This window comes from Panthera tigris, chromosome A1 (genome assembly GCF_018350195.1).
Source record: "Panthera tigris isolate Pti1 chromosome A1, P.tigris_Pti1_mat1.1, whole genome shotgun sequence".
In the NCBI taxonomy this organism is placed as follows: domain Eukaryota; kingdom Metazoa; phylum Chordata; class Mammalia; order Carnivora; family Felidae; genus Panthera; species Panthera tigris.
In genome coordinates this window covers 6,505,860-6,577,282 of record NC_056660.1, presented here as the reverse complement: position 1 = coordinate 6,577,282, position 71,423 = coordinate 6,505,860, and the positions used below count along the sequence as shown (strand labels likewise).

The window sequence follows — 71,423 nt, the reverse complement described above, 5'->3', positions numbered from 1 at the left end:
ATGTGCCCCCAGCATTGCCTCTTTCTCCCGCCCCTTCCTCTGACCCTCCGAGGACTCCAGATCTTCATAGGGACGCGCCCTTCCTACCGGAGACTAGCTCCTTTTTCATTTACAAAGAACGAGGAGGGCCTTTATGGGAACTTGCACGGGGCGCAAGGGTCTTAAAGGACCACGCTTTCCATCGGGATCGGCTGATCTCAGGTTCACCGGCGATGCCCAGGGCGTGCGCTGGGGGAGAAGGGCCAGCCAGCCGGAGTGTAATGGGAAATCGTTTGTCGTCTGGGAAGGGGGAGGGAGGCCAGAGAGGGAGGTGCAGACTAATGCCTGCAGCCTCCAGGACCCAGGAGGTGAGGGCTGGGGGCGTTGGTGTCATTCTCAGACCCCCTTGTGCTTCCTGCTTCGTGGGAGGGGGTCCCACGGGGGCAAGTGGCCCACTGCCAGCCCAGTGACACCAGTGCCTCTCTCCTTCCCCAGTCAGTGCTGCCCCGGGCTCCCGCACCCACACAATTTCTGCCAGCCGGCTACCTGCGTGGCTCCAGCGGGGGGGCCGTGGGACCTTACGAGCCATCAGCCTACATTTCAATAGCATGTTCTCTCTTGCCCGGATTTTATACCCACTTCCCTTAAAAGCCAGTACAAACATTCCCTTCTCATACTCATGGCCTGCCTAACTCAGAGAGAAAAAGAGCCTTATAGATTCCCCCCGCATCTAGATCGTTCCTCACGCCCCTGTGTACCCAACAGGTGTGTGGACATACGCCCTCTACGAGTCTCGACACAGACGTCTTGCCCGTAACGGCCCAAACCATCAACAACCCTTGCGCCCACTACCAGCGGAATGGGTGCGTAGGCTGTGAGACGGTCCCACCGTGGCATACCATTCAGCGCTGGGGACTGAACGAATGACAAGCACATACAACCGCACGGACGACCCGCACGCGCGTGACGTTGAACGAGAGAGGGCAGGCACAAAAGAGGACGCGCCGTGGGGATCCTCTTTACATGCAACTGAACAGCAGGCAAAGCTCGTGTGGTGTTTGGTCCCCTCGGGAGGGAATGACTGGAACAGGCACGAGGGACTTCCGGGAAGCTGGCCACGCTCTGTCCTGTAGTCTGGGTACAGGGTACACGGGCAGGTTCACGTGGTGAGAATTAATCTTGCGATTCATGCGTTTTTCAGGGTGCATGCGATATTTCACAGACGCAGTTTCCCGGAAACCCCCCTCCCCACCCTCCACCCCCCCCCCCCCCCCCGCCCCGCAAGCCAAGTCCACTCTGGACCTGGTGCCCTTTAGGAACCTGTCATTTCAACCAATTACGTGCCATCTAGGCGGCCGATTTCTTCAACTGTTCCCGAGGACTGCTCTGTGATATACACACAAGCCCCGATGGCTTCTGTACCCACGCCATTATATGTAGCAACTTCTCGCTTTTTCACGGGATTCCAAAGCCCTGGCAGCACTTACTGGCATGATTGACAGGAAAGGCATTAATTTTCTCTTTTTCCTTGATTGTTGGGAGCCAAGGGGCAGGCGGTAGACAGCAGGATGCTCATCACGACGGCCTGACGGGCTCTTTCACGCCAACGGGGCCGTTCCAGCCATCCTGTGCCTGGCTGGTCGCCCTGAGGTGAGGAACCTGTGGTCTAGGGGGATCGTGGCCCCTCCAGGGCTCTCAGAAAGGCTCTCGGCGACCCCATGTCAAGTGAGGTCTTCTCCAGGGAGACAGTTTTCCCAGATGTGATGACTAAGCACATGGTTTTCGGGGGTCTGGCTTTCACCCTGGCAGCACAACCAGCGAGGACGACCAGAAGACAAGGAACAAGGAAGAGGAGGAAAAGGAGGGGAAAGTGGACCATTGACACGAGGAAAGACGGGCAGGAATTATCCAAAGAAGCCAGGAGCATCCCCCTCCCCTAGCCTCCTACTGCCCCTGGGCTCTCTGCTGCCCCCTGCTGGTCACAGCCTCTGGGTGGGTGGTGGGCGCTCCAGGAGGAGCCCTTGGCACCTGATCTCCCTGGATTGCATCAGAGAGCCCTCTGCCCTCCCCTGTGGCTCTCATTGCCTGCACCCCAACCCCAGCACGCCGCGCTTGGCTTCCAGACATCTGCCTGGCTTTCCTTTCTTTGGCTTCTCACTCTTTGTGTATCTAAGAAAACAGACTCCGAAAGATGGATTTCCAGCCATGTGTTCCGTTTGCCCTGGTAACCGGCGTCTCCCCTTTCCCCCAGGAAGTATGTCTGGGGCTGTGCGTGGAGCTGCTGATGAGCTGATGGGGCTCAGCTCTCCGCCACCGCCCCTTAATCTTCAAGGTGCCCTTTCTTTTCTGCAGCCCGGAGCCACCTGGCTCGATCCTGATGCCCCGTCCTCCTGCAGAGTCACAGGACGTGCACTGAGCCATACCCGTGCCCGGGGACCGCTCCCAGCCACAGCTGGAGAACCAAGGCCCGAGGGAGCAGACCCTTCCGGGGCAGGCCAAGGGCCGCAGCGGCTGGCCCGGGGCTCTCTCCAAGACTTCACTTTTGGCCCCATGTGGGGGAGTGGGAAGGAAAGATCCAGGGCGAAACCAAGTTTCTGCACCTGCCTCAAGAGTGGCGCTCACAGGTTACGAATTAACCGGGGACTGGGCCCTGTGGCCAGCCCTGGGCTGCAATCTAAAACTGAATGGGCGTGTTTATAGCCAGCAGCCTACTACCTCTCCTGGCAAAAATGCGCCCTCCCCCCCCTTTCATGTCAGCCTTGTCACAGAGCTGAGGTGACAGGTGGGCAAACAGCAGGGAGACCGAGCTAGGAAAATCCCCTCGCCTCATCAGGTCCACAAAGCTCCCCTCCGCCTGACCTGAGCTGCTTTATCGCCTGGGAACAGTTTCTGCTGATAATGGGGCCCGCCAAGGGTGGGCTGTAGAGATGTGGGAGGCCCAGGAGGGGAGAGAGGAGGAGATGCAGGGGTGGGAGGCGGGAGGGAAGGAGAAATGCGCATCATCTCCACGGAGACGGGACTTTTGAGTTTTTTGCACTAGCTGTTGGGAAGCAAGGGAGGAATAGCCATCTCTGAGGGCCACGGTGGGAGTAGGGTGACAAAGGGTTTTGCGGCCGCTTGGACGTTTGTCGTGAATGCTGACCATGGGGGCAGCTGCGTCCCAGTGCAGTCAGAGCATGACTCTGAAGTGTCCCGGGCAAGTGGAATCCCCCCCTGGCCCACCACGGATCTTGGAATCCTGGGCTGTGAGATGAGGGAGGGCACATTAAGCAATAAAATAAAACCCCAGTAATCCACGGCAAGTGCGGAGACCCCAGAAGAACCCCCTTGGTTCTCGGGCCCTATAGATGCACATAAACTAGACATTGAGACACATCCACGTTCCTCCACTTCCTTCTCTCTCCTTCTTTCCCTGCCTTCCTTCTCTCCTCCTTTCCGCAAGTATTTATTAAGCACTAACTGTGTGCAGGGCCCCGAGCGAGCAGCTGGGAATAGGAAGGAAAGTAAGCACGGTCCCCGCTCTGGGCGATTCCCAGCAAGGTGAGGGGAGAAATAGACACGCAGGGCACCCGTGACCCCACGCGGAGCCCGTGGGATTGGGGGAAGGCACCCCTCTGGGCAGACACAGCCGCTGGGCACGGGGTCGGGGGAACCAATGGCATCTTTGTCCAAACTAGGGAAGGGTGCCCTTCCTCTGGGCAGGCACAGCCCTGCACCGGCCCCTGAGCTGTGCGGGGAGGCCAGGGCCACCCCTCAGGGCACAGCCTGGCGGAGGGGTGGGGCGAGGGAGGGAGCACACTGAGCTTCTTCCCCGCATGTGGGGGATGGCAGCCTGCCGTGTCTGAGGGTGCGGGCACCCAACCCTCAAACTTTTTTTAATTGTGATACGCCACACCTAACATAGCCTTTCCCAGCCTATCCGTTTTTAAGCATACAGGCCAGTAGGGTGAAGGACATCCGTACTGTTGTGCAACCCCTTTCCAGGACTCTTCGTTTGGCAAAACCCATTGAAAACCAGCTCCCCACGTCCCCGCCCACCGCCCCCCGGGGCAGCCACCACCCTCCCTTCTGTCTCTATGAATCTGACTTCCGTAGGGACCTCGCATCAGTGGAACCGCACAGTATTTGTCTTTTCGTGACGGGGTTATTTTACTTACGGCTCCTCTGTGCTGCAGCCTGTTTCAAAATGTCCTCTGTTTTTCAGGCTGAGGAATATTCCATTGTATGGCTACCCATTTGTGTACCCATTTATCTGTCAGGGGACATTTAGGTTGCTTTTACCTTTCCACTCCACAAATACCCAGTGTCCCAACTTAAAAAAATTTTTTTAATGCTAATTTATTTTTAAGAGAGAGAGAGAGAGAGAGGGAGAGTGTGAGGGGCAGAGAGAGAGGGAGGCACAGAATCCGAAGCAGGCTCCAGGCTCCGAGCTGTCAGCACAGAGCCCGATGTGGGGTTTGAACTCACGGAGCACAAGATCGTGACCTGAGCCAAAGGTGATGCTTAACCAACAGAGCCACCCAGGCACCCTACCAACATCCCAACTTTTAAGCCATTTGGTGCAACATTTGCCAGCATGGTGGACTCCCACACGGGTGTGGAAGGAAGACAGGGGGTGCCGGGATCCTTGGGTGACACACTGGGGCTGGGTAATGAGCCCCAGAGTAGGATATTTGGTTGAAGACGGGAAACCACAGGGGGTCAATGGCGGCCGGCCCTTCCGTGTCCCCAGCTCACCCACACAGAGGAACATGCCATAACCTCATGGCAGCTTTGCCCACCTTGGCCTTGGCCTGGGATTCTCAGGCTGGGGTCTTTGTTACCCTAACTGAGGCATCCCTGCGTTCTGGTTTTCCCAGGACAGCCCCGGCCTAACCCGTTGTAACAGCATCTACTTACTCTCATCACGGCCCCTGCCTCTGACCTCCCATCGTGCGGCCCTTCTCAGTGCATCTCTGTCCTATTCAAGCAGGGTCAGGGCTGGGAGCCTCGGAAACAAGATTCACACCCTGGTTCCCCATCCCTGGCTCCTAGCCCCGACCAGCCATGCTCTGGAACCCTAGACATTGCTAGGCCTCTGTTGCCCCACCTGTAAAATGGAGGGAAGTGCCCTCACTTGATGTGTTTTTTGTGATCATTAAATGGGCAACACCGTAAGAAAGAGAGTTGCAATTTTTGAGGCATCGAGGTGGGAGACGTTTAGACGAGGTGGGAGGCATTGAGGCAGACGAGGTGGGAGTGGATGAGAATCGGCAGGAGAAGCATCACATGCCAGCCTCCAGGGCAAAACCCAGCTTCACACGATGTGTTTTGTGGGCATGAAAAGCGTATGAAGATCAGAAGCTATGTATTTTGAGCACCAGGAAGCAAACGTACTGGCCAAACGATGACGATGATGGCTAACCGCGCAGGGTTTGACGCTCCGGGTCACAAGGGTAGTCAGTGTGGGAGCCAGCCAGGGAGCGTGGGCAGGTGACAGAAAACGTGCCCTTTGCCATCGTGCTTCCCTGCCTCTGGACTCGCGGAAAGTGCTGGGGCCGCCCCCTGTCCTGCGGGCCCCTGCACCCCTGTTCTGCGGGGCGGCCTCCTCCTTACCCCTCTCCCCGACACAGCCCTCCCTGAGAGGCCAGTCCCCTCCCCTCCCCGAGGTGGTGGCTCATGGCACTGGAGTTCTCGGGCCCGGAGACACCGGCAGACGGGAGGACACATCTGCTGGGGCTTCGTGAAAGACCGCTGCTCACTCGGGCAGAATTCTCCGTGAAAATCCAGCTCTGGTCCCTTGTTCCGGAAGCATCTGGGCACCCTTCAGATCTGAACCTGAACGGAACGGTAGAATGATCGGTTCGCTTCTGCCTACCTCGGTGACCGTTAGCCAGACCACAGTGGACCGGCGGTGATGACTGCCACGCTGGCTGTTTCGGACGCCGCCCGCTGCGTATCGTTGGTCCTCAGCTACAGCCGAGCCTCGTCTCTATTTCTTCCGCCGGCCCAGGTACCCTCCCCGCCAGTGACCGGAATACGGAAGCTGCCCCTGGAGCCCAGCTGCTGGCTGTTGTTCCGGAAGGCTTAAACAGGCACCGACACTGATCCTGGGGGTGAGAGGGCCTCTAGGTCTGAATCCTTGAGCACTACGCCCTGGACCGCCGTTCTCATTAGCTCCAGGTGCCCAGAGATGGGGCAGGGGCTTGACAAGGTTGGTCAAGGTGACCTCCACCCTCCCGACCACAGGAAAGTGTCATGGAATCGACGTAGAGGACTCACAGAACGCTCACACCACTCCAGGGCCCGTGTGTAAGGTTGTGTAAGAATTTACTTTACGTTAAGCCACGGAGCGAGCGTGGACAATGAGCCGAGCTTCCCAACAGGTGGCTGCTGAGGAGGTGGCCCCAAGGGGAAGTCTCTCTCTCCCAGCTCGGGGATCTATGCTTCTCTTTGAGGCGCTGTTCAGCCCGGCGCGGTTCGTCCAGGAGGCCCCCCAGAGGGCCCCCCTTCTCCTTTCTCGTCACTTCATCATGGTCCATGGGGGAGAAAAACAGAAAGACCCGGAAATTTTTTTGTTTTAAGATATTGATTTATTTGTTTTTGAGATAGGGAGAGAGAGACAGAGAGACAGAGAGAGAGAGAGAATCCCAAGCAGGCTCCCCACTGTCGGCACAGAGCCTGACACGGGGCTGGAACTCACGAACCGTGAGATCATGACCTGAGCCAAAACCAAGAGTCGGATGCTTAACCGACTGAGCTACTCAGGTGCCCCTGGACATTGTTTTTTAAATCCGATCAATTCAAATATCCTTGTGCTGTCACCTGTTTCACCTTGAATGCAAGGCACAAGGTAGACAAATGTGTCCAGTGGTATGCGGGCTTCCGCCTCTCTTGCTCTCTCTCTCTCTCTCTCTCTCTCTGCACTCAAGTGTGCTGTTTACCTCTCCTCGAAAGTCAGTCCCATGGCTCAGTCTTTCTTTCATTCACCTGTCCCTCATCCAACAAATACATTTCCCCCTCCTGTCCTATGGGTCAAACAACATTCCCGGCCCCGAAGCAAATCGTGTTCCCCTGAAGAGTTTCCTCCACGTGTAGCGTATTTCCCTCTCTTTCTCGTGGCTCTCTTTATTTCTTGATTCTTTGAAGGCCTCTGGCTTAGGCAACTCAACTCATCTGACACTTGCCCAAGAAAGTCAACGAAGAAAATTCGCGGAGAGTAGGGGAAGAGTTAGGATTCTGTCTACTTCTGCTAAACTCAGAGAGCTCAATTAATTTCCCCGGAAAATAAAACAGAGGTTAAAATAAATATTTCCAAAGTCATATTTTATGATGTGCTACTCCTTCCTCTCCTTTTTCTAAACTCAACTATAGACTATGAGTTTACTTTGTTGCATCAAATGACTCTCTATTTCTCCGTGACTGGGCTTTTATTATCCCTCTGGCCCAGGCCTTTGTCTTGCCCAAGCCCTCTGTGCCCACGCATATCAGTGCAGTGAATTTTGGGCAGGGGAAGGGAGGTGGTTTCTGAATATGGGTAAGACTCCAAACAAATTCTGCTAATCTCAGGGTTTGGTGAAACTCTTTACTCAGAAACTTTACAGCCAGTGGGAATTGATAGTTTGTGTTTGCTCTTCAAATAAAGGAACATTGGAGGTAGAGAGGGCATTTTCAGTGGAGCTGCTGACTTTTGAAATCTTGAGCCCTCTTCCTTATCAGGCCCGTTTATTACAGGTTTCATAAATGTTTTATGAGGGAATGGTGAGGCCCTGCTGACGAGGGGTGGTGGCAGCTGTCTCCAACTTTCCACATTGTTGACAAGATCAAAGGACAGATTTACCACCTCATGAGATGGGGTGGATAAGATAGGGCGGAATCCCGAGTTGACTTCTTGCCTCCATGCACACGGGCAAACAACATGGGCTTGATCTGACGCCGTTTTCTTCCCTTGCCTGGAGTCCTCCGCACCGTTTGTAGAGCCATCCGGACCTCCCAGGCCATTCCTGTCCCTGAAAGCCAACTACTAATTCTCTTGAACAATTTTAGAATTAAAAAAAAAAAATGTATATGTTATTTTGGGGGTGGGACAAAAAGACGTATGTTTTAAAGATTGAAGTTATCTGAGCGCTCCGATCTGTGCTCGTCCAAGCGACTCTGTCTCTAAAATACGTACAACAGAAAAGAAGAAAAGCTGGGTGCGCCAAAATAATTTATGGCCAAAGAAATCATCGCTAGAACATTGTTATTTTCAGGTAGAGAAATTGTCTCGACTTGATTCCCAGCCATTGTTGACATTTTGCTATAATCGCCTTGACAATCTTTAAGGATGTTCTTTTGATCTCTAGTCATTATTACTGGAAATGGGATACCTCTTTTAACACTAGAAAATTCTTTCTTTCTTTCTTTCTTTCTTTCTTTCTTTCTTTCTTTCTTTCTTTTTTTTTGGAAACAGAGGGAAGAGTTCTCTCCCGAGTCAAAAGTTTCTCTGATTTTCCAGCAATACCCATGCTACTCACCTTCCCCCTAACTTCCCCGGCCCTTCTGATCCTTGCTGCCCCATTGGTGTCGGGTCACGTGGGTGGGCCCTGAGGCCTCTGTCTGTTCTGGCAATGGTAGGCACACATCCAGGCAATTCATGACAGCTGTTGAATTCATTATGGTTGGCCCCGGCGACACACGAAGGGGGGCTACTTTGTAATCCACGTTGTTCTGGAAGGTTGTCCAGCAGATCCCAAGAACACGTGTCAAGATAGATCTGCTTACCTTCATCCCTCCTCGCCCATAAGTCTGCCTTCCTTCAGGGCAGGGTCTCATCATTCATCCGCTCTTCTAAGTGCATTTGCTCTCTAATTCCCCTGAACGTGAGAATGTCGCGCGGGTCTAATTTATTATAGCTACGCCCTTCCTCAAATTTGTAAATTCGCGGAGTGTTGAGTGGTAGTGGTGGTATTTCCACCATTAGTCAAGGATTCTGCTATGTGCCCCCAACCATGCATGTTGATCCAGACCGTTGCTCCATGAAATGCCTCAAGCCACCTCTGGCTCAGGCTTTTGCTCCCGGGTCCAGGCTGAAGAGCTCACCCCCTCCCCAGCTCCGGGCCCGGGCTCCGGCCAGATTCCATCTTCCAACTTGCATTTGGAAGGACAAAAGCACACCCAAGTTTTGCAGATGCTTCTCAAGGGGAGTGGGGGCTTGTCACAGGGACTGAACGACCTGGACTGGATGGGGTTAGGCCTGGAGAGAGAGGGGAAAAGACACAGGGAAAAGGATTTGGGGAAAGTAAAACAGGAAAGGTGGGTCTTATTTATTTCTTTATTGATATTTTTAAACTTTTATTTTTTATTGATTTTGAGAGACAGAGGAGGGGCAGAGAGAGCGGGAGAGAGAATCTGCCCTGACGGTGCAGAGCCCGATGCGGGGCTCAAACTCATGAAGCGTGAGATCATGACCTGAGCCGAAACCAAGAGTCGGACGCTTAGCCGCCTGAGCCACCCAGGCGGCCCAGGAAAGGCAGTTTTAAAAGTCACATCTGGAAGTTCAGAAGCAGCAGTGACGCCTAGGAGGTAGATTTAACTCACTGTGGTGTCTCAGTCTCTTTTCTTGTGCCACATCTAAAAAAAAAAAAGAGTCCCAGCCCCTCTGCCCCCGCATCTGTGTAGCAAAAACAGACCTTCAGAGATAGCATCAGGCATAGGCCATCTCCTTGAGAACAAGGGGGATTTGTTTAAAATGCAGATTCCTGGTCAGCAGCAAATGAAGGTGCCCTTGGAATCTACATTTGAACACAGACACCCAGATAGTTCTGATGCAGGACGCAGCTCGCGTCTTGCAAAGGCTGATCTGGTGCAAGGAACAGGTCCCGAGTTGGGAGGCGCGAAGAGGCATCTTCTGGTCCCTCAGGTGCCTCTCACCTGCAACGTGGCCTCGGACAAGTTTACCTTGCCTTGCTGGGTCCTCGCAGCCCCCACCTCACGCCCCCCGACACCAGCTTCAGGACTTGGGGAGCCTGGGCTCGTATCTAGTTATGCTGTTGGTTCAGCTTTGGGGAAAGCCGAAGCTTTGAAAAGTATTGTGTCCATGCTTTGATTATGAAGGCCACGTTGGTCGAGGAATGGCTCTCACCTCTCCCTGATGGCGTCATATGCCAGCCTGACCCTGTGTTCCTGCGACCCACAAGCCCAGCTGGCCACCCTGACCGCTTTTCTGTTTTCCCAGCTGCACGGGCCCTCCCACACAACTCCAGGCAAAGCATTGCACGGTTAAGGGCCTGGACACTAGAGCTGGACGCCTCTGCCTTTTCCATCAGCCTCTCCCAGCCTCCGTTTCTGCATCGGTACGACGGGGACAAGAATAAGGCCTCCCTCGTGGGGCTTGGGGGATTATTTAAAGGAGTTAGTTAATATATACGAAATGCTTAGCATGGTGAGTAACTGTTAGGTACAGTTGTTGCTGATGTCGTAGTTACAGTGCTCTACAGTTTACAAAGAGCTTCCATGGGTACTACACGCTCATGCGGTCTTCGTAAGGTCTCTTGGAGGGGGTCAGCTCCACCGCGCAGATCAAAAAACGGTGACTCCGACGGTCACAGTGCTGATTTCTTCGGCCTCCAAGCCCGGGCTATCTCTGATTCACAAGGATAGTATCTCATTTGTGTTGATCGAGTCCCCCTGTTTTGAAAGTATTAGGGTTCATGGTTACCAAAGTGTTTTGTGCCCACAACAGGACTGAGCGTTTGTGGGAGCCGTGGTGACAGTGGGTGCTGTTGTCTTAGGAGCCAGGACACGGGGGGGAAGGGGGGGGAGGGGGTGTCCTCCGTGGGCTGGCTGGCGGGATTGCAGTGTGCTCTGTCCCTGCCTCCCCTATCCCTCTGTCCCTGCCTCCCTGGGGCCACAATTCCCTATTCAGATCAGGAGGGAGGCAGAGAAGTAGAACCAGGAAGCAGGTGACCTTGGGTGGGGGTGAGGAGGGAAAGGCAGATCTGGAGGAAGGACTCCAACCAAGCCAGACTTTCTACACTGGGAAACTCAGTGTCTACAGTCTAGAGTCACTGGGGCTGAGTTCTGGCCTGGGCCCTGGCAATCAGAGTTGCCCATGGGGCACAGGGCTGAAATCTTTGAGAAAAGGGGTGCTTCTTCTAACGAGACAAAAGCATCACGTGGGCTCAAGGCCGCCTGCCTGGAGCTTGAGGCAGTGCAGGCTGGATCAGCCCCTGGGAGCCTCTGAGTGACGCAGGGCCCTGAGGAGGGGAGGGGGGGTTCTAGGGGCTGAGAGGTGGACACAGGCCATCTCCCCTTTCTCTCCAGAACCAGCAAGGTTCTCTGATGCGGTCCCCCTGTCCCACAGGGATCCTGTTTGAAATGAGCCCCAGGCCGCCTTGGAATGCCCGATGGTCTTAGTTCCAAGCAAGTTGGGTGTGAAAGCACCAAAGGTTTTGACGCTGTGCTCTACGGAGGGAGAACCCAAGTTGACCAGCACTCCAAGGGCATTAGGGAAGCCTGATGGGCCTCAAGCACAAGGGAGCGGATTAGAAAGAAACGGAGGTACTTCTGTGAGCGCGGTGGTTCCTTGGGGGGTGGGCGGGGTACTGGGCTCAGAAGCACAATATTGGCCGTAGATCCCTTCACGGTGGCCACACGGTTGGCCAGGGACGTTCCGGGAGGCAGTTTCTAGGGGACAATGGCCTGGGCTACACTGTCCTCCTCTTGTCTGAAAAGCACATCCTGCAAAGGCAGGAATTATTCCTCTGCAGGAAACCGGTGAGCTGAGCAGCCCAGGACGTGGGCAGTGTGGTTTCCTTTTGTAGTGTGGCCGCCAGAGGCCCCCCCAGACCTGCCTCGCTTGGCCCCAGGCCCCAGGAGCGAGCAGAGTCTGTGGATGGGCTGAGCGTGCCCCACCTCGGCCCCGTGGCCCCTGCTTTTTATGGTCAAGTCCGTGGAAGAGGCTGGGCCCGGGCTCGGGGCTGGGGTGGGGGTGTCAAATGAGGCAAAGGAGGCAACTTTTATTATCTGGGGAATTGTTTCCGAAACACTATCAACTCAGATTATTGGCCACAAATTTTCACCTGAAATCAGAGAGTAATAGGCTTTTACGGTGCAGTAAAAAGCATATTAACTAGTTCTGGGGTGTCTCACCTCCCATTTACGCTAGTGTTTTATCAATATGGCCATAACTTGACACTTCTGGATAGAGGACAATTGTAAAGTGTCCATAGATCCCGTAAACCACACTGAAGAGAGATTAGTATTACCACTAAGTTTAAACCCCAGTAAAAGATAATTAAATTGATGGATGTGGCTGTAAATCTCCCTTTTATCAAGTGCTCGCTCTCGTGCGGGCGGTCTCAAGCCTTATTATTTTACAGCATCATTAATGCCCTGGCAGAATCAGCGCCCCAAGTGGATGCTGCTATCTGCTGAGTGAGGAGACAGTACGACATCTCAAATGTATCCCCTGAATCTCTGCGGGCTGTCCCCTCCCTTCCCTTCTCGACTGCCAGTGCGCAGCTGTGACGCAAGTCCCCAACCCAGGAGCAAGTGCGAGGGAACAGGGCCTTCCCTCCAGCCCATTGTCCGATCTGGCCCGCCAGCTCTTTAGTGGGGAGCCCTGGGTGTTTTGAAACCGTTTCTGGTGCTCTTGAATGCCACGCTGTCCAAGAAGCTTCTACGGGGCCTCTGCTTTCTGCCGAGACAGTCTTACGGGACCAAAGAAGGCTGCTCCTAAGGAGGGTAAAAGTACCAGACTGAATCGGTGGAGGCAGCTGAAAGACGCATACACTCCTCATGGGTGCCTCGCTGAAAGGGTGGGTCCCCGGACGTGGCCTGTATGTGAGAGGCTCAGTCCCAGCAAAGAGTTTCCCTTCACAGAATGAGGCGGGAGAAGTCTTTTCTGCCTTTGACAAGGGTGGGGGCGGCACGAGGGCTGAGCTCGGCGGGTTGGTGCTGGGGCAGCACAGCCAGGGGGCCAACCCTCTCTGAGGATGCGCCTCTGGGGTTGTCGGGCTAAGGAATAAGTACAGGAACAGGACCCTTCCCACACGTCTGCCAGCTAATGAGTCTCAGTCAACGACAAATCCTATGAGAGCCAAGGTCTGGGCTGAGCCTGTGGGCCTGGGATCCACTCTGGGCCGGGGCGGAGCTCCCCAACGTAGGGTTCGTGAGTCTGCCAGAAGCCGGCTCGGCCTCCGTCGGGTCCCTTCCCTCTGGGGCCACTGGGATGAAGTGACATCAGCTTCTTGCCAGCAGCCCATCTCCCTTCCAAGGCAGTGCTGGCACCCGGATGTGTGACCATGGCCAAGAGGAACAGCTAGCGGCAGGGGTGGGCTCTGTGACTCTGGCCTTGCCCTGGCCTACCTCGGCTCTGGCTGCTACCTTCAGGGGTCCAGGTGCCACCCAGGGTCAGGTGGTGGTCTCTTTAGGCATTAGTCCTTCTGGACCTCCCGGAGGCCCAAGGTGCCTAAAGAAGGGACTTACTCAGATCAATGCCTTTTGAACCAGCACCCCATTATGTATGGAACAGAGACCCTGGGGGCCAATACTCCTCTGCGTACCCGCCCCTGACCTTGGCAGTGACCCTGAATCGAGGCTGCGGGTAACTGGGCCCAGGGCCCTCTGACCGCCTTGCCTGACAAGGCCAAGTTCTCGGGCCCCTGGGCGAGCCTCGATCTTTGGCTGGCCTTGACTGCAGAAACGGGAACATGAACAAGGAAATAGTCCCACAGAAGAGTCATCTGGGAAAGACTGGATTTGCCCGCAGCAGATAAACACGGTTTTTTTTTTTCCTTTTTATGGCCTAAAGCTAAGCGATATGTACCTTGGTTGGAATTAGCAGGCTGAAAGTTCAAGAGATAAGCAGCTTCTCTTGGCGTGAGCGTTCAGCAGGTCCAGCAGTGGGGTCTTGTTTTGGGAGGCCTCACCTTTTGAACTCGGGGCCTGACTCCCCTTTGCTGTTTCATAATCTCCAGTGGCTGCGAGACAGGCCAGACCCTGTCAGCGTGTGACAACACTGGTGTGATTTTGTCCCCGAGTTCAAGGGCAGGCCGGGCCACTCCAGAGGATGGCACTGAGTATTGAGGGTCCTGTTGTGTGCCGGGCCCCAAGGCTCTAGAGGCTTCCTCGGGTCCAAGGCCTTCCTGCCGGGAGCTCTGAGCCCGAAGCGGAACTTAACAGCAAGCTCATAAATCCTGCCTGTGTTGATGGTGCTTCCGGAGAAAAGTGGTCTCAGTTTGGACGAAGTCATTTTGAACACTTGGAATTCCTTGGTGTGCTTGTTAAAATGCTGTTTCCTGGGGCCCCTCCCCAGGGGCCGCCTTGCAGAGACCTGTGTCCACTCAGCTTGGGGAATTTGACCCTGGAGTATGAAAAGCAGGAACCGTATCCGCAGAAGTGAAGGCTGATGTGGGCAAGATAGCTTTATGTCTGTAAGCAAACAGGTGGTTGTACTTGACAAAGGAAGGGTGGGTCAGGGGCTAATGAACGAACCCAGAGCTGTGCTCCCCTGCTTTGGATAGTCGAGTGTTTTGCTACGACAAGCTGTGTCATATGTGTGTGCTATGAGTGTGTAGAAATAGACACTCAGCGTGAAGTACGTACTGATCGAAGCACAGAGGTCCTGGGCCAGGAGGAAGCACGGAGATCACCAGTCTGGGAACCCAGGTGAGGCCTGAAGAAAAAAGGGTCTGGTGCCATGAGCACAAAAAAGGCTGTTCTCGAAAGGTTCTAATAAAAATTATTTGGTTCAGAGTCTACTCATTTACCACCGCATTCTGTAGGATATAACTGAGCAAGACCCTGCCCTTGGCCTTTCTAGCGCTCCCAGGAGAGTGAGGAGACAGCCAGGAGAACACCAGGAGAACAAGAGCAAGGACCCTGCCCTTGGCCTTTCTAGCGCTCCCAGGAGAGTGAGGAGACAGCCAGGAGAACACCAGGAGAACAAGAGCAAGGACCCTGCCCTTGGCCTTTCTAGCGCTCCCAGGAGAGTGAGGAGACAGCCAGGAGACAGCTGAGTAGAGGGACACACAGTAGGCCAGCCTCTACTCTCCAGTCCTGCTGTGCGTGTGTGTGTGTGTGTGTGTGTATGCGGCATGGACACACGGACCCATCAGACTTGCTCCCAAACCTGAACTCCCTGCCTCTTGCCCTTGACAAATTATGACTTTTAAGAATTGAGCGTTTGACTTTTTTTTTTTTTTTTTTTTTGCCTCTCGAAGGATATTTTCCAGTTAAATGAATATGTGCGCCCTTTGGGGAGGGTGTGGAGGGAGGGGAGAAAGAAAGAACCGAGAGAACAACAACAAAAAGGGAGAACAATGACGGCCAGGAACAGACGGCCCCTCGGGTGCTGCGACCCAAGCCAAGCTCTCCCAGGTGGGGGCTGGAGTTGACTGGGAGAATGCTCTCCACGCTTAAGCTAATAAACTGACTATCTTGAAGAGTAAACACCGTGCTGTTTTGCCAACTATTAGATTTTTACTACTCACCAATAAAGTGAGCGCATTATTCATTTCAAATAATACGCCACTCATTGTTTCCTAAAGATTAGCAACTAAAAGGGATGTCAACAATTTTCACTCTTTAAATTAAGCATAATAGGCTTTTATAGCACAGTATAAAGATATCGAAGGGAAAGGCTGCAATTGCAAGCCTGATTTTCCCTTTATCTAGCGATACAGCCCCAATTTGACACTTGGGAGCCGAGGAAGCTTGTAAAGATCCCGCAGACCCCATAAAGCTGGTGACACTTGGATTAATCTTACAGCTCACTTTGGGCACAGTAAAGTGATAATTTAATTAACTAATGGGGCTGTAAGCGCGAGGGTTTATCTAATGAGCTCCCTTCTCCTTTGCCTCCTGGTAATTCCAGCGCTGGGTGTTTACATATTAGCAATAGCCTGGGCCCAGACGTACCGGGAGCATCTTGTACAGACGTCCCCGGCCCGCCCCCCACCCAGCCCCGACGGCTTCCGTTCGCGGTGTTTCTGTGGAGCGGTGACACCGTTGCTGCTCCCGGATAAAAACGCAAGCTTATCAGAGCTAGTTTTGAGTAGCTTCATAGTTTCTCCAAGGTGCATATTCATACATAATACAAATGCATATGTTAAGAATAGAGATTCCCGCTCGTGTAGCGTGTCTGTGTGGACACACGCCTGCGCGGGTGCGAGTGGATACGGGTGTGCGTTTATGCGCGTGTGTGCCTGCTGGTGGATCTGGGAGGGAACTTTGAACTCTGCCCATCAGCCGCAACTCCGACCTGGTTCATGTGGCAGGGAGACTTGCCAGGAGGTGAGAGTCCCAGCAGAGACCACTGGGAGGCTCCCGGGTAGCCCCTGTCACTCTTGAATTATGAGGCACTTCTTTCTGGTCTGTCCCCTCCCCCCACCGTTCTGCACGCCCCATCGGCTGCTCTGCGGCGAAGCTCACCTCCTGCGGAAGGATTCCTCGCACAGCCCTGCATTCCTTGGGGCCTCGCTCTGCTCTGGGGTAATTGCAATCCCAGCCGAGAAACACGTCACCCTGACCCCAGGGCTAACCTCTCTTCTTCAGGGCCCCAGGAGGCCACTAGGCTTGGAGGCGTCAGTTTATGGCTCCGGGACCTAGAGACCAAGAGGGTGAGCTCCGTGGGAGGCCTGTGTCCCCCTGGGGCATAGGACGGCTCGCACCATCCCGCAGGGACATGGAGACTCCCAGGTCCAGGCTGCCGAGCCACCCTTTAGACGGCACCTGCTGGTTTTCATCCACAGTAGGCCTTGCAGAGGGGAAGACGAGGCCTGGCGAACGGGCTCATTTCCAGATTTCAGTCCTAAGGGAAGCTTTCACCACCTGTGGTCTCAAGGCCACTATCCAAATTTTGGTGACTCCTTGTGTTTGCCCTGAGCACCTGTCAGCCTCGGACTCCTAGCTGCCTAGCAATGGGGAGGCCAGGGGAGTCAGAACCCGAGTCGCCAGCAGAGGGCGGAGAGGAGTCGTTTGGAGAAGAGTCTAGCCACTCCGAGAGGCTGTCCCTGGCTGTCCCTTCTCTGCTTCACTCTGGCAAGGACCATCCGATCTGAGGACTTTCCAAAGCATCAGAATTCCTAGGGGAGCTTTTACCCTGATGCCTGAGTTCACCCCAGAAGTGTGGATTTCTGTTGTTTTTGGTAATTTCTTTTTTTTTTTTTAAACATGTTTCTTGAAAATTTGTAAGCGTTAGCTTTTAAAACCTTGTGGTGAAATACAGACAACGTAAAATTTACATTTTAACCGTTTTTACGCGTACACTTCTATGGCATTACGTACATTCACACGGTTGGTGATCATCCCCACCGTCCATCCATCTCCTGAATTCTTCTGACCTTGCAAAGCTGGATCTCCGTCTCCATTAAGTTCCAATTCCTCGTTCTCCTGTTTCCCGGGCCTCGGGAAACCACCCTTCTACTTTCTGTCTCTGTGAACTTGACCATTCCAGGTACCTTGTAAGAGTGGAATCACACAGGGGCGCCTGGGTGGCTCCGTCGGTTAAGCGTCCGACTTTGGCTCAGGGCATGATCTCACGGTTCACGAGTTCGAGCCCCGCGCCGGGCTCTGTGCCGACAGCTCGGAGCCCGGAACCTGCTTCGGATTCTGTGTCTCCCTCTCTCTCTCTGACCCTCCCCGCTCGTGCTCTGTCTCTGTCTCTCAAAAGTAAATAAACATGAAAAAAATTTAAAAAAAGAAAGAGTGGACTCACACAGTATTTGTGCTTTTCTGCCTGGCTTATTTCACTTAGCGTCACGTCTTCAAGGTTCATCTGCATAGCACGTGTCAAAATATCCATTTTAAGGCTGAATCATACTGCCGTATGCTTATATCCCATTTGTTGATCCGTTTATCTGTTGATAGACATTTGGGTGTTTCCATCTTTTGGCTGTTATGGATAAGGTTGCAACGATGCATACTCGTAAACATTTCCCAGGGGGTTTAGTGAGCATCCAGAGTGGAGAACTACTGAGTAAATGTCCGTTATTGTTGACCACATGTTATCTGCCAGGCACCACCGTTCCGAGTCCCCACTTATCCCCCACAACAACTCAGTAAGGCGGGAGACTCTCTCTTTCCTACAGACGAGAAAATTAAGCACCTGGAGGCGAAGACCACTCAGGTAGGAGGTGGTGGGGCTGCAATTCAAGTCCCGATCTTCTGGTCCCCAGAGCTCCTGCCTTTCACCACGTTGCGGTTTAGCTCTTGGCTAAATGAGCTCATTTAGGGGTCCTTCTTCTTCAGGAAGACAAAGTGCCAAGGGACAGGCGGGTAGTTCCAGGTTGCATGGGGTCAATACCATCTAAAAACAACTATCAGAATGAAATCTGGGTTTTATCATTGCGGGGAACTTGATTTCACAAGTCCCTCCCCCCCCCCTTTTTTTAAATAAGGTGGTTTAATAAAGAAAAGCATTTAATTTTAAGTAATCATAGTTCTTTCCCTCTTAACTGATAGTTTAATAGTTAAACTCATTTAGTTTCAAGGGGTGATTGGGTGACTCAGTCAGTTAAGCGGCCGACTTCAGCTCAGGTTGTGTTCTCGAGGTTCTTGGGTTCGAGCCCCGCGTCGGGCTCTCTGCTGACAGCTCAGAGCCTGGAGCCCGCTTCGGATTCTGTGTGTCCCTCTCTGTCCCTGTCCCGTTCCCGCTCTGTCTCTCTCTCAAAAGTAAATAGACATTAAAAAAGACCCTCATTTATTCTAATAATACTCAGGCTGATGTGTTTTCAGAGGGGCCAAAAACTAGACTCCATTCCGCATGTATCTCCCGTACTTGGGGAAGAGCCTAGAGCAGGGCCTTGCGTTAGAATCAGAGTAGAACAATGCCGCCATCTTGTGGGCAATTACAATGTGGCTGTTCACACCTGCAGCAACTTCACCCTCAAGTGAGTGAGAGTAAAGAATTTCTGTGCCCAGGATTGTCTAGATCCATTTCTAGTCAAGGGGGTGGCGGTGATGTGTGGAAAAAGTCACGCTCTGTCAAAAGTAATTCATGCTGTTGAGGACCGAAGTCAGAATCATACCCTCCAGGGACAGGGGCAATGGCACAATGGCAGATTCCAGTCCTTGTTCCCTTTGCCACTCGCAGACTCTACTGCCCAGGAGGGAGGAAGGCTAACTCCCCAGGAACCAGGCTTCCACCCCACCACGCAGACGAGGAGGACAAATCTGCGGGTGGAATGCCCACCCCAGTTGTCTTTAGTTTGAGAAGGTCTAGAATGGGCAAGAACTACCCCGCCCCCCTCCCTCCCCTCCTCCTTTTCTTCATAACTACTTTATTGACATACAATTCATATACCACACAATCCACATACTTCAAGCGTACAAACCAGTGGCTTCTCGCATATTCGCAGAGTTGGGCAGCCCACCGCCATGGTTTCATCACCCCAAACAGAAACACCATACGTACCCTTTAGCCATTACTACCCCCCAGCCCCCCAACCCCTACCCGTCTCTCTGAGGCCCTGCCAACCACTAACTGGCTTTCTTTTTCTTTTTTGTACTAAAAAACCACGGTTGCCTACAAATTACATTTATCTTTTTTTTTTTTTTTAAATGAGATCTCAGTGGACGTACAACATTTTCTTAGTTGTAAGTGACGGGCGTGGAGACCCTTGCTTTTTTCCCGATCTTACAGGAAAAGCTTTCAACCTTTCACTGCTGAGTGTGGTGTGAACTGTGGGCTTGTTATATGTGGGCTTTGTGGTGTTTGCTGAGGCCTTTGTTACGAAAGGATGTTGTATTTTGCAAATGCTTTTTCTGCACCTATGGAGACGATCACGGGATTTTCAACTTCATTCTATTATGTGGTCTATCATATGTATTTCTTTCCATCTCAGGGATAAATCCCACCTGATCACGATGAGTGATTCTTTTAACGTGTTGTTGAATTTGGCGTGCGAATGTATTGTTGGGAATTTTTGCATTTTCATTCATCAGGGATGTTGGTCTGTATGTTTCTTTTCTTGTAGTGTTCTTATGTGGCTCTGATATCAGAGTAATGCTGGCCTTAGCAAATGAGTTTGGGAGTACTCCCTCTTCTTCAATGTTGTCAAGGAATGTGAGAAGGATTGATGTTAATTCTTCTTTAAATATTTGGTAGAATTCACCAGTGAAACCTTCTGGTCCTGCACTTTTCTAGGCTAGGAGATTTTGATCACTCATTCAACCTGCTTACTTGTTATTAGTGTCTTCAGATTTTCTATTTCTTCATGATTCAGTCTTTGTAGGTTGTATGTTTCTAGGAATGTATCCATTTCTTCTAGACTATTCAATTTATTGGCATATAATTGCTCACAGTAGTCTCTTATGATCCTATGTATTTCTGTGCTATCAGTTGTAATGTTTCTCCTTTTTTAATTTCTGATTCATTTACTTGAGTCTTCCTTTTTTTCCTGTCAGTCCAACCAAAAGTGTGTCAATTTTGTGTATCCTTTCAAAAAACAAGCTATTAGTTTCATTGATGGTCTATTGTTTTTTCCGTCCTCTATTTCTCGTATTTCTCCTTTGAATTTTGTTATTTCTTTCCTTTTGGTAACTTCGGGCTTAGCTTGTTCTCCTTTTTCTAGTTCTTTGAGGTATAAAGTTAGGTTCTTCATTTGAGACCTTACTTTGTTCTTAATTTATGCATTCATTACTATAACTTCTTTTTTAAAATTTTTTTTAACATTTATTTATTTTTGAGACAGACAGAGACAGACCATGAACGGGGGAGGGTCAGAGAGAGGGAGACACAGAATCTGAAGCAGGCTCCAGGCTCTGAGCCATCAGCCCAGAGCCCGACGCAGGGCTCGAACTCACGGACCGCGAGATCATGACCTGAGCCGAAGTTGACTGCTTAACCGACTGAGCTACCCAGGCGCCCCTAACTTCTTTTTTTTAATTAAAAATTTTTTTTTTAACTTTTGAGAGAGAGACAGAGAAAGACACAGTGCTAGCGAGGGAGATGCAGAATCGGAAGCAGGCTCCAGGCTCTGAGCTGTCAGCACAGAGCCTGACACAGGGCTTGAACTCGTGAACCATGAGATCATGACTTGAGCCGAAGTCAGATGCTCAACCAACTGAGCCACCCAGGAGCCCCAATTGCTATAAACTTCTAAGAACTGCTTTTGTAGCAACCCATCTATTTTGGTGTGTTATGTTTTCATTTTTATTTGTTTTGTGATTTAAAAATTTTTTGAATGTTTATTTATTCTTGAGGGAGAGAGAGACAGAGCGTGAGTGAGGGAGTGGCAGACACACACACACACACACACACACACACACACACAGAATCTGAACCAAGCTTCAGGCTCTGACCTGCCAGCACAGAGCCTGATGCGGGGCTCGAACTCACAAACCGCGAGGTCATGACCTGAACCAAAGTTGGATGCTTAACCGACCGAGCCACCCAGGCCCCCCTGTTTTGTGATTTTTCAATTTCTCTTTTGATTTCTTCAACTTATTGTTCAGGACTGCGTTGTTTAGTTTATACCCGTTTCTAAATTTTCCGGTTTTGCTCTCGCTGTTGATTTCTGCTTTCATTCTATTTCGTTTAGGAAAGATATTTGTATGATTTCGGTTTTCTTCAATTTGCTAAGACTTGTTTTGTGGCTGGAGGATGTTCCGTGTGTACTTGAGAAGAATGTGTATCCTCCCGCTGTTGGATGAAATGTTATATACACGTGTGTTAGGTCCCTTTGCTCTAAGGTATGGCTCCAGCCCAATGTTTCCTTGTTTATTTTCTGTCTGGATGATGTATTCATTGCTGAAATGGGGTATTGCAGTCCTCTGCCACTTTGTTGCTTCTGTTCCTCCCTTCAGATCTGTTAGCATTTGCTTAATACATTTAGGCGCCCTGACTTTGGCCTGCATATATTTACAACTGTTATATCTTCTTGATGAGTTGACCCCTTTATCATTATACGATGATCTGCGTTTTCCCTCGTTACCATTCTGGCTTACATTCTATTTAGTCCAACATAACTATGGCTATCCCTGCATTCTTGTGGTTTCTACTTGCCACAAGTAGAAATCTGTGGAATATCTTTTTCTATCCCTTCGTGTTGAGAGTGTGTTCGTCCCTAAAGCTGAAGAGAGTCTTGTAGGCAGCGAATAGGTGGGTCTTTTTTTTTTGTTTTTAATCCATCCAGACACTTTGTGCCTTTTGATCAGAGAATTCAATCCATTTACATTTAGAGTAATTATTGATAAGTAAGGACTTACTAACGTCATTTTTTTAAATGCCTTTCTGGCTCCTTTGTAGTTCCATTGTTCCTTTCTCCCCCCTTGCTGCCCACCTCTGGGAATTGGTAATTTTCCTTATGCTCCAATTCCCTTCTCTTTATCCTCTGAAACGTCGCTATAGGTGTTTGCTTTGTGGTTACCACAAGCCTCACCCAAAACATCTTATAGAGAGAACAGTCCATTTTAAGCTGATAGCAGCTCAATTTCAACCACATACAAAAACTCTACCCATTTACTCCCTCCACTTTTATGTTTTTGATGTCACAATTTACTTCTTTTTATATCTGTATGTAATGTACCTTTACTTTTACCATGGTGTTGTATATTTTCATATGTTTTTATGCGACTAATTAGTGTCTTTTCGTTTGATTTTGCAAAGCTCCTTTCACCATTTCTTGTCAGCCTAGTCTAGTGGTGCTGAACTCCCTCAGCTTTTGTCTGGGAAAGAGTTTATTTCTCCTTCATTTCTGAAGGATAATTTTGCCAGATGGAGAGTTCTTGGCTGACATATTTTTTCTTTTGGCACTTTGAATATATCATTCCGATTTCTTCTGGCCTGGAAGGTTTCTACTGAGAAATCTAATTGCCTAATGAGGCAATTTTTTTTTGGAGGTTAAAATCCTTTTTCTCCCCCCCCCCCCCACTTTCATTCTTTTTTTTCTTGTTCTCTCACCAGGTTATTTCAAAGTTCCTATCCCCTGCCTCGCTGATCGTATCTTCTATTTGGCCCGTTCTGATATTAATGATCTCTATGGCATTTTTCATTTCATTCATTCAGTTTTTCAGCTCCACAATTTCTGGTTGGCTCTTTTTTTATGATTTCTATCTCTTTGTTAAAACTTCTCCTTTTGTTCATGTACGGGTTCCCTGATGTTGTTGAATTGTCTTTCTCTGTCTCCTTGTAGTTCATCGAGCTTCCTCAGAACAACTATCTTGAATTTCTTATCGGGTGAAGCACACGTCTCCATGTCTTTGGGTCTGGCCTCTGCAGGATGATCTTTTGGTGATGTCCTGTTTCCTGGATTCCCAGGTTCTTTGGGGTTTGGCATTGTTATTTTTGCATTTCAAGTAGCAGTCCCCTCCTCCAATCTTTACTAAGGGCCTTCAGGTGGGAGATACTTTTCATTGCTCCTCCTGATGTCTGGGGCCTTTTCTGACCTCGGCTGGGTACACCTGTTCCATGCCACTCGTTCCCTCTTGTGGCTGAATTCTCCAGCTCCTGTGTCTTCTCTGCGTCTTACAACACCCCGGGCTGGCTACTGACAAACCTCTTTTTTTTTGTTTTCCAGAAGGTGGCGCTACGGCTCAAGATCGTAGTTTTCTTCTTTGCTCGTAGGTTCTGGCTTGTTTCCTGTGTGTCCTCCTGGTCCGCTCCAGCTCACTCTCCCTGCCACCCTCCCGAGTGCCCACGAACAGCTGGCTACAGAGTGGGAGGGGTGGGTGTGGGGATGCCCACGGGCCAGTTGGGGGGATCCTCGGGCGTTTTTCAGCAGCTCACGGGTGGGCTTTCCGCTGGAGTCCAAAATGCAGTCGGCAGGAACTGTGTTCCTCTAGAGCCCTCCGATCTTTGTATCTGCCTCTTTCCCAGTCTCTTCCCTACCTCTTCCCCCTCCCCCCCCCCACACACCCCGTCTTAGAGCTTCTACGTTAATACTTTGGGAAAGACATGGGTTTCTCCTGCACAGCCGAGAAGCTGGATTCTCACTCACACTCTCCCCTTTTCCCCACCAGAGAGATCCCTGCTGCCCTGTAGCTCTAGCAAATTTCCTCTTACCTATTCCAGTGGGTCCAGATGTGTTTTCCTCTTTTTTTGCACAGTGGAATGCTGGAAGGCATCTTCTGTAAAGCCTGGACTTCTACAGAGGATCTCTTGTCCATGGGTGCCTGCCCCAGGCAGCGTTCTCCAATTCCTCCCAGCCTGCGGCCAAGAGGGGCTGAAGCAGTTTACAGGCAACTGCCAGTTCCACAGCCTGTACTGTTCCGTCTGCCTGTGACCTGATTCACATGTGGGGGAGACCCTTCCTGGGACCCTTGGTATGTGGTGCCAGGTCCCCCAAAGCCCCCCAGAGGCACTTTTGTTCGTGGACGGATGCTGAATTTTAGGTGTTGAAGTGGGGACAAAAGGGAGGGACGTCCTATGCCACCATGATGCTGACTTCTCCAATTTTGTCCCTTATATTTGGCGTCTTGACCCCTTCGGGGCTATTTTTTTGTGTGTTCGGTGTGCGGTAAAGGCCCGACTTCATTCTTTTGCATGTGGATGTCTAGTTGTCCCAGCACCGTTTGTTGAAAAGACTGTTCTTTCCCACATTGAATCGTTTTGGACCCTTGATGAAAATCAACTGACTATAATTGTGAGGATTTATTTCTGGACTATCAATGCTTTTCCACTGATGTGTATATCTTTCCAATGCCAATGCCACACCAACTTAATTACTGCAGCTTTGTAGTAAGTTTGTTTGTTTGTTTATTTATTTATTTATTTAATTTATAATGTTTTTATTTATTTTTGAGACAGAGAGAGACAGAGCATGCGAGCAGGGGAGGGGCAGAGAGAGAGGGAGTCACAGAATCTGAAGCAGGATCCGGGCTCTGAGCTGTCAGCACAGAGCCCGACGCGGGGCTCGAACTCACGGACCGTGAGATCATGACCTGAGCCGAAGTCGGACGCTTAACCGACTGAGCCACCCAGGCGCCCCTTATAGTAAGTTTTGAAATAGGAAAGTGTGAGTTCTACTACCTTGTTCTTCTTTTTCAAGTTTTTTGTTTGTTTGTTTGTTTGTTTGTTTGTTTTTTTACTCTTCTGGGTTTCTTGAATTTCCATATAAATTTTAGGATCAGCGTATCAGTTTCTCCAAAGAAGCCAGCTGAGATTTTGATGGTGATTTTATTGAATCTATAGATCAGTTTAGGGAGTTAATGCCCTTTTAACAATATTAGGTCTTCTGATCCATGAATGTGGAATGTTTTCCCAGGTATCTATATCTTAATTGTTTTCCAATAATGTTTCATAGTTTTTACAATATAAGTCTTGCACTATTTTGGTTAAATTTATTGCTTATTCGCCTTGTTGGCCTTGCTGAATTCGTTTATTAGTTTTAGTAGATTTTAGCTGACTCTGTATGGTTTTCTATATAAAAGACATGTCATTTGTGCCCAGAAAGTTTTAGTTCTTCCTCTCCAATCTACATTGCCTTCATTGTCTTGCCCAAATGCCTGGCTAGAACCTTCAGCACCCTGTTGAGTAGAAATGGGACAATAATCTTTCTTGAGGCCTACCTGTGGCCCCATCCAACTCTATGTTGCCTGCTGATATGTGGCATCTTTGGGAACTGAGTGGATCGGAACAGGATCAAGGACTGGCCAACAGTCAAATGGCCAAAGCTTTTGCTTACGTGGTGTATATCAATCTTTTAAAAAAATGTTTGTTTATTTTTGAGAGACAGAGAGAAAGACAGAGCACGAGCTGGGGAGAGGCAGAGAGAGAGGAAGACACAGAATCCAAAGCAGGCTCCGGGCTCTGAGAGGTCAGCACAGAGCCCGACGTGGGGTTAGAAGTCACAAACCACGAGCTCATGACCTGAGCTGACGTTGGATGCTTAACTGACTAAGCCGCCCAGGCGCCCCTAATGAAGCTTTTAATCAACAGTCTGAGTATGACAGAAACAGTTATTAATACACCTACCTGTATCACTATCCTGAATTCCTTCATTTTGACCAAAAATATTCTCCATGAAATGTCGTCAAATAGCTTCCTGAAAACCACAAACATTATGTCTGCATTTTTCACATCTACCAGCCCAGTGACTTGATAGGGTCTCAGGAGATTCTCATACACACACACCCCACATACTCTTCCCTTCTGCCTTCTCCAGTCCCCCAAAGCTGGATCAGTTTCAGCCGAAGTTCTGTTCATTCTAGTTTCCAAATTAATCAGAATATAGAATGCACCGTATTTGGTGCGAGTGTTGAGGTTCTTCAAGATCATTAACATGTCAGGCCGCTGAAAGATGGGAACTCATCAGTCTTGTTCATTTCTGTACTCCAGACCCCAAAGAGGGTTTGCCACACCGATGGTACTCATTATATATAGTCAACCTTTGGACAACACAGAAGTTAAGGATGCGGACCCCTGGGGTGCCTGGCTGGCTCAGTCGGTGAAGTGCCTGACTCGGTTTCGGCTCAGGTCATGATTTCACAGTTTTGTCTCCTTTCTCTTTTTTCTTAAAGACCATGGCTCCCAGGGTCCTTGATTCTTGGTGCCACTGCTCTGGGCCTCCCTCCAGCGCGGTGCAGATTCTTCCGAGCCTTCCAAGCAGATGATACACCAAGACTGAAAGTCATATAGACAGTGCTGAGAATGAGGGACACCAGAGTTCAACACCCTCAAAAGACCAACGGTCCAAAAGCAAGGCTGCCCCTCCCCCCGCCTCTGTCTCGCCAAGGGGTCAAGAAGGATGGAGACCGAAGTCGGGGGGGTGGGTTGCAAATCTGGGACCTTTGCTCATGAAAGCCGTTCCCACTCTCGTGGAGCTTGGGGTGGAGTAAAGGTGGTGGCAGGTTCGGAGTGAATAGGAAACGAGGAAAGAGGGGAAATGCTTACACACAAGGCCATTTGATGAGAATGAGGGGTGCGGCCGATGGTTCAGGAACAGCGCTCACAGGGTGGATCTCGATCGGCGGGGCGGCTGTGGGGGTCTAGGGAAACCAGTGTCTGGATGGGCTGGTGCCATCGTGAAGTGCGGGGCTGAGGTGTCTTCACGGGATTCTGGGCTGCAGGGTCTGACCACACCATTGGCGGCTCCTGCCTTTAGTCCCTTGGCATCTCGTGTGCAGGTGGTCAGTGTCCAGAGGGCATTGCAGGCTACACGGAGGAGAGGGAACTACTTCCCTGCCTCTGGCGACGTGGCCTTCCTCCGCAACTCTAAGGGTCTGCTCGGTGACCCCCCCCCCCCAAATCTGCTATGGCTCAAACGTCACAGAAGTTTATTTCCGCCTCCAGAACGGTTTAGTCCAGCTGGAGGACGCGCCCTCCAGCAAGCTGTGATTCAGGGTCCCAGGAGCCTCCTGTCAGGTGGCTTCTCATTTTTTGCACCAAGGATTTGTACTCCTGTGTGTCAGCCGGCCGGTCCACAGGAAGGTTTTACGGGCCCGGCCGAGTGGGTGCCTCAGTCCCGCCCCCACGACCACGTCTAACCGGGAAGGAGCCCGGGAGATCACGTCGTCACGCGGCGACGAGAAGACATGGTTCTGATGGTCACCTGCTGGCAGTTCGTGCCGTGGGACGACAGGGAACAACGGAGCGAACGAAACCCCAGCCGGGACCGTTGTCACAGAGCGTGTTAGCGCTGGTTACAGCCTGTGCCTTGCTGCCTTAGGACGGGAAACCTGCCTGGAGACAGGACGGCGTTTGTCAGATGGCCGTCAGCTCTCAGTGCCGACCCGTTACTGGCAGAAGCAGCCGCAGAGGAAGAAAGCAGAAGCTGTCGTCTAAATCCTGAGCCGCCGCCCTCAGGCAGCTCAGGGTCCAAGGGGCACCCTGCTCAAAAGAGCAGGACCCAGCAGGGTGAGCAGGCTTAGCCACAGCAGGAGGGGGCCCAGGGACAGCTGTTTCAGATGAGACTTACGTGGTGTCAACCCGGGGCCTGCTGAAGGCTCACCTGGTGGCCCTATGTGTCATACTGAAGGTTGTGGCCATTCTCTTTGGGGAGCTGCCTTGGGGGGGGGGGCGGTTCTTCCAAAGGGGGCCTGGTGGGGCCTGGTGTGGCAGGTGCACAGGCCCAGATAAAGAACCCAGAGGGAGCCTGCTTGGTTGCTAAGTGACCCCTCCTAAAACCAGAGGCAGAAGTGGCTGTGACAGGAACCCCACCACCCCGCTGCCCCCCTGCACTGCTGACCCCCAGCCCCACATTCCTGCACGTCCACAGCCTCTTTGACTGGCTTTCTCCCAGTCCCTCTCGGCCTTTCTCTGAGCAGTGGGGAGGCCAGGGTCATGGTCCTTGTGCTCAGACAGACCGGGGAGGCCAGGGTCATGGTCCTTGTGCTCAGACAGACTGGGGCCAGGGTCATGGTCCTTGTGCTCAGACAGACCGGCACTGCCATGGGGAGTGAGCACCACCAGCAACGGGGCCTGGCCACCCTGCTCCAGGCTGGTGCTCGGGAACGGCCTCATCCTTCCAGAACTTCACCTCCAATCCGCAGTGCCCCCGGCCCGGAACCCAGAAGCTTCTCTCTACCGATAAACTTATTATACCTCTGCTCCTGTGCCCCTGACCTGATCGTCACCTTTGGGCTTCAGGGTCCATCCTGGCCCGTTTTGTAATACGAGGCACCAGGGGGGAGACATAGGCCCCCAGCACCAACAGCCAGCAGACTGCTCACTGCCTCTGGCTGCGTTCCTGCCCTGTCCCAACATCTTAGGCCGCCGTCTAAATCCTGCCGGCAGGCGACCGGCAGTTGCCTGGGCTTTGTTTTCCACGACGTCCCAACTTTATCAGGTTTCAGGCCAAAGAAGGGGATGTTTTATAATTTTTAAGGGATGATGTCATGAGCACATAATGACAACAATGGCTACCCTGTGTCGAGTGTTCCCTTTGTTTTAGATATTTATTTTTTGGTCTCTGAAATGACCCTTTAAAGTGGCTATTCGGCTTTTTCTCATTTTCTGGAATTAGCACCTGCAGCTCGAAGGCCGGCCCGCAGGGAAACAAGGCCTCGAGGCTGGTCCGAGCGTCCACCTTCCCAGCCACACAGTTCGGCTCCCCTTTGCTGGCGGATGCGCTCGGCCGACTCCTCCCTGCCCGACAGCCGCGGCTGGGGTTTCCCTCTCGAGGCGCCCCGGAGACCTGGGGTCTGGGGCTGGGGGCTCTCAGGAGGGCTGGGGATTTCGGGAGAGGAGGGTCCTGCACAACCCTCCCATCCTTCCTTCTGGTTCGTGGCGCACTACCGCCCCCTCCTGGCAGTTTTCTTTCTTCTCTCTCGGGTCGCTTAAGCAAAATATCTTCCCATTTATTATAATAGCTGTCATATCGCAATGGCAACTTGCTCAAGAAGATGTGACTAACCTCCCTCATAGTTGTTGTTTTGTTTGAATCGCCCTTGCTGGCATTCATATTGTCCACGATGTGTTATAATCATCATGATTATCAGGGCCCCTGTCTCCGACCCACCTCTTCCTCATGACCACACCGTCTCCCACCCTTCCCTCTCCCGGTCACCTGTGCACCTCCGATGGGGAGTGCCCCTGTCCCCACCAAGTCCTGCAGTCCTCCATCAAGACTTCCCTGAAGACGGGGCAGGACCCAGGGGTGATGTTCTTTCAAGACCTAGGCCCCACAGACGCATCTGGAAGAATCCCTAAGATGCCAACCATGAGGAACCTCAATCATTCTACGTCTTTTGGGTGTGTGTGAATTTCAAAGACATGGCCTTTTGGGCAGAACGACTGGATGAAGGACCCCCTTCCTCCAGGTTGGATACAGACTCTTGCTAAGGAGACTGGCATGGAATCTGGCACGGGTCCAATGTCAGCCCTCACATTTTCCCTCGACTGGGTGCCACTGTGCAGTGCACTGACTGCACAACTGTATGTGTCGACCCCGAAAGCTGCTGCTGCTCCAAGGCCCTGACATGGAAAAATATTTGACATTTGTATCCCCCAGTGGTTACTGCCCTGGCTAGAAGACCCTTAGGACTCGATATCATAACAGAGGCTCCTTTTATTAAGGTTCACCGTGTGTTAAAGTCTGATTTATGCTTGCTTTAGCTCCTTAACTCCGGGCCTCTGCAGCCAGCCATTGCCCCCACTTCCAGGGCTCATGCTTCTTGTTGTGCCTGCTTAGACTGGGCCCCTGAATTTTCTCTTTATTTCCTCTCTGAACCAGGTGGAATCTGTCTTTAAGGACAGGGAAGCTGTCCACCCGTGCCCATTGCATGGTTTGACTCTTCACTCAGACTTGTCTTGTCTTTTTCTTTTTTTCCCCGCAGCACTGGCTGCCAGGGCAGGACAATGAACCCTGTTGACGGACCTTTTACCGTGAACCTGATGCAGTAATTCATTCACGCTTCACATCGATCCTTTGAGGGAGCGATTGTCAGCCGCCTTTTGTACCTACACAAATTGAAGCAGGGGAAAGCTTCCAGCTCCCCCAGGCCCCCCAGCCAGAGCCCAGCCCCAGGAACCCTGACCCCCAGGGGCTGGTTCACCACTGCTGCACCCGGCCATGGCCTCATCATCTGCCGGCAGGGAAGTTTTCAGGACGGACCTCTCCTTTCTTTGGAGATCCTTCGAGTAAGAAGTATGAGGGTGAGGAGAAGAAGAGTCAGCTAAAAGGGGCACAGTGTGCACTCGGCCAGGGTGACCCGGACACAGGTGCCCGCTGCGCCACCCCGATCACGTGGCTTGGGGCAAGTGACCGAGCCTCTCCCTGCCTCGGCATGTTCATCTGTAAAGTGGGATTGGTGATGAATGGTACCTCGGTGATACGGCACTGGCACTGTCGTGAGGGGTGAGCAAATCCGGGTCTTGTGCTGACGACAGGGTCCGGCCCATATTGAAGGCCTGCTAAGCGGCTAATTGCCCCTCTTGTTACCATTATTATGGACGTAACCCTCCCCGCGGATGTCACCTCATGGCCTGGCAGCTCCTATGAGGGTATCTTGTGCCCTCTGGTGTCTTTGGTATGATGGCAGGCCTGCCAGTCTATGGGGATGAAGACCTTGCCCTGGGTCAATGACAAAGGTGTCGTTGCCCCCACGTGTGTAAAGAATGTAATTTCATTAGAAACCCCCGTAGGTCCCCAAATGCCCGCTGTCCACTCAGCAGTGCTGTGGCCTTTCTCCTCAACGTGGTGTTCCTCTGGATCGTTTTGCAAGACGGTGGTCCCCAAGAGGCCGGCAGGCCACCCGTGGTTCTTGAAAAAGAGCTCCCCCCCCGCACCCCCAAACCACACAGCTCACCGCCAACTCTGGAAGGTGATATCCTTGAGTATTCCTGCCGAGTTCTGTGGCTCCAGTCATGCAGATTCTTGTGCTCATCCTCAGATTAGCTTTCTAGGTGTGCAAAATGGCTTGGTGCTGATCCCGCTGCATTTCAGGGAGGAGAGAAGCAGAGAACTTTCCCGCGGCGCCGTCATCTCGGCCCCTCCCCCTTGAGTAGTCCTTCAATACATTCGGTTTCCACTCTGGGCTCAGGCGCGGAGGAGGCAGCAGTTACCACAATCCACCACTAGAGGGTGCCCCACAGCCACCTCTTAATGTCGCCCAACCCCCTCCTTCGCCGCAGGCCCCCTCTTCCACGCTGGAGACCGAGGTTTCAAGACCTTTCTCCCCGGAAAGTAAACTGCACACGAGGATGTGACCTACTGTCCTATTCTAGTTGTGCACATTTTAAAAGCCTGCAAGTCTGTGGTCTCCTTTTCATTTCACTTCTTAATTGTTCATGTCCTTGCGGTACTCTGCCCTCCAGGGAAGGCTTGGAAAAATGGGTTTGGGAAACAGTTATTAATAACCAATAATTAATAACCGCGTGCCAGGTAGTGCAATAAACACTTTTTATTCACTACCGCAGCCCCGTGAGGGGCAGATGCCGTTAGGCTCTTTTCCTTTGTGATTCCTGAACTCAATTTTTTTTTTTTTTTTTATGAAGGAAAACTTTATAACGAAACATTTTTTTTTCTTTAGGAAAAATTGTAAATATGCAGATACTTGGACTTTTCAATGTGGCATTTTCCCAAGTAAACATCCTGAGGAGGCAGTGTAAAAAGCCATGTGATAAATGACTACTCATTACCCAATAACGAATTATAGGTTTTATTTAGTGACCAACAGCGTTCTTTCCAGGCATATTGTGGAAGCATGGGAACGGCAAGGGTGATGTTAGATTTCTTAGATTACTGTTATTCTAGCCACACTTTCCAGGGCTCTTCATTCTTCCTTGCATTTCCATGCTTCCAATGGAGATTATTATTTTTTCTGTCTAAAGAATAGTCTTTAGCCTGTGTATGCCAGAAACCAATTTTCTCAGGTTTTGATGTCTGGAACTATTTTGAATTTACCTCAATTTTTTTTTAAGGTGGTTTTTTGTTGTTTAATTTTAAGTAATCTCTACACCCAACGTGGGGCTCAAACTCACACGCTTCTTTTTACGCCTTGTGGTTTACTGCTAAAACTCACCGTCTTAGCGTTTAATTCCTTGCGCATTTAATCACGATTATGTAAAGATGCGCATTTGAAGCCTTCACCATGCGCCTGGATCTCCTGTGGGTCAGTTTCTGTGGTCTGGTTGTGGAGGCCAAGGCCATGGCTGTTGTCTGTCTCAGACTGATATGTTATCCCCCCAGCCCAGAGCGCCAACAGGCCTTACTGCCTGTGCAATTTCAAGTCTCTTAGGCCCTCACTAATTTCTTCTAATATTATACTCAGATGGTTTCCGATTGGTTTATATTTCCAAAACTTGTTGTTATTTCAATTTAAAGTATCTTTGCCAGGGGCGCCTGGGTGGCTCAATCGGTTGGGCCTCCGACTTACGGCCTAGGTCATGATCTCTCTCCGGTCCCAAGTTCGAGCCCCACGTCAGGCTCTGTGCTGACAGCTCGGAGCCCGGAGCCTGTTTCAGATTCTGCGTCTCCCTCTCTCTCTCTCTGCTCCTCCCCCGCTCACACTCCGTCTCTCTCTCTCTCTCTCTCTCTCTCTCAAAAATAAATAAACGTTGAAGTATCTTTGCCAAGGGCCAAATGGAAGGACAGGGCAACTAAAGGGTTTTGCCTAATTTCACACGGCAGTCGGTGACTCCAGTGGGCATTGGTTAATTTTTCTTCAGCTCAGTATGTCAAAGCCCATCCTATGTTTGGAGAACAGGAGTCAGGGCCTGGCCTCTTCTCTCTGTACAAACACATGACCTACTCTTGGTCAGTTCCCACCAGGACTCGGCATCTAGAGTGAGTGAGGCAGAGGGTAGGGGACCGCACAGACTTCATCCCAGCGCTGGTGACGGAGGTGGTCACACTGATTCTGATCCAGCAGCAGGAGCCACGGCATCCCTGTCAGATTCGTCCCTGTGCATGATTTCGGCGGTCCTGGTAGTCACCCGACCTGGCCCTTTGGTTCCCTTTCAATTCTGTGAGTTATGTGACACCCTTTCAATCCATCCCTGTTCTGCGTAAGCTAACCAGAGCGGGTTTTTATTGTTTGCAACCGTGGGTCGTGACTAATTCGGGGGCCAAGCAGTTGAGAACCTGAGGGGGCCAGGGGGCTGCTCCTTCCTCTGCTGCAGCCTCAGCTGAGAGACGGCTGTGTTTCAGACCCAGAAACCTGGCGTGATTCGGGCTCCTGCCCAGGGAGGCTACAACGGATGCTGAACAATGCTTCAGGGTACTCACTAAATTGTGTGCAATTTTCCTGAAAAAGTAAAATAATAATTTAGGCCCTTTAACGGGCTCGCAAGGACTCATTAGGGAGAGAACAATGAGAAACAAATTAGGGAGAGAACAATGCATGGAATACGGTTGACACGGACGGAGGCTGGGCCTGTGCCCCGACCTGGCTTGGCCGGCCCGGTGGACTGAGCCTGGCCTGGGCAACCGTGGACGAAGCCGTGGAGTCCCCCTCGTCAAGGCCTCCCCTCCTGGGAAGCTTCTCTGGGTCTTTTCCAACGCCTTTGTGGAGATCAGTGTTCTTGGGGCAGCCGGGTTCTGGCAGCTCCTCCAGCCGGGGACCTGGCTCAGCTCCTGATCCTGAACCTGACCCTCCGCCGCCCTGCACCTGTCTGGCTACCCCATAAAGAGTGCTAAACTCAGTCCCCATTGCTGGGAGGATTGAGGACTGCGATGTTCATCGCCGATGTCTCTGTTCTGTCTCTCCATCCGGGCTGTGAGTTCCAGGAGCTCAGGGCCAATTCTTACGTCTCTTCAGTGGGTTTTAATCAATGTTCTTTGGCAGTGATGTGATCTGCTTCCTCCTTCTCCTCTTTGCTGACGCTTGCTTCCAAACTGCCATGCTTGGGGCGCCCGGGTGGCTCCGTCGGTCGAGCGGCCGACTTCGGCTCAGGTCACGATCCCGCGGTCCGTGGGTTCGAGCCCCGCGTCGGGCTCCGGGCTGACGGCTCGGGGCCCGGAGCCTGCTTCCGATTCCGTGTCTCCCTCTCTCTCTGCCCCTCCCCCGTTCGTGCTCTGTCCCTCTCTGTCCCCAAAACAAATAAACGTTAAAACAAACAAACAAACAAACAAATTGCAGGTGGATCCAACTGGAAGAGTGCATGTGAGGCCAGAGTGTTGCTTCCCGTCGAAGTTCCGAGGTTGGGGATGGCAGGGAGAGCAGGGCTTCGCAGGTGGATGGGTACGTCTTGTCCTTTGTCTTTCTATCTGGCCAGTTCCTGGCTTCATGCTGCTGCATGCACATCGGTTGCTATGTCCTTGATGGTATACCTTGAAGATTCTGGCATATGCCCCACATACTCCAGAAGCAAGCTGGGGGCGTTCTCCCGCCTGTGGCCCGGTATTCACACAAGCCTGGGCTTCTCGTCCAGCTTTTCCATGCCGGTACCTTTAAGGCCAGGGGAGAGTGCATGGAAGCCAACATTAGTCTTCTAACAGGTTCCCCACCTTCACTCTTTCCCAAGGTTGCTATTTAAAGCATAAACCGGATCAAATAGCCCCACTGTTGAAAGCTTTTCCAAGGCTTCCTGTCATCCTGGCTTTTTTATAAAAGCCTGTAGAGGCTGGCTTCTTTCTACCTCTCTGTTGCCATTTTGCACCTTTTATCTCCTTGCTCACGACTCTCCGGCCACGCTGGCCTCCTTTCTACTTTTTGAACTCTTCAAACCTCAGGCCCTTTGCACTTGCTGTTTTCTATGCCTGGAACACCACCCACAGGTCATCTTACATCTTGTTGCTTTGTGTTGTCATTCAGCTCTCGGTTCAAATGTCGCCTCTTCCCTGACTGTTTGTCTAATTCTGCCCTCCCTTCTTCCGGTCACTGTCTATACTTTGCTCAATTTTATTTTCTTTACAACACTTACCTTTCCCTAAGTTTATCTTATTCACTTATTTACACACCTAGAACCATGCCTGGTGCCTAGTTATTCACTGATAAAATTTTATTCGATAGACAGATCAGGGAAAAGACTAGTGGGAGATGTTTTTAATGTCCGTAGCCACATTTTAAAAATTTAACATGAAATCATCAGCCCATTTGAGAACATTTATGTTCGTTTACTCTAAAACTATACTTTAAATTACCTATGGAGTGAAAATGCTTGGTGTATGGCAAATTGAGAACATTAATTATTCAACAAATGAACAAATTCACTATTGAATGAATGAATGAATGAAAGAATGAATGAGAAGTTGATGCTCCAGAGAACTGCACCATTTTAATCTTGTGGCATCTGGCATTTCCTGGCACGATGCTGGGTACGCAGACCCAAGAAGAACACAGTCTTGGGAACTCGAAGGGAACATGATGCTCGGTTAGTTTCTCTCCTCCTTATGGAGAAAGAAGAATTTTCTGAGTCACAGAATGCTTCCCAAAGCCAACGGAAGCAAGACTTTCCAATTGTTGTCTCCTTGGGATTTCACACCTCTCTAGGAGTTCAGATAACTGAGGACTAGGTTCATGCTCATTACCATCAGCAACCCAGACCTCCCAGAGAACAGAAGGAACAAAATTTCCGCCCCTGCAAGAGCATTCACGGCAATCCCTCCCTCCCTAGGTGAGCAGATCTGAAGGAGGCCCCCTTCATGGTCTCTGCCCCAGTGCGTTTTCTAGCCAAATTTCCATCTCCTGCACTGCATCGGCTGCCTTTTGGATTATTTTCAAGAAAATAACACCTTCCAGGCTGATTGGCCCCTTGCATCCGCATCCTTTGGGCGGTCCTTCCTCCTAGGCGTATGTTCAAGAAACCTCTCCATGCAGATTATTGGCATAATGTTAAATAGAATCAGACAAGAGAAATGTTGGGGAAAAAAAATCAGTTTGTGTCCTTAATCAACTGGAAATGCCTCTTATCTTTTTAGTTAGATGCAGTCTTTCTCAATTTGCAACTTCTCATTTATAGATTTTTATAGCTTTTCGGAGACAATTTTCTATGGGTTTTTTGCATTTAAAAAATGTTTATTTATTATTTTGGGAGAGAGAGCGTGAGCACGCACAAGCAGAAGAGGGACGGGGGAAGGAGGGTAGAGAATCCCAGGAAGGCTCTGCGTTGTCAGTGCAGAGCCTGAAGTGGGGCTCTATCTCACGAATCTGTGAGATCATGACCTGAGCCAAAACCAAGGGTCAGATAGATGCTCAACCAACTGAGCCACCCAGGTGTCCTGGTCTTTTGCATTTCTGTGTGTCTTATTAGCAGAGGCAATGATGGTCTTTGTTCTGGATGAGTTTTCAAGGAAGTTTATATAGCAAACAACTTTGAAAGGTAGAAAAAGTTGGGGGAGGCACAAAGCAGATTATTTTCCTGACCAGTCTCTATCCAGGGAAGAGTTTGGGCAGGTTTGTCAGGAACCTCTTGTAGGATTGAGGGTTTCCTAACTAACAGGGCTCCTGAGCTGTGACAAAGACCCACTGTGAATTCACCACTCACTGGACTGCTCCACAGTGCCCTATGAACTTGAGGGTGTGTGCAGGGGAACATGCTATTGATGTGCCATGACTAATAAAGTCCTTTGTCTCTGACCCAGGAGTCTCATGTCTTCTACCCACATCCATAGAACCGTGACAGCTAATTTAATGGGAAAGCAAGGTAAAATCTCAGATCCTTCTTGACACGCCTCTGGTCTATATGCTGTAGCTTAACTACGAGTATATATTAGTAGTCTACATTACACATACAACCGCACTGAATTTCAAGTAAACACGTCTTGTCTCCTCAAGGGCAAGCAGGTCACACTCTCCAAATTATCTGATAAATATGGCGTATGTGGTAAGTGCCCTGTATCTCCTTGCTGTCATTTCATCTTTTGGATGGTCTGAAGTTGGGTATTTGCCTCTGCTACGTCCACAAAGACCACCACCGAATGTTGACTCTATGGTGGTGGTGGTGGTGGGTCTCCCAGTTATTGGGGGTCTCCACATTTAACCTTAGTCCATTTCTCCTCCTACCTGGTGCCATTCCCCACCACCCAGTGAGCCAGACAGCTTGCCAGGTGGATGGCAGGGGGGGACTGTGAATAAGAACAGACCCAGATGAATGGAATGGGAGCCTTAGGGCAAAAGTCAATGAGGGAAATATTGCGACAGGATGGGCTGGGAGGAAACATCAAACCCCAGCTTCAGACAAAGGGCTGATGTCCAGACGTCCAGGAGGTCACTCTGCCTGGGAGACAGAAACTCATTACCCTGGGTATCAAGAATACCAAGAATAGGAGACCTGGGATCTAGGCCAACTCTGGATCCATTCCAGGCTGTCCCTCGGCACGGGACATAGGGCTACAGTGAAACAGAAATGAACCAACACGAGGAAAACACCAAACCCATCTCTGAATCGGGATTTGGCAACTTCTCATTCCTCTTTTCATTGTGTTATACTCTATGGTGCTATAGATAGAAGAGGCAATAATCATGATTTTATACAAACAAAACAAAGCACAATAACTGCTACCAAGTGTAACTCTTGCAAACAGAGAGAGCCAAGCGGGCAGAGGGATGGGCCTTGAGTCTAGAGCCAGAGGTTACTGAGTGTGGGTCTGGGCTCTGCCACCTGTGAACAGAGGGGACTCTTTCCTCACTTCTTAAAAGGGGCATGAGACCATGACCCTGGTCATTGTGTGTGTGAGAGCTCTCAGGCAACTGGGGAGCAGAAGTGGGCATATTGCAGAAGGTTCAGATGAGGTGGAGGGAGGGGAAAGTTACCCTTCAAGGGGGCTACTGAGGACACTAATGAAGTCCCCTTCTAAAATTGCTTCCCCCAAAATGAGATCCCACACTTCCTGGCTCTCAGTCATAGCAATATTAATAGTAAAAGCCCTGATTTAATAGGTGCGTATGATAAGCCAGATGTTTCACACGTATGTGTTGTTACTTCCAATCTTGAATCATCATGACCTTTGTAATATTTACAACAACTCTGAACTATTCTCATACTTCAAATCAAGAAACTGGTTCTCGAGAAACCTGCCATGCATGGCCAAGGTCATAAATAGAGAGCTTAGAGCTGGCAGTTACACCCCGAGAATGTCTGACTATGAAGTTGGCTGGAGAGGGAGACGCCACCGTCCTGGGACAGGGAGACGCCACCGTCCTGGGACAGTTCTGCTGCTGTCCAGAGTGGCCCTCAGTAGAAGAACGCAGTTCTCTCCTTGGCAGCCATACACCTCAAATTGGTACCACGGTTCGTTAGAGTGAGAAGTCCTTTTCCATATGTTGTCTATTTAACCCTCACATCCATCCTGCTGGCTGGTTTTATTATTTGCACAGGAAGTAGTGTGGCTCCCAAAGGACTGTGGCAGCAGCAGAGTCTACAAGGAGATGCAGAGGGCACCCAAGAAGCTTTGCCGGGACAGGGGATGGGGGGGAGACCGTGACGTGGCCAGTCACATTGGTGGGGTTATGGATGCTGGGGGGTGGAGAAAGTACCCCAGGGAGGACTGGTCTTTGAGGACAGAACGACAGCATAGTTTTGCCAGCTATGTTCTGTAGGCTAGGTCTGGTCTGGCCCTGCCCCTCTCCCCCAGCTTGGACCTGGCAGAAGTGTGAAGCATGGAAGCCCGTTGCTTGGACCCCTTGACAGAGCAGGTGGAAGGTCCAGGCTCCAAGTAGACTGGAGGATAACCTGAGGGCCCAAGACATGGTTCTAGAATAGGACCCCAGCAGGACCAACCTCTGACATAATCTTGTTCATTCTTCAGGGGGCTCTAGACCTGCCCTCAGTCCACAGAAGGGCACAGAAGATACCCAAGGCCACCCTGGAGGCAGGGCAGCCTCATCCACGGGCTCTCAGAGTCTAGGAGCTATGCATTATTATTCTCACCTTGCATACCAGGAGCCTGGGTTTAGAGAGCCTATCTTGCCTCTCTCTTCCCTTGCCCACAGTGCCATCAACGCTTGGCCAGGAAGGTGAACTTATGTAAGTGGTTAACAGAGAGGAGTACGTGTTTCTGACGTGATAGGCGTTCAAGTCTGACTCTAATGGGGGATCCGTGTGGCTTGGTTAAATCAGGGCAGAAGGCAAGGCTGAGTGAGAGAGGGAAGGCATCCCTAGGCAGCAAACTGGCAGCCTGGGAGAACAGAACAGGCAGGTCATAGCAAGGAGCCAAATGGTGCAACTTTACTGACGGTAGAGGGTCTGGAAGTGTGCACAGAGTCAACGCCGGTCTTTCCTGGAGTGAGAGAGCCCAGGGGATGGATGGAGTCATGGGAAAGTGCATTCCCCAGATGTGAAGAATGCAAAGGCAGGACCATTGGCCCAACTGTGGATGGGCTGGGAGCCTATGAGAAATGGGTTCAAAGTTCCCTCAGAGCTGTGGTTTCGGCTTTGCCCACTGGAACTGTCTGAGCAGCTTTAAACATACTGGTACTTGGATCTTACCCCACAGAGATTCAGATGCGATGGGTCTGGGTTGTGAGTCACCTAATACACTTCTTTAGTATGATACGATTTGCATCCATCAGCCTTTGTCATGACACATCCTTAGTAAATGGGGGACAGTTGGATGCCAGGGCTTAAGATTGTGGGACCAGGCTTCAGCTTCGTAGGAACAGTTCTAAACTTACGTGCAAAGTAAGTTTGTTTGAAATGCAAAGTTCCCATCTCTGGGCCTAAAGACTTGAAGGCACTAATGTTTCTAGATGGAACCTGGAAAAGGCGTGTCTGACAAACCAACAAACTCCCCAGGTGATTAGGTGACAAATATGATCTGTGGCCCCACATTGAGAAATACTGATTTAGGGAGAGGGGATGAAGGCTGGTGTATTTGGTTTTCTTAAGAACACTCTCAGGCACCCTATCAGCATCCTGGGTGAAGAGAATTTACAGTTTAATGGAAGCTGGAGGGAGGAAAATCAATTCCTAGTGCACCAATCTCAATGTTTGTCTAGAGAGAGTGCCGAGGATGTCCCAAAAGATTTGTCCTCATATATCACAAAACCGCAGGCACCTCCATGCATAGCTTCAGCCCGTCAAGAAGCATTTTACACTCCACAGGCCAAGGCAGCCCCATATCTGGAATGCTGTCAGAAATGCTGAGAGCCTTCCAGAGCCTTCCACCTGAGGTTGGGGGCATGGGGCAGCTGGAATCCTGGCTCACCTTTGCTTGGGCCCCTCGTGGTCTGAGAGGGAAGCTCCAAAGATGGAGGGGTGCCTAGGGGTTCTACCTGAGGGACGTCGTATAGGTGGGATACTCCATGAATACTCCCTCGTCACAACCAGGGTTTCCAAGCTGATTAAAATAGTAGGGATGTGTTCAGGTGCCTTCCTGGACAATAGAAAAATAGGCCCACGCCAAACAAAAGCAGAGACAGATCTGCTTCAGGGAGGAGTCATCTTGTTTTGAGTTAGGAATTAGCATTTCGTTTCCTTGTTTCACTGGGCAATCATTAACCACCCTAACTATGGGGAGAGAGCACATTATCACACATGGTCCTGGGCAAAAGAATGCTGGGCGAAGGGGGAGGGACACAGAAGAACGATAAGGGGATCCAGGAGGGGGGCTAGGTAGCCAACCCCACTCAAAGTCTTGGACGTGGCACCTTACTTTCCCCTCATTAAGAGGAGTCATGCTGGCTGTCCCTGCACCATCAGAGGTTAAATAGATCATGCTGTCCACCAACCAACCATTCTGGCTGCTAAGAATGGAGATCAGAAGACCTTTGCTGATGCCACAACCCTTGTTGAAGGATCGAAAGACCATGACGAAGCAACAAAATCTCCTCATGAGCAAACCATGGCTCTCAAGAGGACTAGAGGTATGTTGCAGTGAAGCAGTGTTAAGAAGACATTCAAGAACTGAATGAAGGCTCAAGACGTTGGCCGAGGCACAGCAGGGGTCGGGCAGAGGCTGGCAGCAAGAGAACAAGGAACTTCATATATCACTGGAGGAACATCAGTAGGCTTTGGGACTTACAAGGAGCAAGTACTGAGAGCAGTACTTGTTCAGGTGTTCAGGTTGCTAATGGCTAGTCGAAAGGATGACCTTGGTATAATAAGGAAATTTAATGAGCATCATTCTAAGATATTACGAGCCCAGGCTGACCAGGTAACGGAAATAGCAGCCGTAATGAGGAAAGCCATTGAGATTGGTGAACATCAGGGTGGCAGGAAGTCAACATAAATAGGAAACCAAGGATTTAAGAGAAATCCTTCAAGGGGCGCCCAGGTGGCTCAGTCGGTTAAGCGGCCGACTTTGGTTCAGGTCATGATCTCACAGTTCGTGAGTTCCAGCCCCGCATTGGGCTCTGTGCTGACAGCTCACAGCCTGGAACCTGCTTCGGATTCTGTGTCTCCCTCTCTCTTTGTTCCTCTCCTGCTTGCGCGTGCGCTCTCTCTCAAAAATAAAGACTAAAAAAAAAATTTTTTTAAGAGAAATCCTTCAAACTCAAGATTCACGTTTTAGCCTCCTAAAAGATGATGCATAAGAAAGTAGACTCTTTGTTAAGTGTCAGTCTATGTCAATTCTTGTCTGAGCCTGAGAAGAGCTGGACGTATCTGTGATTAATGGAACGGATTGGAGTGGATTAATGGAATTAATGGATTCATGGATGGAATAATAATGACTGATAAGAAATCACCCTCTGAATCATTTATTACTTTTAGATTATGTATAATACACTGGCAAATGGCATTTTTAAAGGGTTGCATATGCATATATGTATGTATGCATATGCATAGTAAATAAACTTATTTTCATTAAAATATAATTAAAAAAATTTTTTTAATGTTTATTTAGTTTTGAGAGAGGAAGAGAGACAAAGCACAAGTGGGGAGGGGGCAGAGAGAGAGGGAGACACAGAATGAGAAGCCAGCTCCAGGCTCTGCACTGACAGCAGAGAGCCTGATGCAGGGCTCGAACTCACGAATTGAGAAATCGTGACCTGAGCCGAGGTCAGACGCTTAACCGACTGAGCCACCCAGGTGCCCCGAATTTAAAAGCAATTCAATAGGTGCATAGGTGAGAAGTTCTCATGATGATATCACAGGGCAACTGCATGTTTACTTATTGAGGGATTGCTGTTTTCCAAAGTAGCTGCACCATTTTATATTCTCATCAGCATTGTAGGAGAGTTTCAATCTCTCCACATTCATGCTATTGTCTCTTTTTTTATTATAACCATCTTATTAAGTGTGAAGAGGTACTTCATTGAGGTTTTGATTAGCATTTCCTTAATGATTAATAATATTATGCATCTTTTCATGTATATATTGACCTTCTTCATATATCTCTTTGGAGACGTGTTTGTTCATATCCTTCGCCCATTTATTAAAAAAATTTTTTTAAATGTTTGTTTATTTTGAGAGAGAGAGAGAGAGACAGAGCATGAGCAGGGGAGGGGCAAAGAGAGAAGAAGACACAAAATCTGAAACAGGTTCCAGACTCTGAGCCATCAGTACAGAGCCTGATGTGGGGCTCAAACCCACGAGTCAGATCATGACCTGAGCCAAAGTCAGACGCTCAACCGACTGAGCCACCCAGGCACCCCTCCTCTGCCCATTTTTGAAGTGGCATATGATTTTGATGAACAAATTCATCTTCTTGTTATTGAGTTGTAAGAATTCTTTACATATTCTGGATACAAGTCCATTAACAAGTGATTTGCAAGTATTGTCTCTGAATCCATGGGTTGTCTTTTTTTTCTCTCTCTCTTCTTTCTGATTGTATTTCACGTTCTCTCCAAAACAAGGCCCTAGGAACCCCCAGCTTCCAAGTATACCCCTGGGCTTGGTCCACTGCTGTCTTGAATTCATGTTTGGGTATTCATCCACCAACATTAAACCCCAGGATAGGAGATGTGACAAAGCAGGACCCCTCTCTATGGCAGGAGTCCTTTGCTGATTTCAGAGGTGCCAGTGGCAGCCAATATGGAAAACACACTGGAACTTTCCCTTGGAGCTGGGCTGTGATGGGAAGCCAATGGAAGAAGATGCTAGGGACGTCATCATCTTTTCCCTGACCCATTCCCTGCAGCTTCTGAAGACATAGCAGAAAACAATATTCTTTGAAGGTACTGTATAAGAATTCCCCAAAGCAAAAACGCATGCTTCCAACTCACTGTTTCAGAAAATCGGGGTCTAGTTCAGCTGCCGAATGAGCTGACTGATGTGTTCACTTTGAGAGCCAGGTGAGCCCATCCCCTTGAGGAAGCCCCCTCTGTTCTCCATAGCATGATGGGCCACTGAGAGATGGACAGGGTGCAAGAGGCCTGAGGTTACCTGGAAACTATTCCCTGAAAAGGCAATCTCATGACTGAGGTTTTCTAAACAAATAACACCAAAGTTTCCCAGGTGTTCCCCGATCACTGTAATCTATCAGAGAGATGCTTTTATTCTTGACCTTGGCCCATCTACGTTTCAAGATGAATTCTCAGACAGACTTCAGATTTGGAAATCCCCGGGTCACATAAGGTTCCACTATCTGTAGCGTTTTTATGGTCTGGGGGATCACTTTGACAAGACATCACTGAAAATCTTCTTCAAGGGGAAGGCTTGCAATGAGCCTCCGCACCAGTAAAATCACCCCATTAACCCTCTGGATGCAACAACAAAGGCCACAGGATGCTCATCTGGCACTTCGAAGACATGAAGCTTCACTTTTAGTAGTCATCTTCGGTGCGCCTTGTCACATTATTGCTGCCAGGAATTGTGTAGCAACAATCCCAGTCACTTAAACTTGACCTCTTTCCTTTTTCCCTTCTTCTGCTCCTCCTTTTTCAAAAGTGTCTGCTTTGCTTGAGTGGCTTTGAAGGCTTGGTAAGCCTTCCTTTTTTTTTTTCTTTTTTCAGATTTTCTAGAACCAAAGGGATCTTGCTTCTTCGCTCTTGCTCTGCCGTCTTTCCCTTTTTGTACTTTCTTGTTGGTATTGTTTGAATTATAAGTGCTTTTAGTTTTGATGAGGTCCAATGTACCTACTTCTTTTGTTTCTTGTGCTTTTAGTGTCATATTTAGGAAAACATTGCCAAACCCAGGTCATTAAGTCTTACTCTTGTGCTTTCTTGTAAGGGTTTTATAGTTCTAGCTCATACATTTAGGTCTATGATCTCTTTTTTTTTAAATTTTTTAATTTATATTTGAGAGAGAAAGAGAGACAGACAGAGAGTGTGCACAAGTAGGGGAGGAGCAGAGAGACAGAGAGAGAGAGAGAGAGAGAGAGAGAGAAGGAATCTGAAACAATCCAAGCTGTCAGCACAGAGCCCGACGCAGGGCTTGAACTCATGAGCTGTGAGATCATGGCTTGAGCCAAAGTCAGACGCTTAACTGACTGAGCCACCCAGGTGCCCCTCTAACGATCTCTTTTTGAGTTGATTCTTTGTGTATGGTGTGAGGTAAGGGTCCAAGGTCATTCCTTTGTATATGGATACCAAGTTGCTTCAGCATTATTGTGAAAAAGACTATTCTTTCCCCCAATGAATTATCTTGTCATCTTTGTCAAAAGCACATTGGCCATAAACGTAAGAGATTATTTCTGGACTCTCAGTTCTAGTCTATTAATGTGTCTATCCTTATACCAGTAGAGCATTGTCTTGATCGCAACAGCTTTGTAGTAAGTTTTGAAATCAGGAAATGTCAGTCCTCCCAACCAGCTGTTCTTTTCATGATTATTTTGGCTCTTTGGGCCCATATGACTTCTAGGATCAGTTTGTCAATTTCTTCAAGAAAAGCCAGCTAGGATTTTGCATTGGTAGAGTAATTTGGGAAATATTGCCATTTTAACAGTGTTAAGTCTCAACATCTTACCTTTGACAGAATCATTGAGTACACCTGTTTATCGCTAGTGACCTATTACCTCAAGGAAGGAAGGAGACAGAGCACAAACCTAGTATCTTCCTTTCATCTACATTCAGATTATGACATTGAGAAAGCTATGGAGACGCCACCTTTGAAGCAAACAGATTGTGCTTTGATTTTTAAAAGAAACTGAGAAAGATTGATGGAAAATCTTCAGCCTTTTAAGCGTCTCCATCAGTTTTTTTTGGGGGGGAGCTGTTTTTGTTCTTTAGCTCCCATCTGTGTCTGACCGGTGCTAGTTTTTCCAGAAAGAAAGATAATGGGCAGACTCTGGTCATCCTCAGTGGTTGGTAATAAAGAACCACTGGCACCCTGGCAGGACAGTACTGAAGATGGAACTGTGAGTCTCTGTTTTATTTTTTATTTTTATTTTTTTAATGTTTATTTATTTTTGAGACAATGTGAGAGACAGAGTGCGAGCAGGGGAGGGGCAGAGAGAGAAGGAGACACAGAATCCGAAGCAGGCTCTGGGCTCCGAGCTGTCAGCACAGAGCCCAACGCGGGGCTCGAACCCACGAACTGTGAGATCGTGACCTGAGTCGAAGTCGGCCGCTCAACCGACTGAGCCACCCAGGAGCCCCCTCTGTTTTATTTTTTAATCCAGACACTGTGGTGTGTTACTCTTCTGTTACAGGTCAACGTGTGTAGCTCCCAGGAGAAAATTGCTTTTCCCTGAAAACTCGTTGGCTCTGGATACAAATAAGCAGCCTGCTGGAGTGAGGCTGAAAACTCGAGTGGAGGTTAAGAGCATGAGTCCATCTGAGCCCCCCACTTGGGTGAGCAGGGGGTAGGTATAGCTGGTACACCGCAGGGGGAGAGATAATCTGCTCTCCCTGCACCTTAACGACACAAGACTCTGAGACACAAGAGGTGCGAATTTGGTTGAGTTTGTAGAAGCCACAGTTCCTAACCCCATCTGGAGGTGTTGATGTTTTTGTCTCAGGCTTGCCAGTGTCCGTTCAATCCAGGCACAGACCTTTCCTCCTCACGTGCCCTCCTCCCCAAAGCCAACCACCTTGTAATTCTTAGAATGGGAACTTCTTACCCGGGCTCTGCACCGGGAGCCCTTTGACCTTTTCATCTCTCAGCTGGGTAGCTGATGGTGGAGATGCTTCCAGGAAGCCCCCTCTGAGACTTACTCCAGGCCCCTCAGAGGGCTTGGCGAGGAGGCAATGAGGTCGAGAACTAATGAGATGCTGGAAGCCTATCTGTAGTCTTTGGGTGCAAGTCTTTGGGTGTAGTCTTTGGGTCCCCTCGGCGACCAGAGTCAGGGCCTGTATGGTCACCATTCTTGGTTCCACTCCAAGGGTCTCAGTCTGAGCTGAGGATTTGGGATCTAGCCACACACGCTCTCTTGAGAATTTTTAAATGCCCTCATCGTCCCAATAACCAGATGTGTTGTCAACAGAGTGATTTACACACCACCAGACGATTACCTTCTTTTCCTCTTTGGAAGTGGGATCTAGGAAGAAGGGCCAGACCCATCAGGGAAGATCTGAGGGTCAGGCGGTCGGGGTCTGGCTTTCTGGAAGCCACCGCAGTGCTCCCTGGGCACCTCAACTGCACGTTCAAAGGTGGGAGCACCAGCCCATTGAGGAACACTGATCCCTGGAAGTGTGCTGCAGTCGGGTAGACCAGGTGTCTGATCAGGGTTGGGAAGCAGGGTCCTCAGCGAGAGGGAGCAACTATGAGGTTGCACTAAAGTAGAGATTTTGGGTGTGTCTTTCCAGTTGCCGACAAGTAAGGAGCCTGAGCATTGGTTGAACGGACGTTAAAAAATTTTTTTTAATCTGTACCTGTTTTCATAAAACCAAGAGTTACTTAGGGAAGATCAGACTGGCTACTCCATACACAGTGAGCCATGACCAGGCACTGGGTTCTGTTCCAATCACAGGGCAACGGTGGTGATAAAGAGAAACAGCCCCTGCTCTCACGGGCTGGTGGTTGTCGAAGGTAGAGAAACGGTAAAGAAAACAGGGGGTTCCTGTAGAATTGTCTCACTGAATCCCCGTGAGGGGAGAAGTCCCATCCCCCAAATGCACACAGGGAAGCTGAGACTTCAAGAGGCCAGGTTAACCACCTAGACCGTGTGGAAAATTATTGGTGCCATCTAATTCAATTCCGGGTCATCTGACTCCAGATCCCATGTTCTTTCCAGAACCTCCATCCAGCCCTTCATTTTACAAATGGTCTCCGAATGCTCTCCGAAACCCAGACACTTCCACGGGGCTGTGTGTGGAGAAGCTGTTTCTGTTTATCTTCCTCGCGGGAGTGGGTAACGGTGGGCCTGCCAATGCTCTTCTAAAAGGGAAGTCAGGCAGCTAGGCCTTGTTCCAAGGTCAGGGCCCCAAGGAGAAAGTCCTTCCACCCCAAGGGCGCTCCAGCACTTCTCCGGCTGTGCCTGGCTGGCTCCCTCCTGCCACCTCCCTGCCTGACTGACGATGGCTCTCAGGGTCCCAGCTGTCCCCATGACACCCTGAGGGTCGCTGCTATTTTTAAACCCTTTGAATCTGACAGGTGAAGAATTGCCGTCATTTTCACACTGAATAACATTCATTATTCCTTATCTGTGGTGAAAGACCCAACTGGCTACCCGGGTCCTTCCTTCTAAACCAAGCCAAGGAGGCCCTTTTAACACTGAGAGGGAAGAGCCCCCGGTCTTACACTTGCAGACGTGTGACAATAAAAGGAGGAGGGGCCTCTCTGTTGGGGGGGAGGGGAAGGGCTCCGCTGACTCAGGGGGAGGTCCCCGAGTCCTGCCCAAGAAAGAACCGGGCTTAGAGAATATCTACGGCTGTCGCATCAGCAGCTGGGAATTATCCTCTGTGTCTCGAACATGCTCGCGGGATGAGGAGGATGACTCCACAGAATAATAAGGGTTCTTCAGTTCAGTGTGGCTGGGACAGAGGAAAATCACGTGTCTAAGGGGTCTGCAAGCCCGCACGTGTCTCATGCCCCACATCTGAGCAGCTTCCTCTTGCCCACCGCTCATGTGGCACAAACCCAGCCACCTCCCAGTAAGTGTGTGTGAGATCGTCAGGAGCCCACCTGACCAGGTGGGAGAAGTCACCCATCGGGGACCTGCCGGTCCCCTGTGGCCGGCCTGGGCAGCCCGGATGGAGAGCCCTTGCTGCAGCCGAGTGGGGCGCCGAATTCAACTCCTGGCCCTACTTTTCCGAGAGTGGGGCTTTGGCTGGGTGTCCCTAACACCCCGGCTCTCCTGTCTCCGGCCGGAGACTCAGTTCACACAAATGGTTGACATCGGCTTTCATCTACGCCGGGGGCCCCGGGGACACTTGACTGGGTGCTTTTGTAAAGCACCACACAGCTCAGAGCGTGCTTTCACTCGTCGGCTTCCCAGGCTTGGTCTGACAGCACAGAAACAGATTTGAACTTCACACACTGTGCCTTGGGGCTCGCCGGCTGCAGAAATAGTGCAGGAGGGGAACAGCTGGCAGAAGGAGACGCGATGGTCCTTCTGAAATCTGGGGCGTCTCAGCTCTCCTCCTGCTTTTCCCTTCTCTGCCGAGGCCCCTAACAGACTTGGCTGCTCCACTCACAGCCACAGTGAGTACCATGGACAGAGACACCTGTTAGGGAACTCTGAGGGGCCACCTGCTCAGGCCGGCCACCGGTGCGGGGAGGGGAGAGAGGTGGCTGTCCCCTGCGGATGTCCTGGGACACTGGACAAGGGCTCGGGATCCTGGCACGGAGCTGGGCAGAGGGATGCAAACGCACCAGCGGAGGGGCAGGTCCCAGGCAAAGGGCTAAACCCCACGGACCCCAGTTCAGCGAGGGGGACACAGCCCGTCCATCCCTTTGGCTTCTGACGACCTAGAGGTGTGGGGTGTTCTGTCACGCGCCTGCCGTGGAAAGAGTCGGCTCACAGGCAGAGGCGGCAAAATGATTTGGAAACTGTCTTGGTGTTTCACGTGGGTTGCGCGTTTCCACAGAGTAAAAATGAGTTGTTTGCCCCCTCACCATAAAACACGAATCTAATTATCTTCATTTTTAAACTTTTTTTGTTAATGTTTATTTATTTTTGAGACAGAGAAAGACAGAGCATGAACGGGGGAGGGGCAGAGAGAGAGGGAGACACAGAATCCGAAGCAGGCTCCAGGCTCTGAGCCATCAGCACAGAGCCTGACGCGGGGCTCGAACTCACGGACCGCGAGATCATGACCTGAGCCAAAGTCGGCCGCTTAACCAACTGAGCCACCCAGGCGCCCCTAATTATCTTCATTTTTAAAAAAATGTTTATTTATTTACTTATTTTGAGAGAGAGAGGGCACAAGCAGGGGAAGAGAGAGAGAGAGAGAGACGGCGCAAGCAGGGGAGGGACAGAGAGAGAGTTAGAGGGGGAGAGAGAGAATCCCAACAGTGCAGTGCAGAGCCCGACGCGGGGCTCGAACTCACCAGCTGCAGGATCACAACCGGAGCCGAAATCAAGAGTCGGTCGCTGACCGATGAACCCACCCAGGTGCCCTAAGAATTATTCTCATTTCTGACTGTACCAGTAAAATCCAAACGTGAACAAACATGTTCATTAAATCAGTGGTCTTGTCCAGAAACATAGTCCCCAGGGTCTTGCTTGCTGGCCGCCTGCCCTTACATACCAACCTTTGCGCCTGGCAGTTGCCTGGATGTGGTCTGGGGGAGCCACGCTTCTGTATTTCCTCCTGTGGTCTCAACGCTCAGCTGTGTCTCTGGTAAGCGCTATGTCAGCGTGAGGCCCCTTGGGCTGCTGTGTCCCATGGGCATCCAGCCGCCTACAGGAAAGGACAATAGGACACTCTGAGCCCTACCTGGCTGCTTTAGGTGACTCCTGCTACCTCAAGGCCTGCCTCCCTTGCTCCATGAATGTTCCTGTTGTTCTTCTATGGCTCACATCCAGGAATATGTGAGCCCTGAGCACTTGCCCGTTTGTGGGAATAAAAGCTAATATTTACAGAGTTCTCACTGTCTGTTAGTGCCTTTATTAATGTCTTTAATTCTCAACATTATGAAATAGCTGTGGTTATCACCCCCACATCTCAGACAAGGAAACTAAAACTTAGAGCAGCCAGGTGACTTGTCCAAGGGCACACTGATAGAGAAGGGGTAGTTGGGACTTGGGCCAAGGCTGTGTGATTCCAAAGATCCCCCCCCCACACACACACACCATCCCCAGAACATCATAGCATCCTAGTTTTCTGGAGTGGGTGGAAAGGAGAGTAGAGAGCTTCCTCTCTGGTGTACAAGTGAGGTGCTCATGAGCCTGAAATCCCCACCTTGGCCATGATCTCCTTTGACAAAGTGACCACAGGTGGGTTTCTAGCCCCAATTTGTCACAGCGTGCACCATGTGTCAATCAGCACGAGTCCTGTTACCCTGACTGCAACTGATTGGGCCACCAACCTCTGTGAGAGTGGGACAGTGTCTCTTAATTGTTGGTGAACCCCCAGTACCTAGCACAGAGTAGATGCTGAATAAATACTTGTTGAGTGAATGAGTAAATGAATGGATTGATCCAAAATTGGTGCCTCAACCAGGCAGCCATGTCTGGGTTATAAAAATGTGAGATCTCTAAGGTGGACCAAAACTTTACTAACGGATGGTCCACGTTGGCTGGTGACAAACTGATGATACGAGGTCTTTGGAAAGTATGGAAGTCAGGTGCACTCTGAGGCGGGCGTGTCCTTTCCACGAAGCCCGTTGTACGTCCCAGGCTGGCGAGTGCAGGGAGCCAGAAGGACAGCGTAGGACAGGGGCCGGTGTCCTCTCTCTGCTGCTCAGGTCTCTGGTATCTTTCACTTAACCCCCAGTGTCAAAGGGGATTTGAGATGCTCACTTTCTCGGAACATTAACGAGCATCTCCAGGACTTATCCAGCCTGGTAGAGAAAATTGTGCAGTTCTAGGTGGACCAAAGCATTCCACAGAAGGGCGTGGGGGAGGGCAGGGGCCAGTCTGTCCATCTGCTTCTTTTCTCCAGTTGGTCAAGAGAATTCAGTGCCCCTGTATTCGCGCGCGCGCACGCCTCTGTGCGTGTGTGTGTGTGTGTGTGTGCGCGCGCGCGCATGCATGTGGAGAAGGGGAGGGAAATGACTGCCCATTCTTTGCTTCCCAGGGACACAGGACTGTGGCAGAACAGCGATAACATCTTGGCGAATGAAAAGATGTGGGACACTATGTCTCCAAACACCTGGCCATCCCGCTGCCCTGGGGAAATGTTTACTTGCGTAGCAAAGAGCACGTCCCTGTATTTATGTATTTATGTTACGTGGGGCCTCAGTCTTGAGCTGTGGGAACCCACAGAAGGAGGAAACATGGCTCTAAGCAGAGCAAAAATGTTAGTAAACTTGAGTTAAGCTAACACACAATTTGTGAGCTACTTCGAAGCATTATGGACTAACGATTTTCTTTTTAGCTCCCATCAGGGCTGGCAAATTCCCATCAGTACTAGTCTTGAGTAATTTGGCTTTGTATTTTAGAATAATGTGTGCTGTCCGTGATCAACACCCCCAGACTTCCCACTGTTATTGATCCCCTGGGCCTGATTTGGTCAGCAAGGGGGCAAGGGTCACAAGGTCATTTTCTGGCTTGTTCCTGAGCCTGTAGGTGATTGCTTTCTGTGGTTGCTGCTGTGACAAGGCCACAGTCCGGAACAAAACAGAAAGCCTCATCCTGCAGGCATCAGTTCTTACAATTGCCAGAGTGTTCTAGCAAGGATAAACCTTCGTGATGCTTCCCATGGGTGGCTGGCCTACAAAGCCCACGGGCAGCCTCCCTCCTGGTTTTGCCCAGAGGAGGCACAGGGGCATCATGGCGCAGCAGGCTAGACGTTCGGTGGTTTGCCCCTTCCCCGAGCACAGGGGCGCTGCGATCGAGAATGTGCTTGGGATGGTGCATCCTAATGAAAGGCTAAAGAAATGATTCTGTGTGGTGACTGTAGCACCAGCTGCCAATGCGATTAGCAAGTAGCTGCACGCTCTCACCTTGTTTTTCTTTTTTCTTTTTTTTTTTTTCTGTATCTCTCAGTAATACTCTTTATTTTATTTTTTTTTATTTTTTAATATATGAAATTTACTGTCAAATTGGTTTCCATACAACACCCAGTGCTCATCCCAAAAGGTGCCCTCTTCAATACCCATCACCCACCCTGCCCTCCCTCCCACCCTGCCCTCCCTCCCACCCCCCATCAACCCTCAGTTTGTTCTCAGTTTTTAACAGTCTCTAATGCTTTGGCTCTCTCCCACTCTAACCTCTTTTTTTTTTTTTTTTCCTTCCCCTCCCCCATGGGTTTCTGTTATGTTTCTCAGGATCCACATAAGAGTGAAACCATATGGTATCTGTCTTTCTCTGTATGGCTTATTTCACTTAGCATCACACTCTCCAGTTCCATCCATGTTGCTACAAAAGGCCATATTTCATTCTTTCTCATTGCCACGTAGTATTCCATTGTGTATATAAACCACAATTTCTTTATCCATTCATCAGTTGATGGACATTTAGGCTCTTTCCATAATTTGGCTATTGTTGAGAGTGCCGCTATAAACATTGGGGTATCTCACCTTGTTTTTCGAACGTCAAAAAACAGTGTAAAAGTGTGCCGGTGCCCATCGCTGGGAGGGAGAGGGATTTCATCTCAGGATCGGCTCTGAGGATTAATGGTGACTGCCCGGAGGGCTTGTCAGGCTGAGTCCAGGCTCCCATGGCAAGCGCTAGGGATTGATTAACCACGTCTGTCGTCGTCAGAGCAGGCGTGGGGACAGTGGGGTTGCTGGTAACATTTTGCCGACATGGTTTATAATGTGGATTTATAAGAGGGATTCTATCATGCCCCCTGGAATGGCAGTGCACCGACTCTCCTCATCCCTTTTACAAAAATATTGCGAAGATTTTCCTCACTAGATGAAACTGAGTCCGTCCTCGCTAATTGTCCCTGGAAAACAAAGGGCGGCCGGAGGAAAGACCAAGGAATCACGGCTCTATCTGGGATTGTGTGAAATTCCTCGGTGGGGGCCTGCTGGCTGTTCAAGCCGTTGCTTACAGGGAAGAATGCAAGCTTTGCATTTGAATCCTGACCTCCCACTAGCTGAGTGACCGTGAGCAGGTTACTTTACCTCTCTGAGTCTGTTTCTCCATCCCTAGCATGGAGCAAACTGATGCCTCCCGTCCTGAATGGAGGTGATCATTAGAACTTGCTTATGCAAAGGTTAGGGAATTGGGTTGAGTCCTGTAGGGAAGACAAAGCTGTGCATGGTTGAGGGATGGGGAGTTCTGGTTCATAGAGCATTCTGGTAATTGGTCTCCACACCATAACTGAATAACCACCTTTCCTCAGATCCTTGGGTGGCATAATGGGAAAAGCCATGGGATGAAAGTCAGAAGACCTGAGGACCCATCCCAGCTTAGCTACTTCCCAACTGGGGGATCCCAGAAAACTGACGTCTCGGAGCTCCAGGGTCTCATTTCAGTGAAACATAGCGAAAGCTAACATTCCCACTGTTTGGACGATTTCAACCAAACAATCGTTAGGAAAGTGCCTGCTTCATAGTAGTTACTCAAAAGCTATGTATCAAAGCTTTACTTTTTTAAGCTTGTGTTTGGTAATACACTTAATGTTTTTAGAACAGTTTCAGATTTATTTAAAAAAACTGAGGAGAGAGTACAGAGAGTCTCCATATCCCCAACCCACCATTAACATCTTACAATGGTGTGGTGCATCTGTTAGAATTAATGAATCAGTGTAGACCCGTTATTATTATTTTGACAAATTTTTTAATGTTTATTATTTATTTTTGAGAGAGAGAGAGAGAGAGAGAGAGAGACAGAGCATGAGGGGGTAGGGGCAGAGAGAGAGGGAGACACAGAGTCCAAAGCAGCCTCCAGGCTCTGAGCTGTCAGCACAGAGCCCGACACAGGGCTTGAGCCCATGAACCGTGAGATCATGAGCTGAGCCAAAGTTGGATGCTTAACCGACGGAGCCACCCAGGCGCCTCGTTCAGGTGCCCCTGGATTCGTTATTATTAACCGACGTTCATGACTCATTCAGGTTGCCTTAGCTGTCACCTAATGACCCTTTGCCGTTCCGGGATCCCAACGTTACATTCGCTTGGCATGTCTCCTCAGGCTCCTCCTGGCTGTGACAGCTTCTTAGACTTCTCCTATCTACATAAATTATTTAGAGATTTGTCTCTTCTCTCCATGTATTTATTTTGCACTCACTTATTTATGTTAATATGAACTAATGGATATTAATTTCAAACTTCAAGTCATAATCCAACACTACTTTATTTATTTTGTTACTCAAATGGCTCCAGCTTCGGCCATCGAGGGCTCTTTCTGTTGGCCTCTGTGTCCCCTGACATGCTATCATCAGTGTACGTTTTTTTTTTAAACACGTCCTTGGTTTCTGACCCTACGAGATGTCTTTTAGCTCTTTATTTTGAAATAATCATAGAATCAAAGGAAATTGCAAAGAAATGCACAGGAAATCCCATGCATCTATTCTCCAGTCTTCCCCAAAGTTAACATTTTCCCCAACAAGATAAAAACCAGGAAGTTGATATTGATACAATCTGTATTTTTTATTTCTTTATTTAAAAAAAATTTTTAATGTTTATTTATTTTTGAGAGAGACAGAGTGCAAGTTGGGGAGGGGCAGAGAGAGAGGGAGACACAGAATCGGAAGCAGGCTCCGGGCTCTGAGCCGTCAGCACAGAGCCCGACATGGGGCTCGAACTCATGAACTACAAGATCATGACCTGAGCTGAAGTTGGATGCTTAACCGACTGAGCCACCCGGGCGGCCCTGATATGGGTACAATCTATAGAGCTGATTCAGATTTCTCCAGTTATACATGCACTTTTGTGTGTGTGTGTGTGTGTGTGTGTGTGTGTGTGTGTGTGATACTATGCAATTTTGTCACATCTATAGCTAATTGTAACCACCACCACCACAATCAAGATAAGGGACTATTCAATCACCACATGACTCCCTTTATAATGATCACCCCACCCCGCCCCATCCATCCCTGATCTCTGGCAACCGGTAATCTGTTCGCTATCTCTGTCGTTTTGCTGTTTGAAGAGCATTATGTCAATAGAATCACCCAATGAACGATATTTGGGATTGGGTATTTTCACTCAGCCAGTTCCCTTGAGAGTCATGCCGGCTATTGTGTGTATCAGTCCTTCATGCCTTTTATTGCTGTGTGGTGTCCCATGCGATGGCTGTCCCACAATTAGTTTAATCATCCCCCGTTGAAGGACATCTTGGGGTAGTTACCAGCTCGGGACTATTTTGAATAAAGCTGCTGTGACCATTTGTGTACATGTTATTTATTGCATAAGTTTTCATTTCTCTGAGATAAATGCCCAAGGGCACAATGGCTAAGTCATATGGCCATCCATTTTAAGTTTTATTTTTTATTTTATTTAAATGTTTATTCGTTTTTGAGAAGTGGGGGGAGGGACAAAAGCAGGCGGGGAGAGGGGGGACAATCCATTTTAAGTTTTATTTTTTTTATTTTTTATTAAAAAATTTTTTTTAACATTTATTTATTTTTGAGACAGAGAGAGACAGAGCATGAGCTGGAGAGGGTCAGAGAGAGAGAGAGAGACACAGAATCCGAAACAGGCTCCAGGCTCTGAGCTGTCAGCCCAGAGCCCGATGTAGGGCTCGAACTCACAGACTGCGAGATCATGACCTGAGCCAAGTTGGACGCCCAACTGACTGAGCCACCCAGGCGTCCCCCATTTTAAGTTTTAAAAGAAACTCTTATCCAGAATGGCTGTGCCATTTTCCATTCCTGACAGCATCGTCTGAGTGGTCCGGTTTCTCTGCATCCTTGCCAGCATTTGGTGGTGTCACTATTTTTTATTTTATCCGTTCCGGTGAATGTGTGGGAATGCCGCACTCTGGTTTTGAACTTGCGTTTCCTTACATCTCTTCATGTGCTTCTTTGTGAATCTTCAAGTTTTTCAGTGACGAAAATAAAGTGACAACTACATATTGCCAAGTTACTAACCACGGGTACATTTTTCTTAGAGTCAGAAAGGAGCTACTCTGGGCTCTTTGGGTCGTTTTTTTTAGGAGCCGGGAACCCTCCAGAAGGCTGCGGAACATGCAGAGGATACACAGGCGGGAGCACGCAGAGATTGAGCCCAGGTTGAAGGAGCAGTGGGTGTTAGTTGAACACTGACTTTAGACCGAGTGAGACCAGGCACTTGGACTTTACTGAGCGCTCCCACAAATCCGCAGTGGGGTCGAAGAGAGTGAGTACTTTGCTATTTGCCCAAACAGATGGCAATTCGAAGAACCAGAATTTAAAACTAGGCCTGTGGACTCCTCTTATACTCTCCATTACAGCATTTTCTGATGAGAGTCTGGAACAGAAATAGGGACCCAGATTCTGGCTGATTGAACTTTCCAGTTACACCGTTGGATCCTTGATGAGGGAGTGTCTCTCCTCCTTCAGTCTCCGGACCCGGTTGGGTGAAGTGAACATAAAGTGAATTAACGTGCATCGTCCGTACACTTGCGATTTCCCCTCTTATCACTCGGCTTCCTGAGGGGCCGGAAAAGATTCTGACTCCTATTATCCAACCTTTTCTCTCTAATTCAACAAAGCCTATTAATGCCAGTTTATCATCTTTCCTTGGATTTTTACATCAGAGACACATTCCGCCACCAAAGGCAGGCCCCTTCAAGGCATTACATAGCTTTGCACAAGGGTCCCGGGGGTGGGGGGGGCCCGGGAGGAGTGGGCTTGGCGGTGAGCCAGGGAAGGCGTGCAAGACCGGGGAAGGCGTGGCACCGGGCCCCCCTCTGCAGAGCACCTGCCTCACCGGCTTCGGCTTCTCTGAGCCGCAGTGACAGACTTCTTCCTTATCTGAGCCACTGCCCTCCTGGGCGTGTGTCGCACACAGCTGAGCCTGCATCTAGCCAACGCAGGTAGTGCCCCCGTGAACGGCCCTGTACCACCCACCTCCCTTCTCTGCCCGCTGAGGACAAGACTAATCTGTCCTCGTCCCGGGGCGACCTCATGTCCTCACTGCTGCAGACCCTACCAATCATTTGGAGTTGCCCCGGGAGATGAACCCAATGCCACCCTTGTCTGGAGGTGAAGGACGCCACAACCACGTCCCGAGGACTTCTGCTCTGCAGACGAGCCCGTGTCCCTGTTGGTCTGCGGTGTAACCCGAGGCCTTGGAGGTAACCTACGCTCGTGGCATTTACAGGAGAGGATATGGCAGGAGCGAGACCCTTAATGTTGCCCGCTCGAGGACACCCAGCCATGGCTCGGCAAAAGATGTGGCATTCAGAATTTATATTCATCTGGGTCGGCTGCTGAACATTCTGCAGCAAAAGGAGGGCATCCCTTGGGGGCAAGACTATATCTCCCAAGCCACTTATCCCCAGTTGGCCCGTAGTGGTAGTTCTTGAAATGGTTTGTTTTGAAAAGAGGAAGGGAGCAAGGCGGGCACCCACCCAGAGAAGGCCCACGTCCCTGTCAGAGACGCAGGGCAGCTCTATCTGGCTTGTATTCCACGCCTAGAGGCAGGTTGGTTTTCCTGCCTCTGGGATGCTCTTGGAATACATGAACAAACACGTCCCGAGGGCCATCCAGGCCCCCAGGAGTCTGGTGCCCTGGCCAAGAGCGCCAGCTCCAGAGGTGGGGGGCCGGGCCGGAGTCCCAGTTCCTCCACTCCCCCAAGGAGAATACTTCCAGAGGGCTCTACAAGTGTCCGTTATAACACAACTCAAGAGCAGATAAAGTGACAAAGACATTTTTAGTATAAAATGGGGGAGTCCTCCTTGGAAGATTGATCTGTACGTGCTTAATCCTGAAGCCAGAGCAGACCTGCCTCCACGGGGATGGTCCTAAGCCTGCCCAGCTGTCTCCGTGGAAAGCGAAGAAATGAGCGAGTGGTGGGGGAGGGGGCAGGCCGAGTTGATGGAACGAAATTCAAAAGTGTTAAGGAGGACCATCTAAGGATGGATAGCTTGCTCAAGCAGCCCTGGGCGGAAGGTGACACAAATCACTAGCAATCCCTTCCCCACGAAAGAGGCCAGTGTGTGATGTGTTCAAGCACATGAGGCAGCAAATAAATGGGCTGCTTTTACTTGGACAGCCAAAGCGCTGACCCCAGGGTTTGAGCTCTGTCTTTGGTTTCAGAAGCCAGGGATGCCTGATCTTCTGGTTCCTTCTTGGAAGAATCATCAGTTTGAAGCCATACACATCTCAGATATTTGGATGTGAAGTTTCTGCGGGATTAGATCCAGGGATCCAGGCAGCTGTGATATTGTGATTTATAATAAGAAATGTAGGCTGGGTCTTCCCCCACTTCTGGCAAAGCTCCTAAAACCCTTAGAATTGCCTAAGAGAGCTCTCTCTGCAGGAGTCTTCTGTTTTGCTAACGAGGCCACTTTGGGAATACACCTAAGGATGGGGCTGGTTCCCAGGAAAACCGGTGGAGGGATGAGAGGGCTGGGACTTTCAGTCCCTCCCCCTGATCTCTGGGAGGGGAGGGGGGCTGGAGGTTGAATCAATTACTAACGACCAATGACTTAATCAATCGTGCCTATGTCATGAACCCTCCATAAAACCCCAAAAGAATAGGGTTTGGAGAGCTTCTGGGTTGATAAGTGCTTGGAAGTTTGGGGGCAGTGCCCTGCTCAACAAGGAATATCATGAGCAGAGCCCCCAAGTCAAGCTTCTACCCCACAAGGCATGGGCTGAACTTGTAAGTAGGCCCTCCGGTTGTGGGCCACGCAAGCATAGTCTGATGCTGTAAATGAGCATAGAACGTGTGGACAGGGGCAGTAATGTCTGGCCAGGCTGACTAGGTGGGCACTGGGGCAAAGGAGAGCACTGGGGTTTACTCTCATCCTGGTGTGAGCCCTTCATTCAAACCTCCGGGGTCCTTGGCAAGCAGCGGCCACTGTGTCCCCAGCACATTCCCTGTCTGGGTCTTAATTCTCCCACTCCCTGGGTGTGCAGACCCCCCAACCTCTGTCCCTTCTACAATCAACTTACAGATGCCTTCCCTACCACCCTCCAGGAGGATCCTAACAAGGAAAGGTCCGGCAGCCTTGGACACTGGAGGGCACAGCCCGTGGCTCAGGGACTATGGCCCCCAGCACCGTCTGTCTAGGCTTAGATGGTATGAACATTTTCCTACAATGAAAAGCTTGTTGGTGGGCAGGGTGGAGGCCAGCCTGTGAGTGACTCCCTCCTCTGCCAACCAGTGGCCCAGCCCTGGCTCAGGCTGATGCCTACCTGGCTCTCTCTCTCTCCTCTGGGCCACCCGCCTGAACTTGCATTTCTGAGTCTTGCGGTCCACAGTTCGGTGAAATCTGATGGGCTCTGCTTCCTCTTGGCCTCTGTGCATTGGAGGAATATCGACCCTCGGGTGGCAGCCGGGCTTGCAGAGCAGAGGCACTGGGGCTCCATTTACACCGCTAAACCCGTTTCCAACCTTATCGTCATCCAGGGCCCTCCCCCCAGAATTACTAGCTTTGCTGGCATCTTGTACAAATGCCCCACCCTGTCATACAGGAGGGGACAGCTTTGCTGCAGCAGCCTGCCTTTTGGGGGGGGGGACGCTGTTAAGTTAGCTGTTGTCCCTGTGGCGGGTCTCACTTACCATCAGCGTGCTGTCTAACCCCCCCCCCCACCCACTGCACCTCAGGGCTCTTTCTTGACAATGACAATGGCCCCGCACACAGGAGTCCTTCCTGATCCACGGGGGACATGTTCCAAGACCCCCCAGTGGATGCCTGAAACCATGGAGAGTACCAGACCCCATATGGACTACATTTTTTTCTGTAAGCACAAATCCGCGATAAAGTGTAATTCCTAAGCTAGAACACTACACTAACAAGAACTAATTAGAACGATTATAATATACTATAATAAAAGTTACGTGGATGTGGTCTCTCCCTCTCTCAAAATATCTTATTGTACTGCATTCACCCTTCCTCCTTTGATACAAAGGCTACGAGTGAGGTGAATGGCGGGGGCATGGTGACCTAGTGCTAGGCCGCCTTTTGACCACGAGTGAGAGGGGGGATCATCTGTTTCTGGACCGTGGTTGACCCCGGGTGACTGAAACCTCACAGAGCAAGCCCAGGATATGGTTGGGGGAGGGTCTCCTGTGCCATAGGGGGCAGCAGAGATCGACTTCAGCCTCTTGCAGAGGACAAAGGGACCCACAGGCCAATACCTAAGTGGGCTTGCCTGCCATCTTGGGTCTGGGACCTGGCAACTGGTACGTTCATTTCAACTGCTAAATAATCTGCTTTGAAGTAGTTTGCGTAATGGGAAGAGGGTGTGTGCACTCTTAAAGTATTACACTGATGTGTTGTGTATTTTCCCGTGGCTTTTCGCGTATTGAAGCAATGCGATTTAGGGGCGGTGAGGGGAGAAGGTGGATATCACCTTGAAGAAAGAAATCCTTATGCATTTTGAGTCTCCAATTAGAGAGTCTTCAATCCAAAGAAACAGTAGTCTTGAAAGCCAGACTTCGTCGATGCAGAGAAGTTCCAAATTCAAAAGCTTCCATTTATATGAGAAGAACAACCATCGGTCATTGGCCCTGTCAACGCTGAGTGTTATCGCAAGACATGGTGCATGGGGGAAGCAGGAAATGGTGTCTGAGAACAGCCTGCTACCCCAGACGGGGAAAATCCCTCCCGGCACTTGAAAATGCTTAGAGAAGTCTGAAAGAGATGAGCCTTTTTTAAAAAAATGTTTAAATGTTTATTCATTTTTGAGAGAGAGAGAGAGACAGACAGAGTGCAAGCAGGGGAGGGGCAGAGAGATGGGGGAGACACAGAATCCGAAGCAGGCTCCAGGCTCCGAGCTGTCAGCACAGAGCCTGATGTGGGGCCCGAACCCTAGAACTGTGAGATCATGACCTGAGCTGAAGTCGGACGCTCAACTGAGTGAGCCACCCAGGCGCCCCCTCCTTTTTTTTAAATGTTTATTTATTTATTTGGAGAGAGAGGGAGCTCACGAGAGCATGGGGGAGGGGCAGAGAAAGAGGGAGAGAAAGAGAATCCCAAGCAAGCTTTGCACCCTCAGCACAAAGCCCTACGAGGGACTCAATCTCACGATCCATGAGATGGTGACCTGAGCTGAAATCAAGACCGGAATGCTTAACCAACTGAGCCACCCAGGCGCCCCTGAAAGGGATGATTCTTGAATTAAGATGTTTCCTGGGCCTCTGAGAAGGTCTGGGTGAAAGGGACCAGGTAATAAAAATCTCAGTGGACACCTCAGATAGGTCAGGAGCAAGCCCAAGGGCATCTGGCTTACCCAGTAGTGCCCTCTGCAGAGGGTAGCGCTGGATAAAAGCCTGAGAAGGGACCCCACACAGCTCATGCAGGGGTGGTGTGGGGAGCCACCTGCCAGTTCCCAGTCTCCACCATGGAAAGGGATGAGAACATAGGGCTCTGAAGACGAGGCCTGGCATGGTGACCAGGAGGCCGCAGGTGCAATGGCCTCAGGTGAAGCAAGAGTGCGGGCCGGGGACCACAGCCTTGAATGCCAGCCCCCGCAGGTCCAAGTCTGCATGGGGCTGCCGGGTCCTCAGTGCACCCAGGCACCAGGCCTTCACGACCCAGAGCTGGGACTGAGGCTCCTGGAACGGAAGAGATGGTTCTGAACAGGAAGACGCGGTGTTACAGGGAGAAGTGGGTCTCTCCCGAGCCAGCCCCACTCATCAGTCGGCATATAGCCTCCAGAGCAGGATGGGCGTGCTTACTACCCTGACCTTGACAAAAGCTAGCCTCTGCCGCACGGAGAGCCGGGACCATCTGTCCAGAGCAGCACCGCTTCATCACAGAGCCTTCCCTTCCTCTGATTCTGAGCCCCCGGGGTGTCCCCTTGGAGCTCAGGCACCTTCCCCGGCCTGGCCTGCAGCAGTGGGGGAGCTGGGGGCCCGGCTGAAAGAGACACAGTCTTTGTGTCCTGGAAACAGGAGGGGGGGTTGTTGAGAAAGGACCAGCAGTGGGATGCCCGTGGACGAGCCAGAGGGGGACGAGGCTCAGGACAGCAGGCCTCCCTCCGTATCCCTTACCCTCTGCCGCCCTGGCCCAGCTGCCTTCGGGCAGTTTCGGGCTCCAGCTGGCTTATCTAAAAGCAAGGGTAGGGCCACCCACCTCGCCGTGGAGCGTTTCAGACCTGACTTGATTGCTCCCTCCTTGGATCCCCAAGCCCTGGGCGGTGGCACCTGGCACTTCGTGGTCCTACCTCGTGTCCTAAGTAACCTGACATATATATATCTTGACTCTTTTGGAGCGCTTACTGTGAGCCTGGCTGGCCTTGTTCTCAGCCCTTGACCACTGCTGTCCCTGTTTTACAGTTAGGAGACCGAGGTCAGCTAACTTGCACGTGGCTGAGCCAGGCTTGGAAAACAGGTCCTCTCTCACCCTCCTGGCCACGCACTATCTCTTCCTTCTTGTGCACAGGCCTCTCGGGTCCTCACTGGCATCGCCCTGGCTCACGCTCCATGAGGGTAGCACCACCGCGGGGCTTTCTCACTATTCATCCCAAGGCTGTGCTGTGCCAGCCAGAGGCGGACTCGATAAGTCTCTGTAGAATGAATGATGGTGGGGCGGGGGGCGGGAGGGGGGGGCAGGTGTTGAGGGACTTTATTCTCTCAGATGGTGTCTAATGTCTAAAAGTGTCGTCTGAACCATAGAGGACCTTAGAGATTCACCTCCTGTCCAGAAAACTGGTCCCCAGGGGTAAGGCAGCGTTCTTTACCCTTCCACCTGTGGTCTCAGTCTCCTCTGGTCTCTCAGTTCTCAAACCTCTTGAGCCTCAATTTCTTCCACTCTCTCCCTCATGGATCGTTATAGGTAGAAGACTATGTATGTTTCTGCCTTTCCACCAAAATGATCATTGAAATGCATTTCTAAGAAGCTCTAGTTTCCAGCTCTGACCCACTTCTGCCAGCTTAATACTTCATCTCAGGGCTCCTCGGGCAGAACAGATGTGGTCTGTCTCTCTTCCTTTCTCCTTGTCTCCTTGCCTCCATTCTTTCTCCTCTCTTTCCTCCCTCCCTCCTCCCTCCTCCTTCCCTTCCTTCCTCCCCCATCCTCCTTTCCTTCCTTCCTTCCTTCCTTCCTTCCTTCCTTCCTTCCTTCCTTCCTTCCCAAAATAACCTATGGATATACTCAACATAACTAAGCCCACAGGAGGGCATAAACACAATCAAAGGTAAATACCTCTGTCCTTACAATTCCATCTCAGGACTCATTCTTGGGAAGCTGACTGCCTTCTTCTCTCTTTGCTTATTTTCTAAAGCTCTTCTGATTGTTACTTATAACTCTCTTATCTTTCACAGCAGATTGTGCACAGATAGAGAACAGTATCTGTAAACAACCTGCTCTGAAAGATAAGGGATTGGGTCTCATAGGACATCTCATCATCTCCTCTCTTCCCCGATTTTTGGTATGATGAGGTTATTTTGATTCTTTGTAATAGTTAATCGCCTGCTAAAAACAACTTCATAAATGAGAGTGTTACTGAACGTCTAAGAAAGGAAATGGAATTTTTTTTTTTGCCACGGAAATCTTTCCTCTCAAAGAAGAATCATCCAAGCATCAGGTTAAAATGGTTTTCCTTAATCCATAGCTACCTCAGTGTTTACTGCTTATTTCCCGTATCTTTCCCTGTCTTTGGTTCATTTCCTCTTTTGCTGGTGTGCATCGGTGGATAATTTTGTTTGTCATAGTTTGCAAAAATGCACAACTTTATCTGAGCCCATGCATATGTCTATCTTTCACTTCGATTTGTTTGACGATTTATTTTTGCCTTAACTTTTTTTTGGGGGGGGGTAGTGAGGTATCATTTGGATACAGTAAGGAAAACCCATCGTAAGCATACAGCAGGATGGGTTTTTGTAGGTGACCACCCCCCATATTAAGATACAGAATATTTATTTCCATTACCTGGGAAGTTCCCTTCTGGGTCAATGCTATTGCCTCATCAATTCAGAAAACTATTGTGGTCTCCATTGCCATAAATTTGTTTTGCCTGTTCTGAAGTCATAAAAATTGATTAGTGTCTACTCCACGTTTGCCTTCTTTCATTCAACATGTTGACTCTGCGATTATCCCCTGTTGTTGTGTGTACCAGTAGGTTGTGCGTTAAAAGTTGTGTGGTATTGGGGCGCCTGGGTGGCTGAGTCAGGTGAGCGTCTGATCTTGGCTCAGGTCACGATCTCGTGGTTTGTGAGTTCGAGCCCCACATGACTTTCAGAATATTAAGGAATGTTTTTGTTGCCATCGACAAGACGGATGTCATCTTTTTAGTCTTGTTTTTATGTAAGCCAGGTGTTTTCATCCCTCTTTGCTGAAGTCCTGTAGTTTTACCAGGATGAGGGTAGATGTGGGTGTTTTTTTTTTTCTTATTAAAATGGTTTGATTTTCAGTGAGTCCCTTCGATGTGGAAACTCCTACTCTCCCTCAGGAAATCATTCTCCTCTTAGTTATTTTTGTCCTTACTCCATTTTCTTTAGTGGAAACGCCCATTGGACAGATGTTCGGGAACCCAGGCTCATCTTCTACCTGTTTTAACTTTTCTCTCATTTTCTATCCCATGTTTTATATTTCTGCCTTAAGTCCTGGGAGATTCCTTGACTTTATGTGTGGCATGATCACGAAGTCAAATGAACTTCTGCCCTCCAACAGATCCTTGGAGGATGAATCTGTGGCTCCTTCTGAGCCAAATAACTATGGTGTTAAAAAAGGCCTATCACACTCCATTTCCTCATTGTAGATGAGAAAGCAATAACAAAGCCTCGGCCAAAGGGGTTAACTACTTAGTCAAGGTCATCCAGCAGTGAGTAGCAGAATCAGGGCTCGATCACCCAATTTTACTTTTCTATTACATCAAGTGAACGGCCCCGGAGGGAAGCCCCGCTTCAGCAGGGGCCCTTCATGGCCCCACTAGGTACACCGTCCAGTTGTGACTTCATTCCTGCAGAAACCCTGTCCCAGCAGCTGGGTCCTCTGCCATCTCCCACTTCCCTTGTCACCCTGGAGCATGTACCTGTCCCATATGCTCTAACATCTACATAAACTAACAGGCATATAAGGTGTTGGCTTGTTCTTGGACAATTCTGGATGTCTTCCCAGGGAAGCACCTTGAAGGCAGGGACTCACATTCTTCTCGTTCCTTCGCGGAGCATTGGCTCCACGAAGTGGGGGCCAGATATATTTGGGACTCTGCACTCTTGCAGGCGGGAACGTATCTTACTCATCTCCAAACACCAACCGACCCAGCAGGATGCTGGGGGCATTAGCAGAGACCTCATGACAGAATTTCACATCAATCTGAACCAGAAGATCAGACACACACTGTTTTTCTTCAGACCGTCTTTTCAACTCCGGGACTCCACGTGGCATAGTCAGTTCAAAACAGGTTGGCTTTGGAGACAGGAAGATCCTTCTCTTATTACCTCTGGATCTTCAAGCAACTGACCCAACTGTCTGACTCTCGTGTGAAGCAGGTCACTTCTAGGGGACCCAGGCGAGGACAGTGGTAGGGAAGAGGCTGCTGCGGTCTGTGGTGGTTACGAGGATGAACTTAGAATGTCACTTGTAGGTCGCTAAAAAAACCCCAGTTCCCTTCTCTTTCCCTTCCTCATCCGCAAATCCATTACCACCCACCCATTTCCCCTCTCCCTCAGCCCCTTACACATGGCTTCCAAGGAAAGGCTTTGCTATAAATTAAACGGAAATATCTTTAGTGATCAATCTGCAGAGCTTTGCCGAAGGAAGGATTGTTAAAATTTAGAACCTTTTGTTTTCTTCTTAATGAGCTACCTGGGACTGGAGGGGGTGATAAATATAGCCTTTCTCCTACATTTGAATCAGCCAGCTACAGTAGGATTTTTAAAAACTCATTCTAATTAAGCATTTGCATGGGCTGTACTCAATATTCATCCAGGTCTTTCCCTTTCTAATAAGCTACAACTTTCACTGCTGCAGGGCAGAAAGCCCCAGGGACCCTACCACGCTACTTGAAAACGGAAGCCAGTCCCTGCCCCACCCGGCACCCTATGTTCACTCACTGCCCAGTTTAGGGACTGGCACTGATCTCTCATCTGGTGAGCCCAGACACCTAACCCTGCCCCCTCCTTGCTAGGGGATCCAGGAGCCTGAAAGGCAGGCCGGGGCTGCAAAACCACCCATTTATATGTCTGACAAGAGCAGGACCCAGTTCATTGCAACTTCTGACAGAGGCTGCAGGGAGGTGGGAGCGGGGTTTGGCATTTTTGATTCCCTTCCATCAAAATGCAGGTGGGAGTTTCTAAAATGACACATGCAGATTCGATCACGAAAAGTTTTCCCGAGCACCAGCAGAAATGCTGTCACCTCGCTCTCCAATTCTTCAAGGTGAACCACCCAGGCTTTCTCTTCTGTTCCTACCCTTGGGTGACATCTTCACTTCCTGGTCTGTGGAGAAGCTAGTTGGGAACTCTCAAAGCTTTTATCCCTAAGTCAGGGAAGCTGCCAGTGCTCCCAGCTGGTTCCCCTTCCTCCTCCTTCCATGGGGGCACAAAGGCTGACTGCCCCTCTTGCCTTTGGTTCCCAGTCTCTTGCACTTTCTCAGGGCCCTGGGGTCTTGGAGTGTTCCTCCTCCCTCTTCCCTTCCTCCCCCACCCGCCATAGCTTCCTCTCCACTGCCATCCCCACTGCATTTCAGGAACCCCCAGTGTTGATGTGGGATCCACTTCCACACTGGATAGAGTCTCCCCAACCCCCCTCCACTGCCAGCCTGGCCCTCAGTCTGCCCTTCTCAGGCAAACTTGTCAAAGGAAGTATCAGCTGGCCCTGGGGCTCTGCAGCCCCTGTGTTTGCTGGCCCTGCATGGGCTCCCAACTGCCCTCTGACCCAGTTCTAAAAGGGAGTCACACACATTTTGAATAACATGATCAAATTTCGTAGGTTGGCTAATTGGCTGATAGGCATTCAAAACCTAGTTAAGTGCTTTTACTACCTCAAATTACATTGTATTCATGCTATATTTCTTTCTTTTATTTTTAAAAAATGTTTATTTATTTTGTAGACAGAGACAGACAGAGCATGAACAGGGGAGGGGCGGAGAGAGAGGGAGACACAGATTCCAAAGCAGGCTCCAGGCTCCGAGCTGTCAGCACAGAGCCCAACGTGGGGCTCGAGAACCTAAGTTCCACAAGGGTGGGGATTTTGTGTGTCTTTGTCCCCAGTGTCCCCACTGCCTGGGGCAGTGTCTGGCCCCTGTGTGCTTGTCCTCAATAACCCTTTGCTTTTAATTGTGTACATCATAAATGAACACAAAGCTGCCAATACTATAAAAAAAGCACGTATATTAACAACCCAGACCACCGTAACTTGTTAAAAATTGGGGAAATTAGGTGAAGGGTATCCAGGTGTTCGTCAAACTATTTTATTCCTTTCTCCATAAGCTTGACATTGAAAAAGAAAATCAGTGGGAAGAAAAATCCCGCCCAAAACAGTGTCTTTTCATTGCAGAGCTAGTTTTCATGATTGAAATTAATATTCCAGTAGGAAGATTTGGAAAATCGCCTTCATCTTTTTATCCATACTTGAGGACTAAACTCTGCAACAAAATTAGTTTTTCACATCTCCCCCCCCCCCCCTCCACACACACAAACGCATTTTCTCTTCACAAAGTCAGGGAGCAGGCTGCCATGTTCTTAGAACTACAAACCAGGCACTGTTTTTCTGTCTGGCGCCTTTGGTGGGCAGACAGAGACCACAGAAGTTGAAACTCCCAGAGGATCCTTAGATAATTTCCATGAGAAATGGCTCTTCAGAGTCTGATATACAAGGTTTCATGTCTGTCCAGATTCCTGTAGAATCACTTTCTTCTTTGGGCTCAGACACAGCGTGTTTGATCCTGATTTCTTTTAGTTAATCTGGGGGGCTTTGCCAAGCCCATGTCAAGTCCCCTTAGCGCCAGTAGGAAAGAGCAGTGAATATGGCCAGCCTGTTTATCATTGCCTATGGCGTAAGATCAGTATCCTGGAAGACCTGGGACATGTTCTGATATAGTTTTTAGGTTTCTTGTTGCTTTTTAGGACATGGTTGTAAAAAAAAAAAAGTGGAATTAAAATGGGATCCATTGACCAATGGCAAAGTATTATCAGACGAGCACGGCTAAAGAAAATCAAAAAACAATATGAACTTAGTCATTGCTGACCCAATAATTAGGAGAGCTCTCTCACTTCCCACAATCCAATCCAGGCCCTATGAATCAGTGGAGGTTTACATAGGCATTCAAGAGAGGGTGTAGAATAAATCATAGGTCCTGATCACAGACAAGTGATCAGAGTGGAGGCAAGGGCTCAGGAGCATCAAAGAATGTAAATATCAGCTAGGACCATGGGCTTGGCAAGGTCACCCTGAGAGAATATGTAGAGTAAGAAAAGTAAAGGACCAAAGGAAAACTTGATGGACATTGATGTTTAACCGGTAAACAGAGGAAGAGGAAAACATAAAGAGCACTTTTAGAGGGGAGGCATCTCTGAAGCCACAGGAAGGAATACAGTAGGTTCAAAAGAAGGAACCTATCATCAGCGCTAAATGCAAGGCGAGCGTGTTAAATGCCCAGTAAGAAAAGGAGAGAGAGTGGATAATGGCTTTAGCAAAATAAAAGATGGAAACAATCGATAAATCTAAGAGGAGCAATTTTAGAAGAGTGGTTTGCAGTATGTTGGGAAGAAACACACTCAAGAATGAATGGTAGCTGGCAGGGTGGGGGGTGTTGGAGGGTGGCGGATTGGGGACTGAGGTTGTTTGGTTTTTCTAAAAGATGGAAGAGATAGGACTATGTGGCTTTAAGGAAAGAGTCTTCAGGGAGGATTACAGCTGCAGCCTCAGCAAACAGCATGGGAGTGGTTAACTGAACAAGATCTTGGAGGAAGTAACACCGATGGGAAGATGAACTCTGGCAGCAGAAGATCATGTCCACCTGACTGGGGGCGGGGAGAGGGAGAGGGAGTCAGAGGCGGGTGCCCACCGGGGACAGATCTGTAAGACTCCCTGGAAGGGGGCTGCTTGGAAAGTCCTTGTTTGGTGATCATTTTCTCAGTGAAATGGGAAGCAAAATTGTCTGCTAGGAGGGAAGAGAGGGAAAACTTGGGTTGGAGGGTTTGGGCACATAGATAACTTTAATGAGCAGGTCGGGGTGGGTGGAGAAGGGAGCTGACGCAGGAGGTGGGCAGGGCTTGCGCTGAGAACCATCTGTTGCAGCATGGGTGTGCCAGGGGCATGATTTTCTCAAGTGGAGCTCAGTGGCCAGGGCATAGGGCTGAAGGAGTCCAATGGCTGGGTTGCCTTAAGGTTGTGGTTTTTCAGGTCAGGTGCCGTGGGAGGCCAGGAGAGTGCTGGGGGTTGGGGAGAGGAAAGTCGCAGTGGTGGACACAGACTCTGGGTTGACAGGGAAGGAACAGAAGCTGGGGGGGGGGGCAGCTGAAGACAGAGAACACAGCTTGTCTAAGGACCCACAATGTGATGAGATGGAAGAAGAAAGGCATCAGCAGTAAAAAAGCAAAAGGACTAGAAGGAGGGTGTAAGGGGGAGGACGGGATGCTGGAGTCACAGCTCATAGATGGACAGGTCCTGGTGGGTAAGGTCCCTGGTGGAGGGAGTGCCCTCCAGTGGTTGCTGAAGTTCAGCCGAACTTTTAGGGTGTGGGTGTCCCGTGGACAAAGAATCCTTCCAAGAAGATGGAGGACTTCAGGGCAGAGACTAGAGCCAGGAGCCAAGGTTGAGTGTGGACACAGAACAGCACCTCAAAGCATCCCAGCATTTCCCTGCCCTCTTTCCGTCCCTCCAGGATACTGATTGTCTATACCACCCTATTACATTGTAAGCTCTTTTGAGGGCCATGGTGCTTTTCTTCTTACATCACTTACAGCTTCAGGAGCAGTACCACTGAAGGGAAAACACACCAGATGAGAGGTGGGAGTGCCAGGATAAGCCCACCAGCCTGTATGTACCCATGGCTTCCAAGTTTGTCCCTGTGACCCCTTGCAGTTGATAGGAGCAAAGCTACATTTCAATTCAGTTGGGCTAGGAGATTACGAACCAGACAGCTTGTTTCCTATTATTACCTTCTCACTTGTCAGATTATCTACCTGTGATGAACATGGGCACCTCCCCGCCTTCACCCCAGACCATTTCCCCCCAATTATCTCCAGTGGGCATTTCTGGCTTATTCAGACTTTGGGGTTTGTCTTTTTACTCCCCTCCATTTCCCAGGTCCAATCTCAACCTGAGCACGGTTGCCACTTTCCCCCCGGTATCCTGTAACACCGCTGTCCTTCAGAAACAAAAGAGGTGATAAATGGTACCTTCTTTTCCCAAGACAGAGTTCCTCCACCAACCCTTGCTCTCAGGAATGTGCTTTTACATCCACTATCCCAATTGTCCAAGAGGATGCTTCTGTGCAGGAGCTTGGGATTCCCATTTCATCTTTTGTTTGAGAAAAGGTTAGAGAGAGCCAGGGGCTCCTTTAATATCAGGGACCTGGAATTCTCAGGGAACTGGGATCCCATTAAAACAATCCTTTATTAAAGGCAGTCGAATGCAACAGAGTGTGTTTGGGGGAAATGAAGGCAAGAGTGGAGGGAAAGAGAAAGAAGGATTTATGATGGTTTGGGATGGGCACATTTGGGCTGGTGAGCATAGTGGTAAGGTCTCAACACATCTGAGCCTGCTTGCGGGTGTGATTTATGCGAAGCAAGAGCCTTCCTGAGCCTGAATTTTAATGTCAGAGGAGCCAGAGGAAACCATTAGTTCAAACTGCCCCATTCTTGTGGTTTTGCCTGGGTGCACCCAATATGGAGGCTTCTATTTCCACGTCTCCATGACAACAGAGGATTACAGAAATTCACTCAGTCACAATTCTGGGCTGACAAGTGCCAGGCAAACATTGCATTCCTATTTTCATAACTGGCGGTGGACGGTGAGCTGGAAAGCAATGGCAATTTCATCAGGCAAAAGTCACAGCCATCACGGGGGGGGGGGGAGCAAAGAATGGCCCTCCTGGGGAGCAGGAAGGTTGGGTAAAGATCCAGAAACTCCCATCCCTGCCGCCAGGCAAGCTGCATTTGCCAGGGGCAGCTAAAAGGGGAAAGACACTCAGATACATTAAAGGTTATTGTTTGCCCCAGCTGAACTCACTTGTGTTTCAGCAAAAGACAAATTCACCTTCCAGGACCTCGGTCTGCATCAGCCCGCTGACTCCTCGATGCTGCCCTGACAGGACCTCCTCACCCTTTCCCTTTCTGCTCCCCGCAAAATCAG

At 50.0% G+C, this 71,423-nt stretch overlaps 1 pseudogene; it reads right to left on the bottom strand.

The window, feature by feature from the left end:
• Positions 1–43,390: 43,390 nt before the first annotated feature.
• On the bottom strand, positions 43,391–48,177 carry LOC102957836 (annotated as a pseudogene).
• Positions 48,178–71,423: the final 23,246 nt, after the last annotated feature.